This window comes from Gossypium raimondii, chromosome 10, assembly GCF_025698545.1.
Source record: "Gossypium raimondii isolate GPD5lz chromosome 10, ASM2569854v1, whole genome shotgun sequence".
NCBI lineage: Eukaryota > Viridiplantae > Streptophyta > Magnoliopsida > Malvales > Malvaceae > Gossypium > Gossypium raimondii.
This window is the reverse complement of record NC_068574.1, coordinates 42857237-42929325: the sequence shown is the minus strand read 5'-3', so window position 1 is coordinate 42929325 and position 72089 is coordinate 42857237. Positions and strand designations below refer to the sequence as shown.

The 72089-nt window shown below is 32.7% G+C and overlaps 2 protein-coding genes and 1 non-coding gene across 14 annotated transcripts in view; 2 read left to right on the top strand and 1 right to left on the bottom strand.

Moving 5' to 3' along the window:
• The window catches only part of LOC105778138 (uncharacterized), a 2763-nt gene extending 1669 nt beyond the window's left edge, over positions 1 to 1094 (top strand). For 6 of the 12 annotated variants that reach the window (XR_008190225.1, XR_008190226.1, XR_001128550.2 and 3 more), the window contains 2 exons: positions 1 to 412; positions 585 to 1094. The exon at positions 1 to 412 is cut by the window's left edge and continues 634 nt beyond it. Coding sequence is in view for 2 of the 12 variants with exons in the window: in XM_052622880.1 (XP_052478840.1) it covers positions 585 to 623 (39 nt within the window). In the remaining 10 variants the exon portion in view is untranslated. The other 6 variants (XR_008190229.1, XR_008190223.1, XR_008190224.1 and 3 more) reach the window with 5 other exon arrangements.
• A 29591-nt stretch (positions 1095 to 30685) lies between these two features.
• Positions 30686 to 30792, bottom strand: LOC128034423 (small nucleolar RNA R71). The gene has a single exon (XR_008190548.1). It is a non-coding gene; the product is annotated as a small nucleolar RNA R71 (small nucleolar RNA).
• Positions 30793 to 57493: 26701 nt separating this feature from the next.
• LOC105778549 (protein DMP2) lies at positions 57494 to 58439 on the top strand. Its single transcript, XM_012602271.2, has one exon. It carries the CDS (start codon positions 57634 to 57636, stop codon positions 58204 to 58206), a length of 573 nt encoding a protein of 190 aa, XP_012457725.1. The 5' UTR covers positions 57494 to 57633; the 3' UTR covers positions 58207 to 58439.
• Positions 58440 to 72089: the final 13650 nt, after the last annotated feature.

The following is a 72089-nucleotide window of genomic DNA, read 5'->3' as shown; positions in this document are numbered from 1 at the left end:
TCTGATGTTTATATTATATATATATATATTCTCACAGATGCCCATTTTTTAGACAAATAAAAACTGGTGATATGTTTTAAACTCTACTGTTTGGTATTATTGCTTTAGTTCTCTGTTTGATACACTGGAAATTCTAAAATCTGGAGAAAGATTAGCTGCTTCAGAAGTAAGACTACTTGCTACAGTTGGTGTTACTATGGTGAACGTACTACATTGGCTACTGTTTTCATTTTAATGACTTTCAAAAGCTTTTTCAGCTTCCTAAAACAAAATTTGTGTAAGGTTAAATTCTCTAATTAGGCTTGAAGGTTCTTCCTGAAGCACCTCTCTTCTTAAAGATGGATCCAGTTCGGCCAGAATTTTATCGTGCTACTATCAGCTGGGAGGCTAATGATGGATCGGGGAGTGCAGGGTAAATTTAGAGTTATAGTTTCCTTGATCATAGGTCTCCTCACTTTTTCGATTTGTTGTTCAGTTAGATCCTTCTTGGACCTAATTTATCTGCAAGTGTCATGGTTTTTGCTATTTTATTCTACTTTGTAATGCTATTATAATTGTGTTAAGAAGAAATTTGTTTCTTTCAGATTTTAGTTTTGTCGCTGAGAGCACTGGTCACCAAATGAGTAGTCGGCTTCTGAGTATGAAGTCAGCTAATGCTTTGAAGTTATGTTTGGTCATAATCCGTAAAGAAATTTTCTTGCTAAATGAGGAAAAAGTATGAAGTAAGGTATTTTTATTTCGCTACATATGAAGTGGAATTGCCTTTCTAGGGGTGGCTGTTTGTATACATGTCATACGGGGGTTAAGGATGCCATAGTGAGGCGACACTACTATGCTGGCGAGTAACATGAGAGCCACTGGCTGACAATTTCTTATTTCTTTTGGATGCTCAACACATATGACATGCTGCAAAATTGTTTCTTGCCAATGATTTATTTTATGTTCTTATGAACAAAGTTCGACTCTGATCTTTGATGTACTTTTATGTCATTATCATGAAATTTAGGCAGAACCTAAGAACTATTTCTTTGTTTATGAGGCTACTTTGTTAGTGGCTTATTGGCAATGATCTTTTCTGGATGTGTATTATTCAACCATCTATTTATACACTTTCTGTACTTTATTTACAAAAATAGCAGTATGTTACTCCTCGGTAGACACTTTAGTTCCATTCTTGTTCATCTTAAAACAGTATGCAATGTTAATGATGTGGACTGTCCACTAATTTAGTTCCATTCTTGTTCATCTTAAAACAATATGCAATGTTAATGATGTGGACTGTCCACTAATTTGGCATATTGCTTGGTTCCTGAGACCCGTTATTTAAATGATTGGAATTGAAGAATTCATCCTAACAATCTTCTTTGCATGAAATATTCTTTTTTGCGTTCTTTATCAAACCGTCTCGACTTTCATTTTCATATGCTTATCAAATATAACATCTAGTTTAATGAATTCACTTTAAATTGTAAATGCTATTGACAAATTTTTAGTATTTATATTTGGTATATAAATATTATCCCTTTTAAAACTTTAATCCAAATATATGTAATATTTTAATTGTTAGGTTTATGTTTTCTATGTTATGTTAGTATATAATATGAGTTATATATTCAAATACATTTTAAAATAAAATAATACAAATGTGTTAAAAGCATTAATTAAAATAAAAATAAATTTTATAATAATACAATCTGTCAATATCTAATTACAAATATTTAATTTTTATATTTAAATATTTAAATGTAGTTTATATATTCTAATTAAATTTTATAAATAATTAATATTAATTACTTAGAAATATTTAAAATTAATATTATATATTAAAATATTAACAATAAGTTATAATAAATTATTTCTTTATATTTTTGCTAAAATATCATAATATTAACTAATTTGAATATTATTTAAATACATATTTGTTACTTTATAATCTCATGTCTAAAATGAACATTTTATTCTTCAAAAGCACTTTTTGACAGCAATGCCAAACACTCAAAATTCTCAAAAGCACTTCTTAAAAGCAATAAAGAACTGGCCCTAAAAAGCAGTACTAAACACAATCTTAGTCATGGTGTTATCCCACTAAAGTACCATGACTGATCTCCTTATTATATAGCATTATGAAAACTACAAGTATTTGAGCTATTTTCCAATGACCTTGTCAAATGTGTATTACCTTCATAGGATATCCTTGATCCCTTTAGGTTAAATATGTTCACCTAATATGGTTCATTTTATCTCATGATTACCATTATATCTCTCGAGATGTAAACATTACTTACAAATAGTTATTATAGTCATTCATCCTAGACAAATGACCTATGACTATATTCCATTTTCATAATCCATACTATGTTAGTAAGAGGATACAATTTACTCTGTATTCAAGATATGAATTCCATTATTGCAAGTGTTGTCATGCCATGCACAAATCATGTATGTAATGTACCAACTTATGACCCACTATCAAGAGTTAAAATAGTAGACTCATCTCAATTCACAATTAACATATCAAATTAGCTACATGAACATAATTTCTTGTTACCACATTTCACAATAATAAGGTGATTACATCAAATAATCGAGCCATAAACATTTCGATCAGTATAGGTCAATCCCATTCAGTGTCATTCAATCAAACTCATCAATTACATTTCATTCACACCATACCTATATCTCATAAACATTTCCAAAACAATACATATAATCATTCATTCGTATAATTTTTGCATTAACTAATTAGCCTGATGAACTATAATAAACAGATACGGACACGCGGCTAACCATCAAAACAAATGAGGTTGCTTGTTTGAGCCATAAATCTAAAACACACCTGAGCACCGAAGTGCTAAGCCTATAGGCATCATATATCATAAGACAATACATCCCTTCAGAACAAACCAAGGTCTCCGTAGAGACAAATCTTGGCAATCCACAACAAATGTTGAATTTGGGTTTAAATAGTGAAATCTCCTTACATCAGTATCATCACATACCATATTCCGTACAACGTGCAATTAACCCTATTGGAATGCAAATTGTATCCTATCCTTTCTTAAGTTCATCTGAGCACATTTAACACATTAGTTCGTTACTTTACAATTAACTTCACTTCTCACCTTTTTGTACTATTTTACATACATTTCAAAAGACATTCGAAGTATGTAGATTCATAATTCAAACAAATACATTGCATTTATATATAATTACACCCTATGAACTTACCTACAAAAACTACTAATGAGTTGAAGTGTAGGGGCTAATAAACAATTTTCCTTTTTCTCGATTATCTCTTGTTGATTCAAATTTTGATCTATATGGTAATTCATTTCAACTTATTAGTTTAAAATGTCTTATAATAGTTTATTTCATGCATATAAAAGTCTAATTTCATTTTACAAAATTCCTAAATTTTTACATTTTATTAAATTTAGTCCCTAAAACCAAAACAATTATAACTTTCACATTTAAGCCCCAACTTTCAATCCAATTTCAATAAAATCCTTCTATAGCCCTCTAATATCTATAATTATAGAAATTCCATGCTAATTTTGAAATATTTTCATTTTAGTCCTATGTTCAAAACTAACGACTTTCACTTTATAAATTAGTCCTTTTTCAAATCTAAGCTTAAAAGCTAACCATTTAACATTAAAAGCTTCAAAATTCATCAATGGAAACATTCCAAAACTTTAATAGTTTTATGATTTAATATTTGGGCTAGCTAAATCAAGCTAAAACTATCTCAAAAACATAAAATTCATGAAAAATAGGCTTAGAATCATTCACCATGCAAAGGCTGAACCTTCAAACTCTCCAAATCTCCCTTTCAATCGAGAAATTCGGTGGAAGGAGGAAGATGAAACTATTGCTTCTCTTTCCTTCCACCTTTAACTAATTATTTCTTTTATTATTTCATTTTAATTATAAAATTTAACACATTTTAAATCACAAACATGTACCAAACAATCCATAATTATAAAAATATGGCATAATTTCCACTTAGATCCTCAAATAATTACCTTTTGAGCCTTTTTAATCAAGAAAAATTGATAGAAATTATTTTTTACGGTTTTTATGATTTAATCCGTGTACCTTAATTTTTAATTGTTTAATAAAATTTGAAATTCAATATAACTCTATAATAGACTCGTAAATATTTTTAAATGGGGTTCCAAAACTATCGTTTCTGGCACCATGATAACAGACTGTTACAACTTTCCCCATAGAAAATTTTGTCTTCGAAATTTTTACTTGACAATAGATTTAGGTACTAATATTTCATTGTTTCTTCTGATTCTCATGTAGCTTCCTTAACACCATGTCAGTGCCATAACACTTTTACTAACGATACTCATTTATTCCGTAGTTCTTTCACTTGCCAAGCTAAAATTTTCACTGGCTCTTTACTGTACAACAAATTGGGTTTCAACTCTATTTTATCAGTACAAATCACGTGAAAGGGATCAGAACGATAATGACGTAACATCAATTCATGAAACACATTATAAATATTTTCTAGTTCTGGTGGCAATGCTAATCTCTAAGCTATAGAACCAATTCTCTAGAGGATCTCATACAATCCTATATATCTTGGACTAAGCTTTCCTTTCTTGCCGAACCACAAGATCTTTTTCCAGGGCGAGACTTTCACAAATACTCTATCAGCAGTTTGAGACTCAATATATTTTCTTTTGAGATCAACATATGATTTTTGACAATATGATGCGACTTTCAAACTGTCTCATATGATTCTAACTTTTTCTTCAATCTCATAGATTAGGTTAGTTCTTATTAGCTTGCTTTCACTCAATTCAGACTAGTACAATGGAGTTCGACATCTGCTCCCCATAAAGCCTCGTACAGTGCCATTTGAATGCTCAACTGATAGTTTTTATAATAAACAAACATAACTAAAGGCAAAAAAATTTTCAATCTACCTTTGAATTCATAATATAGTAGCGTAACATGTCCTCGAGTATCTGAATCACTTGTTTCGACTGGTTGTATGTTTGCGGATGAAAAGCGGTACTAAAAATCAGTTTAGTACCCAGTGCATTGTGTAACTTACCCCAAAACCTAAAGGTAAATCTTGGATCGCAATCAGAAATAACGGTTAGCAACATACTATAACACCCCTCACCTGGTTTGGTTGCTAGACCTAAGTTATAGGAGGTTACGAAAATTAACAGAATAGTTACATGCAAAACTAAATTAAAGAATATCAAATAACATTAAATTGCCACATATATCATGCATAACAAAAAAAAGCCGAGTCTAAGTCGAGCTTATGAAAGTTTTAAATATTGACCTTGAACAAACAAAGATCAAATTGCAACATTTTCAAAAGTTAAAGATAATCATGCAAAATAGGTGTCAGACAACCTTGTGTTTAGGCTGTGTAACTCTTTAAAGCCGTGTGGACCAAAATATAAAATTTCATCAAAAGTCACATGGCCGTGTGGCTAGGCTTGTAACAAACTAAGACCGTGTTCAAAACTAGGTGACCAGATTTATAGTACTTGCACAAGCATGTGGCCCGTCCGTGTGACAGTCAGGAACCATGTGCTTTTCAATCTTTCTATTTTCTAGTGAGCACAGGACCGTGTCACCTACCCATTACCAAAACCAATCTTTCAAATAGGCCAAGCCTATAAATCTATCTACTTTTAAACTTAACCAAATATTTAGTATCATACCAAAGCATACTACCAATCAACATCCTTAACATCTAACCAGTATGCCTCATTGACACCAATTCACAATATAGTTATATAAGCATTACAAACCATTCAAGTCAATTGATATAATTCTATACCATTTATACCATACTAATTTAACCCTTTTCATAATCAAATTTGACCATTTGAGAACTTCAACCATTGTGTACCATAATACCATTCAAAATACATATTACATTCAAGAACCAAAGTATCAACATTCAAGATTGACAAAAAAAAATCACCTATATACATGTCACAAAATCGACCTTCAAATGATTAAAAGATTATCGAATCAAGAACATGATAGTGTGAGCTTCTCGACGATCTGCCTGACATGTTCCACAAGTTGGCAATCTACTGGGAAAAGGAAACAAAGGGGTAAGCATTACAAATACTTAGTAAGTTCACTAGTATTTAAACAACATCTTACCTCATTTTACGATTTAACACAACAAGCTATTCAATTGGACAATTTTGCCTAAACATGGTAATCATAAATCAACAAGGTGGGTTTAGCATATAACCAAATCCTATAGTAATTCGAATGTTTAAAAATTTCAATATGATTTAACACCAATCGCATAAAATAAAAATTCAAGTGCAAAATAACACCCAATATCGATTCAATCAATTCAATTCATGGGAGAACAAATTAAAAAATAATGGAAGAACTTAGAAAGATGGTTGTTGCCAAACAATCCACCATCCACCAACACAGTGTCCTGTGGTGGCTTAGAGGGATTGCCTTTAGTTTCTTCTTTCTGTCTCTTCTCAGCCGCTACCCTCTATTGTTGCCTCTGGATCTCCATACCCTTTAGGGTTTCCGCCTTTGGCTTTTTATAAGCTTTCCTTCCTAGGATAGCTCTAACAGCCCACGATATTCTTTCCTCTTTTTTAGGCAGATTTTTTTGGTACAAGTAGAGTTGGGTTGAGATTGGTATGTGTCGAGTGTTGACTCGGTCATCTTTCTAAAATTGTCACGGCAGACAATGTGGCAAACCGTCTAACCTTTCGCCTCGACAAACCTTCACTCCTTTATTTCTTTCCCCACATTTTGCACCTGCCAAACCACCAAACACAACCCTTCCACACGCAATTAAAAGTATCTAACATGTAAACACTGTCCAAGATCCTAATGTAATTGATAAAAATACTAATAAAATGTCCTAAAATGCCACTAAATGTACACAAGTACAAGCAATTAGCAAGGTCTAAAGGTATGAAATGTAACACTTTTCAAGAGTTATTAGGAGGCAACCAATGAGGTGCAAATCAAGCTCAAACCTGACAAAACCCTTCTTACCAACCTCTACAATTACAACAAAGATTCGTAGGCAATGTCCATGTTGCATGTGGTCAATGATTCGACTGACTAGAGGGGAGGATGCAAACAATGAGGACGGATATTTGAAAAGTCTAAGCTACATGTTGACGACTTGATTCCCGAATGGGCAATCTCTGTGACCAAATGAGCCAGTTAATGACAATGTTCCAAAAGAAAAAAAGGCCAGAGTATCTTTAACAATATGGAGAATAATCCTCGAAGATATGAGAAGGAGCATGTAAAAGCGATCACTTAGCGATCAGGCAAAGAATTTAAGCTTCCAAGTAAGCCCATCCATGAAGAGGAAGAGGTTCCCGAAGAGGTCGACGAACCCATGGAGGAGGAGGCAGAGTAAAATGAGCAGACTTAGGAGATAGTTGAATCGGTAACTAATCTGGTCATTGCAAATTCGAGCACAACAAAAGTACCATTCTCGACAAGGTTAGAGGACAAGCAAAAGAGGGACGAGGAAAATATTTTAAGTTTTTTTTGAATTTATTTAAATCCCTCAATGTCAACTTATCGCTCATTGGACTTATCGATAAAATTTAGAAGTACGCCAAGTACCTAAAGAAATAATGGCATGGCATAAGAAAATGAAAAAGGGAGGGAGAATTGAGAGTGATGCTTCGTGTAGCGCATTAATAGCTAAAAAGATACCCTAAAATTAAAAGATCCGGGTAGCTTTACGATTCCAATTGAGATAGGGGATTGACATTTAAGCAAGGCCCTTTGCAATTTAGGGGCTAGCATAAACTTAATGCCCCTATTGACCTATCGTAAACTTGGAATCATGGAATTAAAGAATACCCCGATATGATACAGGTAGCTAATAGATTGTTGGTGCAACCAAAAGGTGAACTCGAGGATGTATTGGTCAAGGTATGGGAATTTATAATCCCTGTTGATTTTGTAGTTCTTGATTTTGAAGAAGATCAAGAAATCCCTATTTTATTGATAGGCCATTTTTAGCCACGTTTAAATCGATCATCAATCTCGAAAAAAATAAAATAATAATTCAGATTGATGGTGAAGTAGAGGTGTTCAAAAGTGGCCGAGATTCCCAAAGTGAGGGATTGCTTAGGGAGGAATGTTACTTTTTATTCAGTTTAATCATTAAAAACCTTGATCAATGGTACTTTTCAAGTTGTGCAAATGTAGGTACTCTTAATGCAAGAGAATGAGTCAAATGGCGAGATACTTATAAGAATGGGAACGACTGGAAGGCATACGATGGTCATGAACAACAATTGAAGTCAATGGTAAAGTTTAGAGAATGGTCTGACAAGTCCGGTAGCACAACATAGTTGTTAAACCATTGATTTTAAATTAACTTGTAAATATTGTAAGTTAGTTTCAATTTTTCATTTGTAGTTAGATTTTAAGATACTTATAATGTAATTATATGTTAGAATTAGGAGAAATCAGGTTTTTGGACATAATGGGACAAAGAGAAGCTAATTGAGGATAAGAAATGGATGACCGGAGGACTTCGACACATCCCAAAAAGTTAGGAGCAATGTCGCGTATGATACGAACTTGCCTACGGGGGTCATTGAGTTGTTCAAATGCCTGATCGTCAAATTAAGTAGTTCTCATTTTATTTTAACAAAGGGTTATATTTTAAAATATGATAGTTTAAACATCGGATTAAAGTAAGATAGAATGATGAATAGATGGATATAATGAACTTAAAACACGATCGAACCCATAATAGTAATTAGGACCCAATTCGTATAAGTCTTAAGGTGGAGAATGGATAGTTGGATAGGACCGAGACTCGCTATCTAGTAAGATAGGAAGCAACGGTATAAGAGATGAACGCCAGACTCGAAAGCGATAAGTTCAAGAATGGAGATAGGATGACGCCACTAGCAATTCTAGATAAGTCAGATCAAATCACCAAGAACGATGAGAGCTGAAAACTCACAAGGTTTATAATTCATTCAAATGACAAAAGTTCAGTTGTGTAACAAGTTGTGTAACCTTGCAAATGACCTATTACAAGCTATATATAGACACTAAGATGACTAATCAGATTCGGCAATAAAGAGTTCACACTAGCCTTAAAGATGTTCACACAAAAAGCATTAAAATTCTGTTCATGAATATGCTAGATCCATGCACTAGCTAAATAGTCACTTTCAGCCCCCTTGGTGTGTGCATGCATGCTTAGCTATGAAGCCTTCTTTAAATTCCATGAATGTTCAACCCTTAACTCCCCTTCAATCCCCCCTGGTCGAATGATAGGTGCATGGACATGCATTTTCCTTAATTGGAGCTTTAATGTGTCTTGAACACATGAATGGACAGATTGCATCTAGCTGGTTCATTCCCCCTTCTTTCGATGCATGAATGTGCTGGTACATTGGCTGAATTAATGAGGCTGGACTTCCTTAAATATTGTACATGAATCCTTCCATGCATGAAATAATTAATTAACCAAATACTCCTCTCATTGCCATTGGTTCATGCGTCTCCATTGAATGCCAGATTTCTTTCATCTTAAGTATTGCTGGAGACATGTATTTGAATACCATACAATCGATAACAATGTAACCACATTGAAGGCTGATTCTTGGTACAGTAAAACATGAATGGACGCTTCTTTGAAAACTGTATGTGCATGTACTCATTATTGCTGTTGGTGCACGAATTGTTCAGGTACTTGCTCTCCTTAAAGTAGCTTGAATGAACATGAATACCCAGCTGAAATCAGCTCCCAAATGTGCATGCACAATCAGGTGCATTCTTCAGATTATTAAACTTCAATAAATAAGTTAGATTCATGGTTCAGCCGCATGAATGATTTTCCAACTTCTTGCTGCCTTTAATTGCCGTACTTTGAACCTTTTTGAAAGCAGCAAATATATCCAGCTTTTCAATTGCCGTACATTGAACCTTTTGGAAGCATCATACACATCCAGCCTACAAAACAAACAATAAGGCCAGATTAAATATGGTCAAAACAAACAACTGGACACAATTAATTTGTCTAAACAATAAACACAATTAATGTGTCCGAAATAAGACCAATTTAATTTGTTCTAAACTAAGACCAAATTAAATCACATATTAAAACTGTATGAAATTGGATAGAATTAATAAGTTTGAAAAATATTTAAAATGTCTAGATTTTTGACACATTAAAACTCACAGTATTAATGTTTAAACCATGACATATTTATGGGACTTAGACTAATTAAATTAAATAGCTGTAGAAAATTAAAACAAAGCTAATTAAACCTAAATAATTAAGAATGTTTGAAAGTTATTTAGTAGCTAGATTAGCTAGCTAAATGGAAAACCAGCTTGAGGTAAAGTTCAAGAGATCTCGTCGAGCAATCCCAAGCTTGATCAGTTGAAGCCTTTTTCCCAAATCTGTCCCAACAGAGCCGAATTTGCTTCTTTGAATGCTTGGATCGAGCTGAATTAGTTGGACCAGTTTGTAGCTTGATTTGATCTCGAACGAAGTTAGCTAAGTCCTCGGGCGGGTTCGTATCATTCCCCCCTCTTCAAAATGATTAGTCCTCAAATCGGGCCATTTTCTCGCGAAAAATTTTTCGAGTTCACGATCCTCGTTGTTTATGAACTTGGTAAGGTAGTTGCCAAAAATGTGAGATTCACAATTGGTCTGAAAAGAAAGAAAGTTGTTGGCATGCCCTTTCTCCTTAGAAATGTACCTTTTCAAATTGTTACCTACACAAGAATGGAACAAAAACTTCATCGATGGCAACAAATCATAATCACAAAGCATTCGTAAGTTATGATATTGGAAAACAAAATTCCTTCGTTCAAATCCTTTGAACAAAAACATGGAACAATAATCTCTGGGATCAAAAATAAGGTTTTCTCTTACCTTTTCAATTAGACATGAAGATTTCATAGCTGGTAAAAAAGAAGGAACTTGAAGTAATCGAGAATTACAAACATGCAAGAGAAGCTTAAATGCTCTTAACCAAAATGTAGAACAATAATTCTCGCAAACTAAGAATTGATTTTGACTTTGGAAACCAGCTGAGTTCACATATGTTGTTTCGAAAGAAATGATAAAACATGGGGCAAATAGAAAGGGCCAACTTGTTTAAACAAAAGAAAGCTACGATGTTCACCTTCTCTTAAAAAAAACCTAAGAAAACATGCTCCGAGTTTAAACACATGGTTCTGATCGCTTGTTTTCGAATACAATGAAAACTTTTTACTTAGCAACAATTCACAAATGTTAAGTGGATAAAATTTAAGCATGGGTATATTAAAACAATCAGACCTCGTAAAAATCCTTCGAACACACAGAGATATTCACGAAATTTTCTCGCATCAATTTAAAGGATTTATGCAACAATCTAAACCAAACGGATTAATCGTTTTACATGAAAATTCTTTGCTACATGCGACAATCACATTTTGCTGACTTATAGTATGAGCAATGTCATCAACAACCAAATCAACTTGCAACTTCAGGTTATTTGAATCAACATGGAAAAAATGATGGGAAAAACATTTCTAGACACTATTCATATCAAAATCAACATCTCGATTAAACATATAACAACTAGGCAAAGCATCATAAGGACTTTCCTTAAGATAAACGATATGACCACACTTATCAGTGGAATTCAAAAAGTTCCAATCTGATTGAATCTTGATAAGTCCCTTACCTTGTTTACCACTGGAGATGTGAAAAATTCTCTCTCTTTCCACCTTTGTTTTTACTTTAATGTTTATTATTTTTCTTAACTTTTAATAATAATTTCAATGACAAAAATAAGACCAAATTCATGTCTTGTTCATCCACTACAATCTATTGTGGCCAACTTTCCACTTAAGTCCTTGAAATAATGTTATCTAAGTCTTTTAATGAATAAAATTAATAGTGGTTAATTTTTTTATGATTTTTACTATTTAGTCATTGTACCTTAATTAGTTACTAATTCGGAAAAATTACCTAACCAAAATTCAATTCACCTATATAAAAAATTCGTATATATTTAATAAAAATATTTACAAGCTTGGTTTACAAAAACGAGGTCCTAGATATCTCTATTTCCAAAACCACTGACTTTAGGGTCGACCCACTTATACTTTAACCAATTTTCAAAATAAAAAATTTATCATATCAAAATTTAACAACTGTTTTTGGCGCCACTAGCTTTCAAGTCTTTACAACTTTCCCCCTTAAGAGATTTTGTCCTCGAAATTTTAACCTACGAAAAGGTTATGGTACAACGTTTTCATAATTTCATGCAATTTCTAATAACTCAGGCCTTTCCTTCTACCTCACGTATCAAATTAGTTCCTGTCAATTTTCTATCGCTTAACTCTATTAGCACGAAGGAATTCTGCACTTACATCCGTATAAAGCCTCCTATAATGTCATTTAATACCAAACCCATAACTGTTATTATATGCGAACTCTATTAATGATAAAAATTTCTCTTCGATGTTTTTGAATTCAATTATAGAACACTGCAACCTGTCTTCTAGTGTCTGAATAACCCGTTTTGATTGCTTGTCAGTCTGAAGATGAAATATTGTGTTGAAATTTAGTTCTGTGCTTAGAGCTTCGTATAATTTATCTCAAAATCTGGAGGTAAATCTCGAGTCTCGGTCAAAATGATAGATAATGACATATCATGTAATCCGACAATCCTATAAATATATAGTTCAACTAAGCTCTCAAGTGAGCATTATGTTCTGACAATAATGAAGTGTGCTAGCTTAATCAATCTATCAACTATTCTCCAGATTGTATCTTTATTTTCAGTGCCATTCCAGAATCATAAAAAATTGTAACCAACCAGACTGAACTTGATACTTGACTTTAACTTTTTGGCATATCAAACACTTTGTCACTGCCCTAATGTATCAAGTAAGTACTATTATGAGCCTCATGTAAAATGTCTTATTTCAAGTCTTAATCTTTCAACACAGAAAAATGGTTTCAAAAACATAAATTTCTGTTATCATTAACACTGAACTCAGAAGTCCGATCGCTTTCATCAAGTTTCCATTTTTCCTAAAACTCTAAATTATTTTCTATAACTCCTGGATTCTCTAAAAGAAAACTAATTCAGCTCTTAGCTCAGCTAAAATGGAAATGTCATGTTCCAGGGTCAAATGAGTATTCGTTGTTTTTAGAGCAAACCAAGACTTTCGGCTCAAAGCATCATCTACTATGTTAGCTTTTACTTGAATGATAATCGATAATCAAATCATAATCTTCCAACAATTCGATCTATCAGTGCTGTCTCGAATTTAACTCTTAAGTTTCTATTAACATAACTTTTGACTGTTCAAAACTCTATTGGCATTTATGTGACCAAACAAAGCTAACAATTTTTTGTAACAGTTTCGTTAACGATAGAGTTATCATCGAGAAGCTTGTAATAAATCATTAGCAATATCCATTAAGTCCTAGAAAACTATGTACCTTAGTAATAACTTTCGGAGATTTTTAGTTCACAATTGCCGAAATTTTGTTTAGATCAATACAAATACTTTAGCCAATGCCAATAGTACAAGTCTTTGAAATCTTACTTCTCGAAGCCAGAATTCACATTTACTGAACTTTGTATACGACTGCTTCTCTCCTAAAATCTGCAACACTATTCTCAAAAAATAATAATGTTCAGTTCATTAGGTCTATAAAAGCAGTTTTTTGTTCGTTAATCTGAATGGTATTACCAATTTTTCATATCAACTTTGGAAAGTAGTCTTCGATACAACTGACTCATAACTCTGAGCTAACAACAACCTGATCGAAAGTCAATCTTTCAAAAAACTGTAGCTTCCTTTTACTAATAAAAAAAGTTGGCTATACAGAGTAACATATACTTATTCGTTATGGTAAATTTGTTCAACTATCTATATTCAATATACAATCTCCTAGTTTCAGCTTTATTTTTCGAAAATAACATTGACACGTTCGGTTGAATAAATCCACTGTCTAATAACTATTGCAACCATGCTTTCAATTCTGTCCGTACCATTATGTAAGGTGCGATCAAGATAGGAGCAGTTTGGAATGCAACTTCAATAACAATTTTAACTTCCCTTTTAGACGACATGTAACACCCCTAACCGTCTTTGTCGTAAGATTAGGGTTACAGGAATTCTAAAGTGAGTTAATGGATTTAAACAAGTAAAATCATGATTGATTCAATATAATTTTTCAAATATAATAAAGTAATTGAATTAGGATAATAACTTACATTTACGAGGCTTAAATCGAGCCTTAAGGACTAATTTGAAACAAATCAGAATATTTTAGGAAAATAGGAAAAAATTCAAAAACAGGGGGCACATGGCCGCGTGGAATGCTCCAGACTGTGTAACTTTCAAAATTAGGACACACTGTCGTGTCTCAGCCCATGTCCCTGCCTATGTAACTCACTGAGTAAGGCCACACGGCCGTGTTCCAGACCGTGTAACTCTTTGACTTGTGACACACAGCTGTGTCACAGGCCATGTGCAAGGCCGTGTAACACACTAATTTAATACACCCGACCGTGTCTCAGACTGTGTGTGGCACACGGTAAGTTGGCACGGGCATGTCCCGTGCCATGTGCACCAAAATGAATCTTAAACATCAAGTTTACCATTTCAAGATTTCTTGGATACTAAGTAACCTATTTACCAACCATTAAACATAAAATAGGCTCAAATCATGCTAAATCAACCATCTTAAGTGCGTAACCAATGTACGCTCAATGGTACCACAAGTATAAACTTTTACAACAATATAAATCGTCACACAAACATGCCAAATCACACAATTTAAACTTCTAACCCATATGCCTATAATAGGCACCCTAATTCACAACTATGCAAGATAACATATGCTATAAACTTGTACCAAAAACATCTTTCTTCATTCACATATATCATAATAAGTTGTCTAATTGTACTCAGGTTCATTCTTTATAGATTTACATATCAAAACAAAAGTAATGACAAAACAAGTCTATCACATGCCATACAATCCAAAGCAAACATTCAAAAGCTATCGAAATCAGCTGGATAGTGTGACTTGAGTGCTGATCCGATCGTCCAACCTTCAAGAGTATTTGAAAGAAATAGAAAGTCACGCAAGTAAGCTTATTTGAGCTTAGTAAGTTCGATGAAAAAAATAATAAATCTTACCGAAGTAAATATAAAAATTGAATCAAATATAATTCAACAACAAGTGTTTCCTGCCATCCACAATGTCAAACCGGTGAATTGTATAATTCAATTCAAACCTCAAATGGTAGTTTCTGGGAAAACATATATATCCACAACGGAGTCAATTCAAGATGTCAAATACAAGCCATGCCATTCAAAAGCAGGAAATAAGTTATAATACAATGATTTATGACCTGATGAACGACTTACAGATACAAGTACACAAGTAAACCAACCGAACACAACAATTGCTCATAAGAGCTAATCCATCCGATAACACACCAAACTCTCATAAGAGCTAATCCAACCGATAACACGCCAGATCAGGGTAGTATAACATGAGGTTTTGCAATAGATGCTGAACCTTAGTATGAACGGGAATATATATATATATCACACCACATCCATCTCCACTCCAACCCCACATAACACGACATCATTCTGTTGTATTCTATCTCACGTTCATTCGGCCCAAATACCTACATTCAATAACATTTTCCCAACCACTTTATATATTCAATTAAACAATTATAATAAACTATTTTCAATCATATAAATATTAAATTATAAACCGAACGAACTTACCTGGATTGAGTTGTAATGGTTGTAGAAGTTCAGGGACTATTCCGTAATTTTTCTTTTTTCACGTAAATCAACAGGGTCTTGATCTAAAATGTAAAATTTCCTAATATTAAACTTCATTCCATAATCCAATTTATTCTACATTTTATACCCTTCCGTTTATGATAGTTACACAATTACCCCAAACTTTTATAACTTTTGCAATTTAGTCCCTTAACCCAAAAATTATCAAATTAACCATTTCTCAAGTCAAAAGCTACAGCCGGATATTCATGTCTTCTAACAATCCATAAAACACCTCTTATTCATCATTAAACCTTAAAATTTTGACATTTTAACAATTTAATCTTTAAATCAAAATCTAACAAAAGTTCACAAAATAAACAAATACCACAATCAAAGCTTCAAACACATAGTTATCATAAAAAACATTCAAGATTCATCAATGGCAACTTCTAAAATTTTTAACAGATTCAAAAACAAAGGTATGGGATAGGTGGACCTAGTTGCAACGATTTTAAAAACATAAAAATTATAAGAAATAGATAAAGAAATCACTCACATGCAATGTTTTGAACTTGGCTGATTCTCCAAGATTAAGAAACCATGGCCATTTGGTTTTAACATGAAAATTAAAGAAGAAGATGATAATTTCATGTTTTTTATTTGTTTATTGAATGATTATTTACCTTTTTACCCTTTAAAACTCAACTAAAATTTCATTAAAAAACCATACTAGACCATCCACTTAACTAATATAAGGTCTAATTGCCTTATTGGCCTTCCCATATTTAACAATTAAACCATTAAATCTTCCAAATGCAATAATTAACAAGTTTTGCACCTTTTACAAATTAGACCTTTTTCTTTAATTAGCTATCTAAACGTTAAAATTTCTTAACCAAATTTTAATATGACTCTAATGACTGTAAATATTCTATAAATAATATTTACGAGTTGACATGATGGAAGGTTTTGGTCCCGAAACCAGTGTTTTGTCACCACTAAAAACTGGGTTGTTACACAACAAACATGGCAGTTCTTCAGATCACATCATAAAATTCGTTCTCTATCGAAAATTATTCTATCTTTGATTTCGAAACTCTAGTATCTGAAATATATTCAAATACACTTTACAACCCTTTTTGATCAGTACTTGGGCAAATATTGCTGATATGATATTGAAAAAAAAATCAAGTCTATCTGTCTTAACATTAACTAATTTACCATTTTGATGTCTCAACACAATTCATTTCTATCAACTATGATGTCAAAGGTTGTAGCCTATTATCGAGCTCGGATGACATAAGCTCCAATTGATGCACGAGCTTCAAATCTAAACGTCTTATCTCTAGTCCCCCATTGTCTGGTTCTAGCTTTATTACTAGCTCTTGATTTCCATTCTCTCTAGGGAGTTGGCCATTGATTTAACAATCTTATCACTAATGACAGTTGATTTCTCGAGTAATTCTTCAGCAAGTGATTGGTAGAGTCGCATCTAAAACAGGCTCCCATTCTCACTCTAAATTTTCCTTGAAATGATTTTTTTTCGCAATGTTCACAAACTGGTTTACTCATGCTCTGTACACTACTTGTACTAGCCATTGATATAGCTTGAGGCCTTAAATAACTTTGTTTAGACATAACTTAAGTATGCAATATCGTAACATCTCTTCCAGAACATGTATTACCCGTTCTGTTTACCCATTTGCCTGCGGATGAAATGCTGTATTGAAATTAAGTTTGGTGCTCAAAGCCTCGCAAAGTTTTACCCCAAACTCTAGAAGTAAATCTCAGATCCATATCAGAAATAATAAACAATGGCACTCCGCGCAATTTGACTATCTCAAACACAATAACTCGGCTACTTCTCTAGCAGATAAGCAGTTCTAACTGGAATAATAACCTGACCTTGTCAATCTATCAGCAATAACCCAGATCAAGTATTTATTCCTTGGTGATATAGGTAATCCATATAAAAAAATCCATCGTGACTCGCTCCCACTTTAGCTCAGGAATCATAACAAGCTGCAATAATCTTCATAGTACTTGATGCTTAGTTTTTATCTACTGACAAACTAGATATTTAGCTATAACTAAAAAATCTCGCGTTTCATACTTGGCCTCCCATACTTTTGTCTCAAATTACCAGAAATTTTAGCATTACTCGGATGAATGGCTTACCCACTACTATGAGCCTCAGATACTGTCTCTTTATAATTCCAGATCATTTGAAGCACAAAATACTACTACGAAAATACGATATATCAATAATACCAATTCTAAATTTTGTGATTTGATCATTCTATATCTGTACTTATTTAACTATCAGCTTTTAGGATATCATCTTGCAACTCCAAAATTATTTGCAGAAAAAATGGTCTAGTTTTCAACTTAGCTGGTACAGAACCATTACCACAAAGAACATGTTCTTTCCTCGAATTTAGGTTGGATCAGTATATAAATTTCTGTCATTAAAGCTTTTAGCTGATCCAAACTCTCGAAGACATTTCATAGTTTTCATACAGCAATAGAAGAATGTTTAATCAAATCTATACCAATCCCATCTACCAAATTTACATAACTGAGAAAATCAACCTTGTTGAGCAAAAACTCACCTTTGTTAAATTTCACATAAATTATTTCTTGCACAAATTCTGTAGTACTATTCTCAAATATTAAGCGTGCATAAATGTTATTTAAAATATTTCAGGATGTCATCAATAAACATAACTACGACTATTTATAATTATCCAGATAAAGATGAACCATCAAATTCATCAAATTCATAAATTAACAGAGACATTAGTTTGTTTAGACAACATTACCAAAATTCATATTGGCCACGTTGAGTTCGAAAAATAGATTTTAGTATATCACAATCTTTAACTAGTAATTGACAATAACCAAATCTTGTTTTAGAACACTGTTACGCCATTTTAACTGATCAAGCATGTCGTCTTTACGAGGTAAAAGATATTTATTCAATTTTCACTATTAGATAGGAATCCCAAAAAATTTTCAAGAAGCAGGTCAAGAAACCACTAGAACTCGATACATGATAAATCTTTGATCCTAATTCCTGATACCAAGTAGATATATATATCAGAAACATTTTATAGTCTTTTCAAATCATTTTTTGTACCAAGATAACTGGAGTAACTCTGATTGTACTATATGATTTACCAAACTCAACTATAATCACTACACCAATCTGTCATTTCAATTCAATTTATTTCAATCTATAATTCACTACAGTATTTTATAACTTTAGCCAATCTATTCCCAGAATAATACCAAATTCATGAAATGGTAGTAACATCAAATCAATAGGAAAATCACAGTCTTGGATTTTTTAACAGACAGTTTCAACATACCAAATTAACCATTGCAGTCTAATCTAATGGATTATGACTCGAACATAAACTCAATTGTCTCAAGAGGTAGATCCTTATCTATTACTATTGCAGTGCAAATATATAAGTAAGTTGACCCTGTGTCAATCAATACATATACAATAAATAATATTAAATAGATAGAACGTACCCGAAATAATATCAGGCGTGGTGGCTCAGATTTACCAATTGTGTCTTCGGTGCCACTACATTTAACTCTAGTGTTATTGCTCTGATCGGGCATTTTCCTTTCTGAAATGTAGATAACTGTTTAACATTATTCACAGACACAATTTCTCAATTATATTTATTGACTCATACAATTTCCTCTCTAAATGACATTTGAAGACATTTTTCTTTCTAAATTCAAATCTAATGAAATCCCAATTAATCCTACCTCTTAGTACAACCGCAGTTAATGTCAACCACCAATTATAAGCCTTACCCCTTTTTACCAAGACATGACGCATCTGAGATAATCATCAAGAAAACAAACCATATCATCATAAATTCCTTGGACATTTTCAAACCAGTACCTAGCCCTAGTTGAATTTTCATCTGTTTTACTTTTAAAGTCTTTATCACTATACCCATTTAATTTATTAATCAAAATTTGTCGAACTATTTCATCTACTTGAGGACCTAGGGGTGCCATAAGAAGCATTTTAGGCGGAGAGGTTGTGAAGCCACTAAACTGGGTCATGCCATTTTTGTGAACCACTGACTCATTAAGTTGAAAAGACATTTTGACTTCACTACCAACAATTTACAAAATTGATAAGCTATAACTTACCTCCTGTTTAGAAGTCAAAATATTACCATTTACTTCATGGGTCAGTATGATTAGATTCTATTAACATTCATTAAAACTGTAAGAAAATAGGGGTTAGATTGGATCAATCAATATCACAGTATCACGGGATTATATGGCATATAATTTCTAGACTTCCTTTACGCCACGTTCAGATCGAGAACCGGCAAACCATAGCTCTAATACCACTAAATGTAACACCCCTAACCTATTTTTGTTGTCGAAATAGGATTATAGAGTATTACCGTACAAATTAGAACATTCATAATAATAACATTCAATTATCATATTAATTTAACAAATACATATTTAACTCAGAATGAAATAAACATACACTTACGAGCATGAAATCGTGCCTACAAGGCCATAAAAACAGTTTAAGAACAATCAAGGACCAATTCAAAACAAATCAAAACTTTCAGGGAAAATTGAAAATTTTCACTATAAAGGTCACACAGCTGTGTGTCCAGGTCGTGTGACAGGGCCCAGACTGTGCGACTTAAAACATGGCTGTATGGCTAACCCACATGCCCGTGTGTAGTCTCGTGTGTTTACTCGTATAATTCACTGACTTGGGTCACACACCTGTGTCTCCTCCCGTGCGACTACCCGTGTGAACCCTGAACCTAACATGCCCAGGGCACATGCCCGTGTGTGACATATAGCCATGTGACAGCCCGTATCCCATGCCATGTGTGCCTAAAAATGGCTCAAAACAAGCCTATCTTTCATCCAAATGCATAGGTATCCATACCATCTCAAGACACATGTTTTCAAGCTACAAAACACAATCAAAATTCAACATATCATGTCAAATCAATAAGCTATGTCCTAACCAATATATCTTACATGAAATCACCTTATGAGCATTTATCCTTTCACAACCTTAACTACCATTCACAAATCATAGCATATACACCAATTAAACTATCTCAATCCTACCATACCATACCTTAAACATGACATTACATCTCAGTCATCTAACAATTCATTAACTTGGTTAGTCATCCATGCTTTCAAACTTGACCACATCTAGCATACATATAAGTTAGCAACTTACCATTTGATTCCCATATTTATACCCACTTGTGCCTAATTTGGGATCATGCATGCATGTACCAAGAGTTGTAAAACTCACCAAAATCATAAGCATACCAAGTTATATACTACATAAGCAATTATGCATCATTACAAACTCAAAATACCTTGCATTCAATTCCATCATTGCATACCTCACTCATGTCATACTTACCCTTTCATGCTTATCCATTTAAGATTAAACTTTAGAATTACACATGCAAACCACATTTGGCTACCCATACCACAATATTGAGTGCACAACCGAAACACATTACATGTACTTATGAAACATTGCATAACATAACCAATGCTCCTATTACATGCCATATAAGCCAAGTCGAATTCAAAATATACCAAGATCCTCGATAATGTGATTTCTTCAGGTTGATCTGATCTCCCAATCACAAAATGTAATCTACAAAGCAAATGACAAGGCATGAGTAAGGTTATTTGAAGCTTAGTAAGTTCAGTAAATTTAACGATAAATCTTACCAAATTAACATTACAGATCAAATTATAAGATTAAATAACGAAGTTCCTATCAAACACAACTCACAACAGGTGAGTATTACACAGTGCATTAATTCACATCACATTCTCAGTCATCATATTAATTAGATTTAATCTTACGTAATTATAGGGTACCACTCATTCGAGTAAATTTCAAAGTTTTGACCAGCTCACGATGCTGCTCACACAAGCTGCAGAGGATTCGCAACAGATGTAGGATCTCAAGCCATCGTTACGGTTGTATCACCGGTACATAGTACCTATAAATAATCACTACCCTATGATGCTGCTTAGACAAGTTGTAGAGCATCCACAACATATGTAGGATCTCAGTCATCGCTACTATCTATATTACCGGCTCAAGCCCTGATAGTTAATATCCATATTCATTTATCATTTATTCTGTAATCAGTCCATAGTTAAGTATAACATTAGATATAATCATAACAAACATGACATATACATAAATATAATATAGAAAAAATGGTATGAAACTTACTTGACTAAACTGCGGCAATGATAAAGATACAGAGACTATTATGCAACTTCTCTATGCCTCGATTATCAACCCATTCTTGATCTAGAATAATAATTTCATTCAATTAATTAATTCCAACAGTAAAATTAACTCATTTTATGCAATTAAGTCATTTCAAATTTTTTTACAAAATTACCCCAACATTTCACTTTTATGCAATTTAGTCATTAAGTCCAAAACATGCAATTTAACCATTTTTAACCACAATTAATTTCAGTTGAATTATTCAATACCTTTCTATAGCCCCTACTTGCTGTTATTTCACACCAAGTCCTTGTAATTTTATCACTTTCACATTTTAGTCCTTAAACATTAAAATTAACAAAAACTACTTTACAAAATAGTCCTATGTAACAACCAAACTTAATAACCCATCACAAAACTTCAAAAATTATATAAAATCATCAATGGCATAATCCACAATGTTTAACAGTATTATAAATTAGTCCCCGAAATAGCTAGATCAAGGTAATACGAGCTCAAAAACATAAAAATCACTAAAAATGAGCGAAGTTTACTCACCCAATCAAAGAACTCAAGCTTGGCCGAAGCTTCCAAAACCCTAACCATGGTTTTTCGACTTCCACAACCTGAAAAAGGAAAGAAGGTGATGACTTTATCCTTTTAATCCTTTAATTTAAATTATCATTTAACTAATTACAAAATTAACCTTCAATTATAACTTATAAAATCATTAAACATGTCCATTAATGTCCATAACATATAAATATGGTATAATTACCATCTAAAGAAGGTTTAATTGCACAATTGATCCTTCAATTATTTTAAATTTTTAACTAAACAAGTTCAATTTTAATTTAACCCTAAACTAATTAGGACTAAATGAGAAAATAGCCCAAAAGTTAGTGGATCTAGTCATGTTAACACTGCTTGGACTTTTTGACCATGGCTTAATCACTATTTTAGTCTATTTAGTATTTTAAATCTATAGCGATTAACTTTTACCTCTTTTACAATTTAATTCTTTTACCTTAATTAACTATCAAATCACAAAAATTTCTGGATCGAACTTCAATACACCTGTAATATGATTTTATAAATATTTAATAAAAAATTTGTGACCTTAAATTACGGAAATGAGGTCCCAATACCTCATTTTCAACCACTTGACTTTTGGATTGAACCACTTATACTAACCACTAATTCAATTAAGTAAAATTCATCAATTCAAAATTCAATATAAAAATTATTATTGACTCGTATAATTTAAATACTAAGTGTACGAACTTACTCGTCAAATTTGTGGTCCCGAAACCACTATTTTCGACACCACTGAAAAAATGGGTTGTTACATACATGCAAAACTAAATTCAAGAATATCAAATAACATGCAATTGTCACATATATCATGCATAACATACAAAATCGAGACGAAGTCGAGCATATGAAAGCTTTAAAAATTGACTCGTAAATAAAAAAGGATCAAATTGTAACATTTCCAAAAGTTAAAGATAATCATGCAAAATAGGAGTCACACGATCGTGTGTCCAAGCTGTGTAACTTTCTGAAGCCGTGTGGACCAAAATGTAAAATTTCATCAAAAGTTACATGGCCGTGTGGCTGGGTTGTGTAACAAACTAAAACCATATGCAAAACTAGGTGACAAAATCTACAGTACTCACATGGGGGTGTGGCCAACCCTTGTGACAATCGGGATTGGCGTGCTTCTAAATCATACCAATTTCCAGTGAGCACACGGTCGTGTGACCTGATCGTGTGTGACACACGACTATAAACAAATAGGGATCAAATTTTACCATTTCCAAAAGTTAACGATAATCATTCAAAATAGGAATCACATGGTCGTGTGTCCAAGCCGTGTGGACAAAAATGTAAAATTTCATCAAAAGTCACATAGCCGTGTGGTTGGGCCTTGTAACAAACTGAGACCATGTGCAAAACTAGGTGACCAAATTTATAGTACTCACACGGACGTTTGGCCAGCTTGTGTGACAATTGGGAATCGTGTGCTTCTAAATCATCCTATTTTCCAGTGCGCACACGGTCGTGTCACCTGCTTGTGTGTGACACACGACTGTGTGTCATCCCGTGTGGTGCAAAAATGTGCCTTTTGGTGGAAGTTACCAAAACCAATCTTTCAAATAGGCAAAGCCTATACATCTATCAACTTTTAAACCTGACCAAAATATTCAATATCATACCAAAGCATTGCAAACCATTCAAGTCAATTGATACAATTCTATACCATTTATATCACACTAATCCAACCCTTTTCACAATAAAATTTGACCATTTGAGAACTTCAACCATTGTGAACCATAATACCATTCAAAATACAAACCACATTCAAGAACCAAAGCACCAAGATTGACCAAAAACAAATCACCTATATAGATGCAAAAAACACGAGCTCCAAATGGTTAAAAGATTACCGAATCAAAAACATGATATTGTAAGCTTCTGACGATTTGCTTGACACATACTACAAGTTGGAAATCTACAGGGAAAAGGAAACAAAGGGGTAAGCATTACAAATTCTTAGCAACTTCACTGGTATTTAAACAACATCTTACCTTTTTTATGATTTAACACAACAAGATATTCAATTGGACAATTTTGCCTAAACTTGACAATCACAAATCAACAAGGGAGTTCATCATATAACCAAATCCTATAGTAATTTGAACGTTTAGCAATATCAATTAAATTTAATACCAATCACCTAAAATCAATAACTAAATATCATTTATATAATTCAATTAAAATTTAAATTTATAAATACTACTAAAAGTCTCAATAGTGCCACTAAACCAATGTAGACATGCTTTGATTAATCAATTTAAAGAATATACCGTATTAATTTATTGGTATCATTGATGTTATAGTTCTATTCATTTTATATTATATGATAATATCAACATTTCATTTTTCAATTACATCACTTGGTTCATCACAAATTTATAACGGCCTTCTAGCTCATAAATCTAGTTTGAATGATCCTTTACATGCTAGTGATATTTATATATCGTAAATCATCTTTATATTACAAAATCACATTATCAATTCAATCATATATATTTATCAAATATCACATTCACATCCTTATTAACTTGACTCGGACTCGAATGGATATATGGATCTAACCAATCACACTAGTTTTCACCCAATGCCTATCAAGTAAATTCGAAATAGTAAGTTGCGACCAGTGCTAGTCGGTATATCTGAAAATTAGGTGTGCTCAACACTCCTTGACTCATAGTCGTAATTACCTTGAACTCTTCCTATCCTATACAATGCAAACTATATCCGACTCTGCCCGAACAGTTAATAGGGTAACCATTATCAATTTCTATTATATGCCAATTTCTCAATTCAATAATATTTGTTCAATAGCCAATCATCAATACGTATGAATATATCAACATAATTCTTCCCAATAAAAAATCAATTTTTCATTTACATCCATATACAATAATCTCAAATCAATTCAATTTAGTCCATAACGTAAACAATCGATAAGTTTCATACTAGTACGATTCAACCAGAATAACCAACTATCAATTCATTTTTATATCGATTTCAATTCATCATTTTAAATTTTATCTACGAGTTTATCATTTCTATACGATTTAGTCCATAACTCACATGTTGCACTAAGTTGTGAATAATTCAAACTACTATCAAATAAATACAAATTCACAAACCAAATATAAAAATATTTAAATACAATCATACAATGTGAAAATAACTGGAAAAACAACAAACAATCAATTTTCTAAGGACTAATTAGCAATTTTACCATTTTCCTCGATTAATTATGATTTTGTCCAATTCTGATCTATACAGTTATTCAATTCAATTTATCAATTTCAACCCTCTTATTTCATCCTATTATAAACATGTATCAGGTCAATTTAATTTTTTAATGCTCCCTAAAGTTTTGTATTTCATTCAAATTAGTCCCTAAAACCAAAACAATCATATCTTTCACATTTAAGCTTCATTATTTATCCATTTTAATTTCATCCTTTCACAACCCTCTAGCACATTTACTTATATAAATTTCATGCTAATTTTGAAATAATTACACTTTAATCCCTGTACTCAAAACTAACAAATTTTACTTTACAAATAGTTCCTATTAATATCCAAGCACTAAATCTAACAATTTAACACTAAAATCTTTAAAAATCATCAATGAAAATCTTTTAAAACTTTAACATTTTTTTGATTCCATTCTCGGGTTAGCTAGATTAAGCTACAACGATCTCAAAAACATAAAATTTACAAAAAACGGACCTTGACTTCACCGTATATTGTAGTCCTTATACCTTAGTTAGTCACCAATTCAGCAAAATTTCCTAACCAAAATTAAATTCACCTACATCACAACTCCATAAATAGTTAACAAAATTATTTACGTGCTCGGTTTACAAAAATGAGCTCCTGATACCTTATTTATAAAAGCACATATTTTAGGATCGAACCACTTGTACTTTAACCAACTTTCAAAATAACAAGTTTTTTAATCAAAATTTAATATAACACTGTAATTAACTCGTAAATATTAAATAATAATTTTTACTGACTCGATCATAGGAAAATGGGGTCTAAAAACCACCATTTTTGGTACCACTGACTTTCAGGTCATTAACACACCGTGTAATCTAACAAACTCGACAACATAGAACTCAGCTAGCTTTTCAAGCGGATAATCGGTTCTGTCAGGAATAAAATATGTTGATTTTGTCAATTTATCAACAATTATCCAGATTGATTCTTTCTTTTTTGGTGTCCGAGGAAAATTCTATACGAAATCCATCGTAACTCGTTCTCATTTTCACTCTAGAAGCATCACCGATTGTAGCAAACCAAATGAAAACTGATGCTCGACTTTCACTTTTTGACATACTAAACATCTTGATACAAATTATGAGCTCTCAAGTTTCATTCCCAACCACCAGTAATTTTGTTTCAGTTCATTATACATTTTTTTGCTACTCAGATGTATAAAATAAGTACTGCTATGTTCCTCAGTTTGTGATATTCGAATGATGTGCAAGTGTACACAGTCGTAAACAAGTAATAAAGTAAAGAGTAAAGAGTATCGTCTCCACAATGACTGTATATGTATGTCAATAGTTGCAAAATTAACGATTGGAAAGCTAGTGATTTTAAACAATTATAGTGAAATGAGTTAACTAACTAGTTTAATTAAAATAAACTAAATGTGAAAATATAAACACAGAATATAAGATAGCAAATACTAACACAAAATTTAATCACAATAGCATGAAGAGCTAGACTAATTACTTCCCCTTAACTTAGAATTATTAAAAACAATGCTAAAGGATGTTATGGTGGTCCCGTGGCGTATTGGTGATTTACTAACCAAATTCTACAAGTAGTAAGCTGCTTGTGAATATCTAACCTTTGAGTTTCTTTTACACATGTGTATGTCTAATCAACTTTAAGGTTTCATATTCAAGCATCATACATAAAGGTGACGCAAAGTAACAATATTTCTCGATATTATTACTATTATGATTATTAAGAAATCAAACATACACCATTCAATTAGTGTGTCCATTAATTATCATATTTTTAGATTAATATATTACTTCATAAACTTACCTATGTTATTGATGCATAAGCTAGCACGATCATGATAATACTTGAATGAGTAAAAACAACCAAATGCATAGAACATCTTCAACAAAGCATTAATAACTAAACTAAAGAATGATAATTAATTTAGCATCAACAAGATTAAGTCATCATAGTAAGATTAAAAGAAAAAGAACAAGTTGCAATCATGTTTATCAACACTGAGCAAAATAAATGATTAAAGGAAGGAAAATTGTAAAGCAGAATCTGGTGGTTCTCTGTGGTACTACTTACGTTTCTCCTCCTCCTCTTTTCTCCTGTACTTTGATACTAGGCAAATGCACTTAAGATTGCCGAGATTGGCAGCTCTCAATGTCTCTGAAATGCTCTCTCAACTCTGTGTTGTGTGATGGTGTATCGCTTGATGGGTGGATGATCTCAAATGCTTTGCCCCTATTTATACCAGTGAGCCTCCTCTTCCTTTACTATTTTGGCATCAATGGAAACACGAAAATTTATGCGTTTTTACATGCCCTTTTTAACTTAAAATCATGCTATTTCAGTTAAATTCTTGTCGAAAAATAATTAAATATTATAAAATAATTAAATTACGTTAAAAATATGAACATGATGATTTTTAATTAATTTTATAGTTAATTTTGATTAATTTTGACTATTTTCGATAGATGCGTACAAAGGGCGAAAATTGGCTCGGTAGACAATGCTCGAAGAATAAAACTGAGAAGCAATTTGAAGCATCGAGGAAAATTTATTTCCAACCTAAGATGGTCCAAAAATGTGTGTCAATTAATTTTAATTTATTCTCAATTTAATTTGGGCTAAATAAATTATTATTAATTAATTATGGAAAAAAGGGTCCAGTTGAACCGCATTAGTTGAACCGAATCTAGTGAACCGAACTATGGGCTGCCCAGAACCGTCCATATGCTGACCCAAATCAGCATTTTAGTTGACTAAATAAGCTTGCAAAGAAGCCCTTGAAGAACTTTCAACCTTGCATTCAAACCCCTTCAAAAAATGTGGCTTTATGGATTTGCCCCAGGCTATTTTTAGTAAAGTTGAATCTCTCAACTTTGCCATGTGTATGGCCGGCCAAGGGGGGTCTCTTTGGCTGATGGAATTTTCTATTTTTAGCAGCCACAATCAGCTATAAAACCCACCCCTTGCTGATCATTCAACTTATCCCTCACACTCTCTTTATCTCTTCTCCTCTCTCACTTTCTCTCAACTTTTCCTTCCCATTTTCCCTTTTGTTCAAGCACTGATTTCTTCTCTTGGGAAAGAGGTCCTCATCAGCCATTGTTGAGCAGAATTGAAAGTTTTCATAAGCCACCTTGATAGCCGAGGACAATGGAGAACGAGGAATGGAGAAATCAGTCAAGCCACGGAGAAACACCGGATTTGCTTATTGTTCCCTATCTCTTTATCGTTGTTGTTTTGACAAACATGCTTATGAATATTTATGCTATTGAAATGGCTATTTTAATCAATCTAGCTTGAATTTAATCCGTGTTGGGTTAATTATATTTTGCCTACTTGAATTATTGAAATTGTGTTTGTGCTGTTATAGGCCTCGGTAAGATGCTTGATTAAGTAAAATCATGCCTAAGTTATTCTTGAAATATTAATTGTTAGATAAATAATGAATTAATTTTTAAATCGTATTGAAATTGTAATTAATCGAAATAATACTTAATCAGTGCATGTTTATTCTTCTAAGGTAGCTGAAGTTAATTTAGCATTGTATTTGGCGATACATATGCCTTGCATAACTTGCAAGAATATTGTGATTAAATAGTTTCAAGGTAGAAATACTCTGTTACCTCACTTGATCTTCTATATGCTTGTGAAGATTGATTAATCGCTTGGATTGACATTGAAAAATGTTTAAGAGATTGATTAATTTAATAAGTATGTATGAGCATTAGTTAGCAAATTACCGAGTTGCCGTGAATTTGTTCGTAGCAGTATAAACATAAGTTTAATAATTCTAAGTTAAAGGAATGTAATTAATCCAACACAATTATATCATCTTGATTAAACCTTATTTGAAATCGTGCATTAGAACCTTTTTATTTTAATTTTTTTTAGCTTTTAACCCTTAGTTTTTAATCATCTTTAAACCAAAATATTTTCCATCACCAAAGTGTTTTAACTTTAATTTAAAAAATATTCATTTTTACAATCCCTGTGGGCACGATAACTCGAAATTTACTTCTTACTTTATTACTTGTTACGATTGTGTACACTTGCACATTTTCGTCGTTCCAAGTTTTTGGCGTCGTTGCTGGGGACTGTTCAAAAAAAAGCCATCATTTGTGAATCTGTTTTTACATTTTGGTTTATTCATGTTTCTGTTTAAATCTTTACTTACTTAATTTTTCTGTGATTATTTTAGGTGTTTACGAGTATTGACTAGATTATCGACTTACTCCCTGTTGACCCTGAAATAAAACGAACGTTTCGACAATGGAGAAGAAAAGTGAACCAGAGAAGGATCGAAGAGATAAACTTTGAGAATATGAATCAAGGAAACGGAGCAAACCGTACTCAAAATCCTATCCTTATTGCTGGTGATAGGGATTGAGCTTTACAACAGTATGCCGTGCTAGTATTTAACAATCTTAATTTGGGTATTAGGAGACCCGAAATCGAGGCACAACAATTCGAGCTGAAGCCAGTCATGTTTCAGATGATTCAAACTGTGGGCCAATTCAGTGGAATGCCTATTGAAGATCCTCATCTTCACTTAAGACTATTTATGGAAGTGAGTGATTCTTTCAAGCCAGAATACCCGAAGATGCATTAGTACTGAAGCTATTCCCATATTCGCTAAGGGACAGAGCTCGTGCCTGGTTGAATTCATTGCCACCGAACTCTATTTTTACATGGCAAGAGTTAGCCGAGAGATTTCTCATGAAGTATTTCCCGCCGAGCAAGAATTCCAAGTTGAGGAATGAGATCACTGCCTTCCAACAAATGGATGATGAGTCCCTGTATGAAGCATGGGAAAGGTACAAAGAGTTATTATAAAAGTGCCCTCATCATGGAATCCCATATTGCATTCAACTTGAGACATTCTGTAATGGTCTCAACGCTCAAACGAGGATGGTAGTGGATGCCTCTGCTAATGGTGCTCTCCTTTCTATGTCTTATAATGAGGCTTACGAAATTATTGAGAGGATTGTCAGCAACAATTATCAATGGCCAACCAATTGAGGAGCGTCAGGAAGACGAGTCGTTGGAATACATGAAGTGGACGCTCTCCTTCACTCGCATCTCATGTATCTTCAATATCCTCAATGCTTAAGAATCTTACAACTAATGGGTCTAACAGTTTTGCAGCCCAACCACTTAACCAATTTGAGAATATAGCCTGTGTGTATTGTGGGGAAGGACATTTGTTTGAAGAATGTCCATCGAACCCAGAATCCGTATATTATATGGGTAACCAAAATCAAAACCAAGGGAGGCAAGGACTGCAATCCAACTTTTATAACTCATCGTGGCAAAATCACCCAAATTTTTCCTGGAGTAACCAAGGGGTTGGAACCAGTAACACTTACGCCCAACCTAGACCAACTCAGCCGCCTAGTTTTCCCTAACAAGTTCAGAAACCAACCCAAGCGGAACCATCCAATAGCTTAGAGAATCTATTGAAGGCGTACATGGCGAAAAATGATGCCACTTTAAGGAATTTGGAAAATCAAGTGGGCCGGCTTGCTACTGAACTCAGGAACCGACCACAAGGTGCTCTACTTAGTGACACGAAAAATTTGAGAAATCTGGGGAAGGAACATTGTAAAGCATTGACATTGAGGAGCGGAAAGACAATAGAGCCCAACACTGTCGAAGTTGAAAAGGAGCCAGCTGATGCTCAAGATTCAAAAGAAGTTCAACCAAGTGTTGAAATTCCTGTTTCACCAGAACTGAAATCTACAAAACCCGACAAAGTAACCTCAGGACTAGTTAATTTTGAGCAACTAACAATGTCGTTAGATGCAGAATTGCTGCCAAAGATGAATCAATTAGAATCAGTCCCAGTAATGAAACCACCACCACCCTACCCTTAAAGACTTCATAAACAGAAGCAGGAGATTCGATTCAAGAAGTTCCTTGACGTACTCAAGCAAATTCACATCAACATCTCATTGGTTGAAGCACTTGAGCAAATGCCGAACTACATCAAGTTCATGAAAGATATATTGTCTAAGAAACGAAGACTTGGAGAATTTGAGACGCTAGCTCTGACGAAGGAATGCAGTGCATATCTTCAAGACAAACTACCCCCAAAATTGAAGGATCCTGGATGTTTTACCATACCGTGCAACATTGGAGTAACATATTGTGGTAAGGCATTATGTGACTTAGGTGCAAGTATCAACTTGATGCCTATGTCAATATTTAGGAAGTTGGGGATAGGAGAATTTAGACCAACTACAGTTATGCTTTAACTAGCAGATCGATCCTTAGCACACCCAGAAAGAAAAATCAAGGACATATTGGTACGTGTAGATAAGTTTATCTTTCCTGCTGAATTTGTAATTCTAGATTTTAAAGCAGACAAAAACATACCAATCATCCTAGGAAGGCCGTTCCTAGCAACTGGAAGGACCCTTATTGATGTGCAGAAGGGCGAGCTCACTATGCATGTTCAGGATGATCAGTTAACATTTAACGTATTTAAGTTTATGCGATTTCCTAACACAATGGATGATTGCTCTGCAATGTCCGATTTAGAGGATTTAATAGTGGAGAAGGGACTCAACTGTGTTGAGGACCCACTGGAAAGAATTTTGACATCGGATCCTCCAAATGATAAAGAGGAGGATGAACACTTAGCTTTGCTAGAAGCTAATCAAATGCGATTTAATCCACAATCTAGGTTTGAATCTTTAGAGTTAGAAAAGAGGGACTATTCCCAACCAAAAGCGTCGATCAAGGAGCCATCTAAATTAGAACTCAAGGTATTACCTTCTCATTTAAAATATGTTTATTTAGGTAACGCTTCTATTCTTCCTGTGATTGTTTCAGCAGAATTGACCACTAAGCAAGAAAAGAAACTTATCTTAGTTTTAAAACAATTCAAGAAGGCCATCGGATGGATCATAGCTGATATTCACGGTATTAGTCCATCTGTATGCATGTACAAGATTATCCTGGAAGATGACAAAAAAGGGACTATCGATGGACAACGGAGATTGAACCCCATCATGAAGGACATAGTAAAAAAAGAGATCATCAAATGGTTAGATACGAGTATCATCTATCCCATCTCAAACAGTTAATGGGTAAGCCCAGTCCAGTGTGTGCCAAAAAAAAGAGGTATCACGGTCGTAGAGAACGAGAACAACGAGTTGATCCGACTAGAACAGTTACGGGATGGAGAATCTGCATTGATTACCAAAAGTTGAACAAGGCGACTAGGAAAGATCACTTTCCTTTGCTGTGCTTGGACCAGATGCTGGATAGACTCGCAGGATGAGATTACTACTATTTTCTCGATGGATACTCAGGGTATAATCAGATTACAGTAGCACCAGAAGATCAACACAAAATGACATTCACCTGCCCGTACGGTACGTTTGCATTTAGACGCATGCCATTTGGTTTATGTAATACACCTGTTACATTTCAAAGATGTATGATGTCTATTTTTACTGGCATGGTTGAGAAATATTTGGAAGTCTTTATCGACGATTTTTTAGTATTCGGAGATACTTATGATGATTGCTTTTCCAATCTAACTAAGGTACTAAGATGATGTGAAGAAACGAATCTTGTACTCAACTGTAAAAAGTGGTATTTTATAGTACGAGAAGGAGTTGTTCTAGGGCATCGGATAAGGAGACATGGGATTGATGTAGAAAAAGCAAAGGTAGACATTATTGAGAAACTCCCACCTCCAACATCTATAAAGGGTGTTAGGAGCTTTTTGGGCCACGCCGATTTTTATCTAAGATTTATCAAGGACTTCTCCAAAGTTTCTAAACCCTTATGCAAGTTATTGGAGAAGGACTCTATATTCAAGTTTGATGAGGAATGCTTAAAAGCCTTCAACAATTTGAAGAGTCGACTAGTCACGACACCCATAATCGTCACACCAGACTGGGATTTTCCATTCGAATTGATGTGTGACACAAGTGTCTTCGCAATTGGAGCTGTCTTGGGCTAGCGAAGCAACAAAGTTTTTCATCCCATCTCTTACGCAAGTCGAACCCTAACAGAAGCTCAACTGAATTATACGGTAACAGAAAAAGAGTTACTTGTTATTGTGTTTGCTTTCGACAAGTTTCGATCTTATCTGGTAGGTACCAAAGTGACTATCTATACGGACCACTCGACAATTAAGTATTTACTTACGAAGAAAGATGCTAAGCCGAGGTTGATCCGATGGGTACTTCTACTTCAAGAGTTCGATCTAGAAATTCAAGATCGAAAGGGAGTCGAAAATCAAGTAGTAGATCACTTGTCCAGATTGGAGCCACAAGAAGGGAATTCTCCTCTTATACCAATTCATGAGACATTTCCAGATGAACAGATCCTGAAGGTAAATCATGTCCATAATACCCCTTGGTTTGTTGATATTGCTAACTATTTAGCTTGTGGTTTGATTCCAATTGATAAGATGTATCAACAAAGGAAAAAGTTTCTTCACGATGTTAAGTACTATGTCTGGGAAGAGCCATATGTGTTTAAAAAGTGTGCAGAACAGATGATCAAGAGATGTGTGGCACAAGATGAAATACCGAAGATTCTATACCACTATCACTCAGCTCTAAGTAGGGGAAACTTCAGAGGTACACGTACAGCGGCCAAAGTATTGCAAGCCGGATTCTTTTGGCCTACACTATTCAAGGATGCATATGCGTATATGAAGAGCTGTGATCGATGTCAAAGGGTTGGAAATGTCACGAACAGAAATGAGATGCCTCGAACAAACATCATTGAGGTAGAGTTGTTCGATGTATGGGGTATTGACTTTCTTGGTCCTTTTCCTCCGTCTTACGGTCACAAGTACATACTAGTAGCAGTAGACTATGTGTCTAAGTGGGTCGAGGCTGAGGCATATCTGACTAACGATGCTAAGGTTGTGATGAAGTTTCTGCAGAAGTATGTGTTCACAAGGTTTGGAACCCCAAGAGCTATCATCAGTGATGAAGGATCCCACTTTGTGAACAAGTGGTTAAAATGATTATTAGACAAGCACGGAGTGAAATACAAGGTTGCAACAGCTTACCATCCGCTGACAAATGGGCAAGCTAAACTAGCAAATAAGGAGATCAAAAGCATACTTGAGAAGGTAGTCTGCCCGAACCGACGAGATTGGTCCACAAGATTAGATGATGCTTTATGGGCTTACAGAACAACATACAAGACACCGTTAGGGATGTCACCCTATAGGTTGGTCATTGGGATAGCCTGCCATCTACAATTAGAGTTAGAGCACAAAGCTTACTAGGCTCTTCAATAGCTTAATTTGGATCCTAAGCTCGCGAAAGAGAAACGGATGTTCCAACTCAATGAGTTAGAAGAGCTCCGAATGTTCTGATATGAAAATGCCAAATTACTTAAAGAAAGACTCAAGAAATGGCATGACAACCACATTCGAGTTTGAGAATTTGAAGCAGGTTAGCAAGTCTTGTTGTTCAATTCTAGGTTGAAGTTCTTTCCAGGTAAGCTAAAATCATTTTAGTCTGGTCCATTTACGATTCACCAAGTCTATCCATACGGAGTTGTTGAACTCCAAGGTAAGGGACTTAATTTCCGAGTTAATGCTCAGGGCCTGAAACATTATTAGGGAGATAAAATTGAACGGGATAAAATCTCGTTCATTTTATCGAATACTTAATTTTTCGTTTTTCTTTTTGAATAAATGATTTAGGGTATATTTTCGAGTAAATTATGTTTAAATAAACTTTGTCTAGGAGATTGAAACTTAAGCAGGACCGTTTGTGACCCATCCAATCTTTCCTGGGAATTTATTTTGACATAATTTTCTGAGAAATTATCCCCTAAATGGAAAAATAAATTTTTAGTTTCAAATAAAAGGGTCAATTTTGATCCAAGTTTTAATTTGTAACTCAATTTTAAATTTTCATTAAGTCTAGGGACTTAATTGAATTATTTTTAAAATTTAGTTGCTCTTTTCGTAAATAATAAAAAAACTAGGTGCCTTTCTTTGTGAATATTTTCAAAAAACATCTAGAATAAATATCTTTAATATTATTAATAATGTGATAAACTTTAATATATAATTATATTATTTATAATTTATATATTAATTTTTATCAACTTAGTTTAGAATTAGGAGTAATTAGGAATTTTTTTATTTTTTCACAATAAAATAAGAGATGGGAATCAAAAGTAAATGTGGACAAGTAGTAAAGTCTAAAGTGTGGAAATAGGTATATACATGTCTAGGATTGGATCTAGGAAGAGCTTGGTACTTAAGCAGTCAAATTGACTCACGTCCTCTTTTCTGGAATCCTACTTGGTGTATAGTATCTATTCACTTTAAACAATGAGGACATTGTTCATTTTAAGTTGGGGGGACCGAAAATTGAAATTATTTCCACTCAGAATAAAATTTTTCTTTGAATTACGAATATGATATATTTTTGTTCAATAAATTTGAATTTTGTTAAGTATGCTAAATTTAAGTATGAATAAAGTTTGATTATTTCAATAAATTGTTATCTTAGCTTAATAATGACATGAAATGTATTTCTATTAAAGCATGCAAATCATACCATAAAATTTTAGTTCTTTAGGAAAGTTAGGCATGCATGAAAGTTTAAGTTTTTAGAATTGACTTAGTAGTTTCTTAAGGCGAAATCCTAGGAAGCATGGAACGTTGAAAATGATTTAGGAAACTGTTGTTTGGACCGTTTGTAACACCCCAAACCCAGTCTAAACGTTATGACCGAATCTGGCGATGTCACATTGTAACACCCCTTACTCATATTCGACGCCAGAATAGGGTACGAGGCAGTACTAGAAGACATACATTTACGTACGTATTAAACCGAGTTACAATTTATTATATCTCATGACTTACATTTCCATTACTTATACCGTTTCTTCTATGAGAAACTAGACTTAATAAGCTTTATTTCCATATTTTGTTCATCCTCTAATTCGATTTCCACAATTTATGGTGATTTTTCAAAGTTATCCTACTGCTACTGACCAAAACTGTTTTAGTGCAAGATGTTGATTACTAAGTTTATAACTCCCTCATTCCCTTTCTCTATAATATTTCCCATCATTTTCACTTATTTCCCTTCACTAATATATCAAGAACATAAGAATTTATTTAAGAAAACTCTACTATAACATCATTTCCATGCTTTTTCAACAATAACAAACTTAAAAATATATTGAAATCTTGATGTTCTTACCTTGTGTTATTGATTTCAATCTTTAACTTGATTTTCTCTCTCCTCCAGCTTCTATTTCTTGAACCTAACTTGACATTCTAGCTCCCCATTGTCTCCTTATTATTTTTCTCTCTTGGAAGCTATGGAAATTCTTTTGATTTCTAGGTGAAAATAGTGAATTTTTGGTGAAAAGACCAAATTGTAAAGAAAGCAAAACTTTCTTTCTTCTCTTATTTTTTAACGTTGGGTGCATGGAAAGATGATAATTTTTTCATCATCTTTCCTCCCTTTTATATTAATCATTTAATAATAAAATAATACTAAAAATCTTAATAAAATATTAATTAAATAACATTTATCTAATTAATTAATTAAAAATATCACAAACATCATCATTACCTTCTAGAATTCTCTCTCTCTCTATTTGACCATTTTGCCCTTTATAATCTTTTGAAATTCCATCCTTGAGTCATCACTTAATTAGGTAAAATTACAATTTAGTCCCTCAAAATTCTTCACCTTTTCAATTTGGTCCTAATTCATCCATTTTCCTTAGTTTCTAGATTATTCCACTCTTAAAATATTTACACTTGTGGTCCTTCAACTTTTTCATATTTACACTTTAATCCCTCAAATTTCAAGTATTTACTCTTGGGCAACAAAAATTTTCTCACTTTGGCAATTTAATCCTTTCTTGAATTAATATGTCATAATATAATTTGCCATATCTCAAAATTTCCCTTTTTGTCACTTTATTTCCTTATTTTACTATCAATGATACCTACTTTCTTACTGTAGTAATTTTCGGGGTATTACAGTAGTAATTTTAGGGATATTACACCGTTTGAGTCTTTCAAGCCAACCATGATGAAATTTTTATCCTTTCAAACCCAAATTTGAGACTTTATGGAATAATTTTATTTGAACCCTTACAAAGTTAGCCATCACTTTTCTTGATTATCTTAAAAATGTCTTAAACACTAGGCTCAGTACTATTCAGAGTATTCTTTGAAAATAAGTTTAGGGGAGTTACAAAGAAGTATGAAATGGTCTAAAAATTGTAGTACAAGCAGTAAAATACTCGAAAAAAAAAGAGCATATGTACTTGAAGTAAATTGCACTAAAGAGCATGTGAAAAGGAAAGAAAAGTTGATGTATTGAAGATAATTATTTCGAAAGGTCCGATACAAGCTGAGTCTAAGGTTTTTTTAAACCTAAAATTATCTATCTTTTACCTACCCCTAAGCCCAGCCACATTACAACATTGTTACAGACCTATTGATTCAAAGTTCCAATGTTACCTACATTAGTGGAGAGAAATTACTCTGGTCAACATATGAAGACATCAGTTAAGCTTAATGATTGCAGTTTAATTTTGAATAAGGGATCAAAATCAAATTGGTAGGGATTAACATGTCTTTATTAAGAAACATTTAGTCTAATTTTGCTATTGTAGTAATTTTTGAGATTAATTTGAACGATATATATACTTAAGTAGCATAATTATCAAATTTCTTGTTTTTGAGCATAAGTATATTGATTTTATGATTTTGGAAAGAATGTTGTTCTGCAGGAGTTTTTCAAAAAGTGTTTTCGAGAAAATTATTTTCAAATTTGTGCATTACTCGGGATGAGTAATGAATTAAGTTTGGGGGTGTGGAAACACGAAAATTTATGTGTTTTTACATGCCCTTTTTAACTTAAAATCATGCTATTTCGGTTAAATTCTTGTCGAAAAATAATTAAATATTATAAAATAATTAAATTATGTTAAAAATATGAACATGATGAATTTTAATGAATTTTATAGTTAATTTTGATTAATTTTGACTATTTTCGACAGATTCGCATAAATGGCGAAAATTGGCTTTGGAGATAATGCTCGAAGAATAAAACCGAGAAGCAATTTGAAGCATCGAGGAAAATTTATTTCCAGCCTAAGATGGTCCAAAAATGTGTGTTAATTAATTTTTATTTATTCCCAATTTAATTTGGGCTAAATAAATTATTATTAATTAATTATGGAAAAAAAAGGGTCCAGTTGAACCGCATTGGTTGAACCGAATCTTGTGAACCGAACTAGCCACCAATTGGGCTGCCCAGAATCGTCTATATGCTGACCCAAATCAGCATTTTAGCTGACTAAATAAACTTGAAAAGAAGCACTTGAAGAACTTTTAACCTTGCATTCAAACCCCTCCAAAAAATGTGGCTTTATTGATTTGCCCCACGCTATTTTTAGCAAAGTTGAATCTCTCAACTTTTCCATGTGTGTGGCCGGCCAAGGGGGGTCTCTTTGGCTGATGGAAATTTCTATTTTTAGCAGCCACAATCAGCTATAAAAGCGACCCCTTGCTGATCATTCAACTCATCCCTCACACTCTCATTCTCTCTTCTCCTCTCTCACTTTCTCTCAACTTTTCCTTCCCATTTTCCCTTTTGTGCAACTGTCGATTTCTTTTCTTGGGAAAGTGGTCCTCATTAGCCATTTTTGAGTGGCAATTAAAGTGTTCGTAAGCCACCTTGAAAGCCAAGGAAAACGGGGAACGAAGAACAGAGAAATCAGTCAAGCCATGGAGAAACACAAGATTTTCTTCTTGTTCCCTATCTCTTTAAATTTCGTTGTTGTTTTGAAAAACATGTTTATGAATATTTATGCTATTGAAATGGTTATTTTAATCAATCTAGCTTGAATTTAATCCGTGCTAGGTTGATTATATTTTGTCTGCTTGAATTATTGAAATTGTGTTTGTGCATTAGAACCTTTTTATTTTTATTTTTTTTAGTTTTTAACCCTTAGTTTTTAATCATCTTTAAACCAAAATATTTTCCATCACCAAAGTGTTTTAACATTAATTTCAAAAATATTCATTTTTACAGTCCCTGTGGGTACGATAACTCGACATTTATTTGTCACTTTATTACTTGTTGCGATTGTGTACACTTGCAGATTTTCGTCATTCCAGTCAACTCCCCTTAATTTTCTCCATCTAAGTGGCGTCCTCGTGATCTTCTCAAGCCTAGTAAGTTTGATCCTTAATTTATGGCATGTGGTTGAGGAGGTGGGAGACTAAGTCCTTCATCCTTTGATTTTTCCTATTCTCTTCTTGGGCATACGATTTGGGCCTCTGTTACACATCCTAGTATGATAAGCTCCTCCGGCGTTGGGTTGGGGTGAGTTCTTAAGCCCAACAAGGCTGACTTGGGTGTCCAAATATAGAGAGCTCCAATGCCCAATCCATTAGACAGATGCTGCAGAATGTGAACTTCTACTACTTTCCATTGAATGCATTCCTTCAAAGATGATAAATCACGTGTTCAACATAATAATTAGTCAATATAACAAATTTTCTTATAGTTACTTAATAAAACAAAATTATTGGTAAAACTACAAAAATTGCTATCGACCACTTAGAATTTGCATGAATGATAAGCTAAAAAGTATTGTAGAAAACTCTATATTCTAGGTTATCAACCTCGTGTATGTCTCGTTTTAGCTCAGAATCATTTGGTACACACAATCGATTGCGAAAATACAAGCTACCATCATCACAAATACTAAACTCGGTTGTCTGTGCATTTTCAACCAGTACTCATTTTGCTTGTAACTCTGAATCCTCTTTTTGTAACTCTCAAATTCTCTATAGGAATAACAGTTTAGCCCTCAGCTCGTCTAGAATATAACCATTACGTTTCATAGTCAACTGGGATTCGTAGCTCTCAACGCAAATAGAGATTTTCATTTTAAAGCATCAACTACAACATTAGCTTTACCCAGGTAATAATCAATGACTATATCATAATCTTTCAATAGTTCAAGCCATCTACATTGTCTCAGGTTCAAATGTTTTTGTTTCATCAAGTATTTCAGGCTTTTGTGATCGGTAAAGATGTGGTACTTCTCACCGTACAAGTAATGTTGCCAAATCTTTAAAGTAAACACAGTAATTTCTAATTCCAAATTGTGTATGAGATAGTTTTTCTCGTGTGGTTTCAACTATCGAGAGGCATAAACTATTACTTTACTATCTTGAATCAACACGAAACCTAATCTATTTAACGAAGCATTCACTATAAACGATGAATTCTTTCCTGAATTTAGGCTGAATCAGAACTGGAGCTTCTGTCAACAATGTTTTCAACCTTTCAAAACTCTGTTGGCACCTTCCTAACTAGATGAAATCAACAATTTTCTGTAACACTTGGTAAAATAATCATTGAAGATCCTTTTACGAATCGTCTGTAATATCCTGGTAAACCCAGGAAACTACACAATTTAGAAACATTCCTTGAAGGCTTCCAATTTACAATTGTAGATATTGTTTTTGGATCAACTCGGATACCATCTGTAGAAATCACATATACTAGAAATCCAACCTTTCGGAGCTAGAATTCACATTTACTAAACTTCGCGTATAACTATTTATCTCGCAAGAGTCTATAATACAATTCTTAGATTGTAAGCATGCTCAGTTTCATTCCTCAAATAAATTAGAATATCATCGATAAATATGAAAACAAATCTATCTAAATATGGCTGAAATATCCTATTCATTAAGTCCATAAATGTAGCCGGAGCATTTGCTAAACCAAAAGGCATCATAAGAAATTCATAATGATCGTAACGAGTTCTAAATGTAGTTTTCTATACTTCAAGCTTTTTAACTTGTATCTAATAATAACCAGATTGAAGGTCAATTTTTAAAAATATGGTAACTCCTTTCAACTAGTCGAATAGATCATCAATATAGGGTAATGGATACTTATTCTCTATAGTGACCCTGTTTAGCTGCCTGTAGTCGATAAATAGCCTCATTGACTCATCTTTCTTTTTCACAAATAGGACTGATGGACCCCAAGGTGACATTCTATGAATCATTTGTCAATCAACTCTTGCAACTGTGCTTTTAACTCTTTTAGCTCTATCGAAGCCATTTTGTATAGTGCAATTGAGATCGACGTAGTTCTAGGTGTTAACTCAATAGCAAATTCAACCTTCTATTCTGGAGGCAACCTAGACAGTTCCTCTGGAAACACATTGGTAAATTTATTAACCATCGATAATTGATCAATATTTGATTCTGATATTTGCGTATATAAGATATAAGAAAAAAATGCTACCTAACTTTTTCTAACCAGTTTTTGAGTAGAAATTGCTGATATATCATTGGTAACACAATCGGTTCTGTTAGACTCAACTGTAACCAATTCACCATTCTGGCATCTCAAAACAATCCATTTCTGCCTACAATTCCCCACTACATCATGTAAAGTCAACTACTCTATACCCAAAATAACATCAAACTTGTGGATTGGTAGTAACATCAAATTGCTAAGAAATTCACATCCCTGAATTCTCAGTCGATACTTTATAAATAACATATTAACTATGACATTCTGACTCAAAGGATTGATTTCCCTAATATCAAATTCAGTCGGTTCTACTGATATATGTTCTTTTTAGTTACTAACGCAGTGCAAATATACGAATTTTTTGACCCAAGGTCAATCAATGCATATACAATAACATCAAAGAGAGAGAAAGTACCAGTAATGACATCTAGGGCAGGAGCTTCCTCCCGGGCTCAGATAGCATAAGTTCTGGCAAGCGCTTGAGCCTCAGATCTAACAATCAAATCCTTAGTCTCACCTCGTGTCATTCCGATATTACAACTTTGTCTCAATCGTCTATCTTTTTAAGGAGCAGACATCAGTCTAATAGTTTGGTTGTCAGTAACGCTTGACTTTTTTGTGTAGTTCTTCAAGAAATGATTGGTAAAGCCACACCTAAAATAAGCCGCACTTTTAACTCGGCACTCAACATCCTAAGTCTTACCATAATTCTCACATATAGGTCTATCCACATTGCGAACACTGCCAACACTTTCTACCAGGGTAGTTTGAAATCTCGAGTTACTCGATCTCAGCTTATTTCTTCCCCTAAACGCTGATGAAGTTGTGAGGAACCTAAAAGTTTCTCTCGATTTCTTTGATAGATGAGTTCGAAATGGTCTAGACATGCCCTTGTTTTTTATTACAAATATTTTCCATTTTCTGATCCCGATCAAATAACACTACAAACTCTCTCAACTCCAAAGCTCTCACCAACATTCAAGTTTCATCATTTAGTCCTGATTCAAAATGGATACACATCTAGATTTTCATCGGTACAATCTCACCGGCTTATTTTCTAAGCTGGAAAAATTTTGCTCATACTTAGCCACAAACCTATTTCCCTACTTCAGCTCGAGAAACTCTTTTTTTCTTTTCTAGATACAATCTACTGATGTATTTCTTCTGAAATTCAGATTGGAAAAAGTCCCACTTAACTCTATCTCTTAGTACAATAGCTATTAACATAGACCATATAATGACCTAAAAAGGACTAAATAGAATAAGGTGTAAAATTTAAATTATAGATTAAAAGAAAGTATAAAGGGCCAAAATGGCAATTAAGCCAATTCATAAATATGAGGTGGCATAAGTTGATTGAATTGAAGATATTACATGATATTTAATTATTAATTATTAAGGTTTAATATTAAATTATAAAGTATAATAATTATTATATTATGAAATAAGTTAAATAAAGACAAATGTATGGTAATGATTTAATATAAGTGTATGGTATAGATGATATTGTACGTTTATGCATAAAATATATTTGTACATTTGTAATAATATTATTTGTTGTTAAATAGATGTTTTTATAAAATAAATAATATAAATGACAAATATATGGTACAAAATTTATACAAGTGTAATAATATAAATAAGTACAAATGTAATTAAATAATTGGTTTACTTAACATTTAAGCATAAGATATTTTATATTGATATTATATTATATTAAGTAATTAAAACAATAAAGTAAATAAAAACAAAAAAAAAAGAAAGGAGAAAGAAGTAGAGAGCATTTCGAAATAGAGCAGGAAAAGGAGAAAAAGAAAAACAAAAGGGAAAACTAGGGATTTGAAGCTTGAAGTTTAATTGGTAAGTTAAATTAAGTATTTTTCTCCTAAATTTGATGTTTTAGAAGTTTTAAAACTAGGTTTTGCTGAATTTAGGTTGAAGTCTTGGAAGTTCATAGGTTTTTAAGCATGATTCATGTTGGATAAATTGTTGAATTAGGGATTTAAATGAATGAAATTCAAGTTAGAATAGATGAAGGGATTAAATTGTAAAGTAAGCTATAATTTTTATGTTGTAGGACTAAATTCAGAAAAAATTGAAATTAGTGAAATATGCTGAAAATTTAGTAGTTAAATTTGAGTTTGGATGAAATTTGAATAGAAATAGAGTGTGAATTAAATTAGAAAAGTAGATAAATCTAGTTAGGACTAAATTGGAATTAAATTATGAATTGGATAGAAATTCTATTATTATTATTTTAAATTAATGTTGTAATTAATTGTGTAAATTATTATTTTCAGTAGCTAATAAGGACCTCGAGGCATCGGCATACAAAGGAAAGGAGAAGATTATTGATGAATAATTGAGCAAATTCGGTTTGTATTACTATAATTCAAATTTTTATTATTTAATTTTAAATTTAAATTATGTGTATGATAAGCAAATAATAAGGTAAGTGACTTTAATGAATTGATTTTGGAAAATTAAATTGAATGATAAAAGTATGTGTTGGTAATTGAATTGTGTTTTGATTAGTGAATGGAAAAGTATAATTGATAATTGAAAATGAATTCTTGAAATAAAAGTGAAAATTGGATTGTGAAATTGAATGGAGGTTAAATTGAATGATAAATACGTATTGGTATTAAATTTATTATTATCAATTGTTGAATTTTGAATAATATGTTTAGAAAATAAAATTAAGGTGAATATTGATATTGAATTAAATGATTTTGAATTGTATGTGAATTGAATGGAAACTATTAGTGATATGATTTGAGTTAAAAGAATTAAGGTGGTATCGAATTGATAATAAGAGAAATTGTAATTGGAATAGCTTTGATTGAAATTTAATTGTGATTATATGTGAACAATTGAAATGCATATTGGATTGAGAAATTGATTTGAATTGTGAACATGAGAAATTGTGATTGAGTTAAGATTGAAAATGAAATAGATATGTAATTTGAAACACTATTAACTAGTCGGGTTGAGTCGGATATAATTGGCATGCCATAGGATTTGGAAGAGTACGAGATTTATCAGCCTTGCCGATCAGGCACTTTATGTGACGTATATTAGGCACTTTATGTTTCGTATATTAGGCACTTTATGTGTCGTATTTCAGCCACCTCGTGTGTTGTATTAGGTGGCTCGTGTGTCGTTTCAGGCACTTATGTGTCTTATACTGATCAGGTACTATGTATCGTTTTAGGCACAATGTGCGGTACTGGTGTGTTTGGTTTGGGTTGGAATACGTGTATTCGTCAAAGTCCAGATTGTTAATAGGGTGAATAACTGAAATGAGAAATTTATATGAATCTGATTGATTGTAATATTGAAAATATTGAAGAAATGAGAAAACTGAATTGTGTATTGAAATTGAAATTGGACATGGAAAACATGAACTAAATGTTCATGTAGTAAATGCAATTAAAGTTATGACATATGATTAAAATTGATGCACAGTTAAAAGTTTATTGCTAATACTAATATAGTTTAAGAAGGAATTAATGTAAGAGAAAATCAATTGTTATATACTAGATATTTATATTTTATTATGGTTATTATATTTTGAATTATGGTAATACCACTGAGTATAAACTACTCAGCGTATGGTTGTTTCCATGCGCATGTCAGTAGAAGTCAAGAGTCTTGGTCCAACATCCGAACGATCCCAAATCCAGCATAAATTTTGGTGATGTTTTCTCCCTTAATTGAAAGTGGCATGTACTAGGAGTTGTATAGGTTATATAGATATGCTAGTAATGCTGGTTATAAAAATGGTATACCATATTCTGATATTAGTTTAATAAAATGGTAAAGATTTTATTATATAATTTGGCATTAAGTTAGAATGGAAAATGAATGGAGTTATTAGTTAATTTTGAATGATATTATGAATGTTTAGTTATTAAATTACTATGTTAATGAATTGGTCATGATTTAGGCATATTTAAGTTTAAATTGTTTTTGGTTGTGCCATTGGTTTTGGATTGGTTGTTGTTTGAAAATTGTAGGGAAGGTTAGATTTTTATAAAGCGGATATATTGAGTTTTTTTTTAAAAATAAAATAAAATTTGGAGTACTCGAACAAGTCCTGTTCCATTTTTAATATGTGATTTAACCTCGAGGGTCCATTAAAAAGGATTTTATGATTTAATTTTTATATGTTTGTTCTTTACTTGTAAATTGCTTGTAAACTGACCGATATGTTCTGTAATGCCTCATAACCCTTATACTAGGATGTGTTACAGTTATTGGTATCAAAGCTATCAGGTTTAGTCGATTCTCGGACTAAATCGAGCTCAAAATTTGAGTCTAGATGTACATGCCACTGTCAAGTCAAAACTGAGTTGGGATTTGGATGCTAACCTATTTGTTTGTTTCCGTTTTATAGATTAAAGATGTCTGATGAAAGAATAAACGATATTGATGACGAAATGTGCACCAGAGAAGAAGAATCTTACGGGTTAGATGAAACTGAAACGATAACACCTAGTATTAACCCGATAAGGAATCAACCTCCTAGAGTAGATAGAAGAAATAATAAAGATGATTCTGATAGATTAATATTTATGTCCGATGCTTTGCAAAGAGTAGCGGGGACTATTCCTGCTACAACTTCTGCACCAACTCAAAGACGGCCCCTTATAAAAGAGTTAAGGAAATATGGTGCCATTGAATTTTTGGGTTTGAAATGAGTTGATCCATCCACTGCAGAGAATTGGATGGAATCAAGTAAACGAGTTCTACAGCAATTGGAGTGTACCCCTTGAGAACGTTTTATCTGTGTTGTTTCTCTGTTACTAGGTGAAGCTTATCTATGGTGGGAATTTGTAATACGACATCTGCCTATAGAACAGGTGACATGAGACTTATTTCAGAAAGAATTTTAGAAGAAATATGTGGGGAGCTGTATATCGAAGATAAGAGGCAAGAATTTTTTATGTTAAAACAAGGTGATTTATTAGTGGTAGATTACGAGTAGGAATTTTCTAAACTCAGCTGATATGTTTCTAAGTTTATACCAACAAAGGCTGATAGTTGCAACAGGTTCCTACGGGGCTTGAGAGATGAGATCAGAGTATAGTTGGGGTCACAACGAATTACGAAATTTGTGGATTTGGTTGAGAAAGCTAAGATGGTAGAGCAGGTTTTGGGTTTGGATAAAAAGCCTGAGATAGCTAGATCGACCAGGAAACGAGCTGGTACTACTAGTTCAAATCCTTTACCGAATAGATCTCAAGAATCCAACCGAGGAAAACAGACGACGGTATCTACTGGTAGTGTAAGAGGTCCACCCCGGGATGCGAAAATTCAAGAATGTGGATATTGTGGGAAAAACATTTAGGTGAATGTTGGAAAGTGACTAGAGGCTGCTTCTGTTGCAGGTCGACAGAGCACTTTGTTAAAGATTTTTAGAAAAATAAAAATGTTACTCCTGCCACATCACAGAGATCAGTATCTACTGCTCAAGGCAGAGGTTCAGGCAGAAGTGGTTCGGTATCTAGAGGTGGAGGTGTTCGTAAGAGCAGTGACATAGTTACATAGCAGTCAGAGGCAAGAGCACCGACCAGGGCTTACGTGGTTCGGACAAGAGAAGAGGGCGATGCACATGATGTCGTGACAGGTATATTTTTATTGCATTCTGAACCTGTTTATTCTTTAATTGATCCAGGTTCGTCGCATTCATATATTAATTCAAAATTGGTTGAGTCGGGAAAGTTAAAATCTGAAATGCCTAGAGTTTTCATAGAAATGTCTAGCCCTTTGGGACAAACTATATCTGTAGGTAGAGTGTGCCGGAGATGCCCGTTGATGATACATGATAAAATGTTTTCTGTTGACTTGTTGATTATGCCTTTCGGTGATTTTGATATAATATTGGGTATGGATTGGTATCTGACTACTGGGTGATTTTGGATTGTTATAAAAAGAGGTTTAGAATTCAGACAGAGGATGAGGACAGAATTGAGGTTAACAGCATTCGTACTAGTGGCCCGACACGTATCATTTTGGCGATGAAAGCTAATAAATTACTTTAGCAGGGTTGTTCAGCGTATTTGGCATATGTTATTAATTCTAATTCAGTTGGAAGTCAGCGTAGTCAGATTAGGACCATATGTGAGTTTCCAGATGTATTTCCTGAAGAACTGTCGGGCTTACCACCTGACAGAGAGGTTGAATTTGTTATAGAAGTGTATCCGGGTACAGCACCAATCTCTATACATTCGTACCGAATGTCGCCCACTGAATTAAAAGAGTTGAAGGTACAGTGATAGGACTTACTAGATCGTGGGTTCATTAGACCGAGCAATTCACCTTGCGGAGCCACGGTATTGTTTTTTAAGAAGAAAGATGGATCAATGCGGCTATGTATTGATTATCGGCAGTTAAATAAGGTAACAATTAAAAAAAATATCCATTACCTCAGATTGAAGATTTATTTGATCAACTGAAAGGAGCTTCAGTATTTTCAAAGATTAATTTGAGGTCTGGGTATTATCAGCTGAAAGTAAAAGAAAGTGATGTGCCAAAGACTGCATTTCGTACCCGGTATTGTCATTATGAATTTTTGGTGATGCCGTTCGGGTTAACTAATGCCCCAGCTGCTTTCATGGATCTCATGAATCATATCTTTCAGCCGTATTTAGATCAGTTCGTGGTGGTTTTTATTGATGATATATTGGTCTATTCGAAGTCAGAATTAGAACATGATCAACATTTCAGAATTGTACTACAGATATTACGGGAGAAACAGTTGTGTGGCAAGCTCAACAAATGTGAATTATGGTTATCAGAGGTTGTATTTTTGGGACATGTAGTATCAGTAGATGGCATTCGTGTTGATCCAAAGAAAATTGAAGCGATTGTTCAATGGAAACCGCCTAAGAATGTATCAAAAGTACGTAGTTTTCTCGGTTTAACTGGGTACTATAGGAGATTTGCAAATGGATTCTCGAAAATAGCTTTGCCAATGACCAAACTGCTATTAAAGAATGTTTCATTTATTTGGGATGATCAGTGTTAGAGGAGTTTTGAGACATTGAAACAAATGTTGACTGAGGCACCTGTTCTGTCTTTACCAGAATCGGGTAAAGATTTCATAGTATAAAGTGATACTTCTTTGAATGGTCTGGGTTGTGTATTGATGTAGGACGGAAAGGTAATAGCTTATGTATCTCATCAATTGAAACCACATGAGCGTAACTACTTGACACATGATTTAGAATTGGATGCAATAATTTTTGCGTTGAAAATTTGGAGGCATTATCTTTATGGTGAGAAATGCTATATATACACCGATCATAAAAATTTGAAATATCTTCTTTCTCAAAAAGAATTGAATTTGAGACAGAGACGGTGGATAGAGCTATTAAAAGATTATGACTGTGTTATAGACTACCATCCGGGAAAAACTAATGTTGTAGCTGATGCACTATGTAAAAAAGCTGCAACTGAATTGAGAGGGATGTTTGCACGACTCAGTATCAGTGATGATGGGAGTCTTTTGGTTGATTTAAGAATAAAGCCGGTAATGCTTGATTAGATCAGATCAGTGCAGTTGGAAGATGACAAATTGTTGAAGAAAAGAGAGATGGTATAGAATGGTACAACAGAGAACTTTAGTATTAATGATTGTGAATGTTTGATATATCAAAATCGGATTTGTATTTCAGCTAATTCTGTGATGAAGAAATCGATTCTTTGAGAAGCTCACGACAGTCCATTTGCTATGCACCCCCGAGGCACAAAGATGTATCGTGATTTACGAGAAATGTATTGGTGGACAGGGATGAAAAAAGATATAGTTGAATAAGTCGATAAATGTCTGACTTGTCAGTGAGTAAAAGTAGAACATCAGGTATCGACAGGTCCACTTCAGCCTATTAGTATCCCCGAGTGGAAATGGGATTGCATCACTATGGACTTTGTTATGGGACTACCATTTTTAGCAAGCAAAAAGAATACTATTTGGGTAATTGTTGATCGGCTTACAAAGTTAGCTCATTTCATAGCAGTCAGAACTGATTGGTCATTACAGAAGCTTGTTGAGGCTTATATCCGAGAAATTATTAAATTACATGGAATTCTGATAACAATAATTTCAGATCGGGATCCTCGATTCACATCGAGATTTTGGAGGTAGTTGCATGAATCATTGGGTACTCGACTTAGTTTCAGTACAACTTTTCATCCGTAAATTGACAAACAATCTGAAAGGTTAATTCAGATATTAGAAGACATGCTTCGAGCTTGCATTATTGATTTTGAATCATTGGGAATGTTATTTTCCATTAACTGAATTTGTTTACAATAATAGTTTCGAATTTAGTATTCAAATGGTCCCGTATGAAGCGTTATATGGTCGAAGGTGTAGATCACCGATATGTTGGATGAAATTGAATGAAAGAAAAGTAATTGGGCCGGAATTGATTCAAGAGACAAAGGAAATAGTTTGAAGGATTAAAGATAGACTGAAAGCCGCCTTCGACAGACAGAAATCTTACGCAGATTTGAAACAATGAGACATTGAATATTCCGTTGGTGATAAAGTATTCCTCAAAGTATAGCCTTGGAAGAAAATTTTGAGATTTGGCTGAAAAGGTAAATTGAGTCAACGTTTTATTGGGCCGTATGACATAGTGGAAAGAATCGGACCGGTTGCCTATCGATTGGCTTTACCTCTAGAATTACAGAAGATTCACGATGTTTTTCATGTTTCGATGCTTTAGAGATATAGATCGGATCGTTCTCATATTATTCCCATTGAAGACATTGAAATTCGATCTGATTTGACTTATGAAGAAGAGCCAGTTAAAATATTGCCTCGAGAAGTAAAAGAGTTGAGAAATAAACGGGTTCATCTAGAAAAAGTGCTATGGAGAAATCATAATGTGGAATAAGCAACTTGGGAACCGGAAGAAACTATGAGAGCACAATATCCTCATATCTTCTCAGGTAAATTTCGAGGACGAAATTTATTAAGGGGGGAGAAATGTAATGACCCAAAATTCATGGGCATCAAAATAGTGCAATATCGGGCCTCTGTCTTAGTAAACCGAGTCTGTAAACAATTATTAAGAGTAATTATGAGTCTAGTAATGTGTCTAATTAAGTTTTAACTAGATGAATTTAGTTTAATTAAGAGAAATTAGGAAAAGGACTAAATAGAATAAGGTGTAAAAGTTTAATTATAGATTAAAAGAATGTATAAAGGGCCAAAATGGCAATTAAGCCAATTCATAAATATGAGGCGACATAAGTTGATTGAATTGAAGATATTACATGATATTTAATTAATAATTATTAAGGTTTAATATTAAATTATAAATTATAATAATTATTATTATATTATGAAATAAGTTAAATAAAGACAAATATATGGTAATGATTTAATACAAGTGTATGGTATAGATGATATTGTACATTTATGAATAAAATATATATGTTTGTAATAATATTATTTGTTGTTAAATAGATTTTTATTAAATAAATAAGATAATTGACAAATATATGGTACAAAATTTATACAAGTGTATATAATTAAATAATTGGTTTACTTAACATTTAAGCATAAGATATTTTATATTGATATTATATTAATTATTAAGTAATTAAAAAAATAAAGTAAATAAAAACGAAACAAAAGAAAAAGAAAGGAGAAAGAAGCAGGGAGCATTTCGAAACAGAGCAGGAAAAGGAGAAAAAAGAAAAATAAAAGGGAAAACTAGGGATTTGAAGCTTGAAGTTTAATTGGTAAGTTAAATTAAGTCTTTTTCTCTTAAATTTGATGTTTTAGAAGTTTTAAAACAAAGTTTTGTTGAAATTAGGTTGAAGTCTTGGAAGTTCATAGGTTTTTAAGCATGATTCATGTTGGATAAATTGTTGAATTAGGGATTTAAATGAATGAATTCAAGTTAGAATAGATAAAGGGATTAAATTGTAAAGTAAGCTATAAGTTTTATGTTGTAGGCACTAAATTGAGGAAAATTTGAAATTAGTGAAATATGCTAAAATTTAGTAGTTAAATTTGAGTTTGGATGAAATTTGAATAGAAATAGAGTGTGAATTAAATTATAAAAGTAGATAAATCTAGTTAGGACTAAATAGAAATTAAAGTATAAATTGGATAGAAATACTATTATTATAAATTAATGTTGTAATTAATTGTGTAAATTATTATTATTTTCGTAGCTAACAAAGAACTCGAGGCACCAGCACACAAAGGAAAGGAGAGGATTATTGAGGAATAATCGAGCAAATTCGGGTTTCTATTACTATAATTCAAATTATTTATTATTTAATTTTAAATTTAAATTATGTGTATGATAAGCAAATAATAAGGTAAGTGACTTTAATGAATTGAATTTGGAAAATTAAATTGAATGAGAAAAGTATGTGTTGGTACTGAATTGTGTTTTGATTAGTGAATGAAAAAGTATAATTGATATTGAAAATGAATTCTTAAAATAAAAGTGAAAATTAGATTGTGAAATTGAATGGAGGTTAAATTGAATTATAAATACGTATTGGTATTAAATTTATTATTATCAATTGTTGAATTTTGAATAATATGTTTAGTAAATAAAATTAAGGTGAATATTGATATTGAATTAAATGATTTTGAATTGTATGTGAATTGAATGGAAGCTATTAGTGATATGATTTGGGTTAAAAGAATGAAGGTGGTATCGAATTGATAATAAGAGAAATTGTAATTGGAATAACTTTGATTGAAATTTAATTGTGATTATATGTGAACAATTGAAATGCATATTGGATTGAGAAATTGATTTGAATTGTGAACATGAGAAATTGTGATTGAATTAAGATTGAAAATGAAATAGATATGTAATTTGAAACCCTATTAACTAGTCGGGATGAGTCGGATATAATTGGCATGCCATAAGATTTGGAAGAGTACGGGATTTATCGGCCTTGCCGATCAGACACTTTATGTGTCGTATTTCAGGCACCTCGTGTGTTGTATTAGGCACCTCGTGTGTTGTTTTAGGCACTTATGTGTCGTATACTAATCAGGTGTTATGTACCGTTTTAGGCACAATGTGCCGTACTGGTGTGTTTGGGTTGGAATCCGTGTATCCGTTAAAGTCCAGATTGTTAATAGGGTGAATAACTGAAATGATAAATTTATATGAATCTGATTGATCGTAATATTGAAAATATTGAAGAAATGAGAAAAATGAATTGTGGATTGAAATTGAAATTGGAAATGGAAAACATGAACTAAATGTTCATGTAGTAAATGCAATTAAAGTTATGACATATGATTAAAATTGATGCATAGATACAAGTGTATTGTTAATACTAATATAGTTTAAGAATGAACTAATGTAAGAGAAAATCAATTGTTATATAGTTGATATTTATATTTTATTATGGTTATTATAGTTTGAATTATGGTAATACCACTCAGTATAAAATACTCAGCGTACGGTTGTTTCCGTACGTAGGTCAGTAGAAGTCAAGAGTCCCGGTCCAGCATCCGGACGATCCTGACTCCAGCATAAATTTTGGTGATGTTTTCTCCTTTAATTAAAAGTGGCATGTACTAGGAGTTGTATAGGTTATATAGATATGCTAGTAATGTTGGTTGTAAAAATGGTATACCATATTTTGATATTAGTTTAATAAAATGGTAAAGATTTTATTATATAATTTGGCATTAAGTTAGAATGGAAAATGAATGGAGTTATTAGTTAATTTTGAATGATATTATGAATGTTTAGTTATTAAATTATTATGTTAATGAATTGGTCATGATTTAGATATATTTGAGTTTAAATTGTTTTTGGTTGTGCCATTGGTTTTGGATTGGTTGTTGTTTGAAAATTGTAGGGAAGGTTAGATGTTTATAAAGGGGATATATTAAGTTTTTTTTAAAAAAAAATTTGGAGTACTCAAACAAGTCCTGTTCCATTTTTAAAATGTGATTTAACCTCGAGGGTCCATTAAAAGGTATTTTATGATTTAATTTGTATATGTTTGTTATTTACTTGTAAGTTGCTCGTAAACTGACATATATGTTTTGTAATGCCTCATAACCCTATTTCGGCAATGGGTTAGGGTTAGTGGGTGTTACAGACCACCACTAATATGCTTCGTCTTTTAACAAAGACACGACACATCTCAAGCAATTATCAGGTGAATAGGCTATTTCATCGAAGTATCTCTGTATGTTCTCCAGCTAGTATTCAACCTTGGCCGGATCAACTTTCATTTTTTGTCTAAACTCTTCAGTCATACACTTTCTAATTTTGTCAATCGAAGCTCATCGTACACTTTCCATATTCTGAGGATGAGGGGGTACCACAGGAGGCACATTACGGGGCGGAGGTTGCAAAGTTATAGGATTAGTTCTCATAAATTCAGTAAAACATTTCTCAATCATCCCAAAGAAGACATTTCTTGCCTTATTTTCGGGCATTTTTGGAACAAGGATACTGCGACTTGCTCCCTGATCGATAGCCGGAACACTACTATCTACTTCATCAGAGATGACATGGTTTGATTCGGCCGACATCTTTATATCTATAAAAAAAGAGAGTCAAATCAGATTTGAAGCATCACACTATCATAGGTTATCGTGGCATGTCTTCTCTAGACTTGATACACGCTACGTTCAGTCCTAGAATTGATTAAACTATAGCTCTAATATCACTAAATGTAACACCCCTCAATAGCCAAACTCAAGTTACGAGATGCTACTACTATTACCAGAGCATCCAACAGTCAAATCTCAATAGTAATTCATTCTAATCATCAGTTCTTAACATTAATGCATGCATGACACATCATACAAGTAAAATTGAAACTCAATCGAGCTTGTGAAAGCTCCAAAGTTGACCCAAGCATGAATAAAGACCAAATTGAAAACTTTTCAAAGTTTGAGCAGGGGTATCGATACTCAAGTTAGTTACCAATACCATCTTTAATTTTGATGTTTCAAAATCAAGTTAAAATCCACAAGTATCGGTACCGTTTTGACATTCTGCCAATTTTAAACTTTGAAAATGAGTCAATTTTATCGATACCTTTATATGTATCTCTCCTTGGGAAAATAAGTATCGATACTTATATGGGTAACAATACCAAATTGGCATTCTGTTGATTTAAAATACTGTTCATTTGGTAAAGTATCGATACTTCATTCAATAGTAAATGTTGCAGTACTTCTAAGAGTCCAACCATTTGTATTAGTTGCAATTGGGGACGTGGCTTACGTTTTTGCTTTCCCTTGATGCAATTTCTATACACTTTGGGAATGGCTCCCCTAGCTTTGGCAATCACTTTACAACATTATGTCGTAGCGAACATTGCAGGCCTTTGAAATGAACATGACCTAGTCTTTCATGTCACGGTCCAAAACAAAATTACTTATACAATTGCATGTCGATGGTATGATTAAGCCATAATAGTTATCAAATGTCCTTACACCTTTCATGTCTGGCTTATTTGATTTGTTGGTTACCAAACTTTTGTCCTTTGTGATGTTTACATGTATCCTTTAATCACAAGCCTGACTAATGCTTATTAGATTTTCCTTTCAGCTTTTTATAATAATGACATTTTATAATTGAGACATTGTGTCTAACATTCAAAACTCATTTTCCAACAATCCAAACTTTCTTACCATGTTATAGGAATGACAATTTGAATTGCAGATGCAGATATTTGATTTGAATTTTAGGGATTCAAATTTAGATGTTAAAATTATTATCTAATCAGAATTTGGATTAAGAAATATTAAATTTATATATTTCTATTGCAAAATGAATTTGTAATAACTATTTGCAACCTAACACTGCTTGTGAAGAAGAAAAAAAAGTAACTGTTTTAACGTTTACGCAAGTGAGTTCGAAACGAATTTGTTGCTAGAAATGAAATTTCTCAAAATGGTATGAAATTAAAAAACAAAAGATGAACGTAATCATAATTGGAATTTGATTGAAATCTTCTTTCTCATTTCTCTCTTACACTGTAGCCGCTTATACCAAAAAAGAAATATCTTTTGTCGAACTCAAAACTCCAATAATATATATTATTGATGTATTTTTGGCAATGGACGGAGAAGAAGAATGATTTTTAAGAAAAGTGAGACGGGTTTGGATTACTCTTGTAAAATCAACGTGACACAAGAGAGTACTGAAATGTATTTTTTGATGTTCAAATCAACATAATGAAGAAGGAAGACTCCATAAACTAGACTGTTAACAGGAATTTTATTGCCTTTTAGTTTATGAATGCTTATGTGGGGAGTTCAATTTGGTCGTTTTGTTTACGTGCAGGCAACTTATGCACTTCTGATTCATGTTCTCCTTTATTGGTAAGGTGTTGATAAATGTACTTCGTCTACGGGTTTTATTTTTTGTACAGATTTTTTTCAATAAAATAATTCTATTTAGCTGATCTCACTTTCCTTAAAAATCATTCTTCAGCACAACTTAGTACAAAAAATCATCATCCACAAAAATAATAACTTCTAATTTCAAATGTTTAACTTAATTAATTTTTTTTAATTATGAACTATTCAAAAAGTTATAGACAATGTATAGGGAGAATCAATTATTTTATTAGGAGAAGTCTTTGAAGTGTCGTCTTTTGGGAAGTCGACCTGGACCTTGTACAGTTGAACTATTGTTCCCGAAAGATAGTCAAGTGGTAGTGCTCTTACCCACTAAGACTCTTTAAGGTCATGGGTCGGAATCCCACCAAGGCCAAAATGATAAAAATCATTTGCTTGGTGGATCTAAGCACTCCTGCCTAAACTTCGTGAACCTCTTTGGGCTCTTCTCAGAATAAGAAGACAAAATCCAAGAGTTAAAATCGAGCATAAACAACTCGAGAACAATATATCTACTGTTGAAAGAGTGAGACACTCCAAAATAGATATTCACCCCCAACCTACACCAAAATATTCAACTTAGAAATTAAAATACATCTAATTAATTCAATATAATTATCAAACTTTCATATAAGAAAGTTTAAATATGACACCTCAAAATTCTTAAGATCGTCTCCATGCCATTAAACCAAATTGTCACAAGTTACAACTATTATATATATATATATATGGAAGTCAACTTATTTGTATTTTTGAATGGTGGAGAGAAATGGGATTAAAAAATTGTGAAACACCAAGCTTAAAGCAGCGAGATGGGCAAAGCTTACGCAGAGTAAAAGGAAAACCATTTCTGTTTCTCTTCAACACTAAATTTACGTACAAGCAACTCTCCCTAATTTTCCCATTATAAATACTCCTCAACCTTTGCTATAATGAATCACTCAAAACCCTCAGTTATTACTCTCTTTCTTTCAAAGCAAAAGTAAACCCTTTATTAACTTCCTAAAATGACTTCTTCCTCATCGAACTCCTCAATCTCAGATAAAACATTTACGGGTTTCGGCAACCTCATCAAGCTCCTTCCTACAGGAACTGTCTTCGCTTTCCATTTCCTTAACCCTGTCTTGACCAACAACGGACAGTGCAGCCCTGTGAACAAGGTCTTCACCAGCATCCTCATTGCTCTTTGCGGGTTTTCTTGTGCTTTCTCTTGCTTCACTGATAGTTACAAAGGCAGTGATGGTTCGGTTTATTACGGTATCGTCACCATCAACGGTCTTTTGCCGTTTTCGGGTTCAAGTTCGGGTTCGGTTAACTTGTCCAGCTACAAGCTGAGGCTTGCTGACTTCGTTCATGCGTTCTTCTCGGTCATTGTGTTTGCTGTCTTGTCTTTGTTGGATTCTAATACCGTACAATGCTTTTATCCGTCTTTCGAATCGACTGAGAAGGCTTTGCTCATGAGTTTGCCGCCGGTTATCGGAGTGATTTCCAGCACGATCTTCATGGCATTCCCTAACACACGCCATGGGATAGGCTACCCTTCAGCTGATTCCTCCAACTCTAATTCAGACAATTCCTAATATGTCTGGGACATGAATATATGAACACAAGTTATTGGTTAAGGTCAATTTGTATGTTTTTTCCCCTATGGATCAAATGTTTGTTTGAGTAAATGTTGAAAACAGAGGGAAATTTAAGGATGTCAAGTGTATGGTATCATCCTTGAATTCTAGTCTGTATGTATGTATTTGCTAGGTTTATTGTATTTTAATTTTTTTCCAATTTATGAGATCTTTAATGATATTTTCCTTAATTTTATACTATAATATTTATCAAATGCTAATTAAATGTATGAAATCGAAAAGATTATCATTTGAAATTTGTCTAATAATGAGTTTTCTCTTTTATGAAAATTGAGAAGGTAATCCCTTTAATTTATCAAAAGTGGGTCATCATACTTCAATAATTGAGTCCTCTTCTCTTGGTGGTTAACATATAAACTTGATTTGTTGATTTTGATAATATGGTACTTATAAATGATTCAACTATTAATTTTTTTTATCTTGGTTCATCATTGATTTAATGATAATGTTTTATAATACCATCCAATTACATTAACTTTTCGATTTTCATAAACCATAAAACTAAATTTTAATAAACTAAATAGAGGAATTATGAATTACATTTTCGTAATATAAAGAAACGAAACTTTGTTTCAGTAATAATGAAATGGTTAAAATATGATATAAGTCCTTGCACTCTTTAAAATTTTGAAATTTAGTCCTTGTACTTTAATTTCCAAGAATTTAGTCTTTTGATTTTCAGATTTTAAAATTCAAGTTCAATTATTATCATTGTTAATTTTTTCTAGATTTATTGGTGTGACATTTTAAATAAAAATCACTTGACAACCATGTAATTAAGAAAATGACATTGTAATGAACTTGAATTTAACAAAAAAAAGGTATTAACAATTGAACTTGAACTTTCAAATTTAAGAAGTAAAATGACTAATTTCTTAAAAATTAAAATATAGGGATTAAATTACAATATACTTAATGTCATATTTTAATGTAATGAAATTTAGAATTAGAAGTATGAAATTCAAGATTTGGACAATGGAGCCTAAGGGTGAACGTTCGATAAAATTGAGTCGAATCGAGTGAAAAAATTTCGAGTTAATTGAGTTGATGAGTCTTATTTTATCATCTTAACTCGATTTGAAATTTTTTTCGAATTGAGTCGAGTCGAGTTGAATAGAATCGAATGAAATTGTTCGAGTTAAATTAAAAAATTAAACATGGCAAATTAAAATCTTGTTACAAAGATAACTAATCCTATGTTAGAGCACATAAATTTGAAACAATATATATTTGAAAATTTTTTCAAAGCAAAATAATAATTAAAAAAACTTTAGTATGATAAACTTGAATCATTAATTAACTTATTTAGATCCCAAAATTATTATTCTAGACAATTTTAATTTTTTTACTTTCTTTAATTTTAGTATGATGACCAATTTACTCATTTTCAAACTTGACAGGAACAAAAGGGTATTCATATAAATCCGTTATTTGAATTATTTGAATTGGAAATCATCCATATTTATAGAAAGTCAAAGATATAGGTATCAGAAAGATATAGGTATCAAAATTTGAGATTTGGCATAAGATAATTACAATTTTGATCCCTGAACCTCAACTATAATAGGCCTAACCATTTCTCATCTTCATCATCCCAAATTTGTCATTCTCTACTTAAGGCATTGTTTTCTCTCTCTCTCTCTCTTTGTAAATTCTCACTTGTATTTTGGATTGAAATATATTTGGTAGTGCCCGAGGACGTAGGCAAAATTTGCTGAACCTCGTTAAATTATTGTGTTCTTTATTGTATTATTCTGCATGAATTGTGAGTGTGATTGTAGTGATTTATTGTGTTATTAAATTCTGATTGAGGGATATTCTAGCTAGGAAAGACTTGGTACTTAAGCGATCCTTGTGATCCACCTCTCTTTCCTGGGAATTGAACCTAGTGTGATTTTTTAGTACAATAATTTTACTCTTTTACACGCTTCCGCACAACAATTGGTATCAGAGCTAGATTCGTACTTGGGGAATACGATCGTTCACGGCACTGTTCACGTACAATAGTTGGGATTGAGGAGAAAAATGGAAAAGGCACCGTCATCAGCAAAGACTACGGTGACCAATGCAAAATTTGAAGTAGAGAAATTTGATGGTACCAATAATTTTGGTATGTGGCAATGTGAGATCCTGGATGTCTTATGTCAGCAAGAGCTAGATATAGCCCTTAAAGAAAAACCTGACAAGATGGATGACAAGGAGTGGGCCAAGATCAATAGACAGGCATGTGGAACAATTCGCCTATGTTTGGCCAAAGAGCAGAAGTACTCTGTCATGAGGGAGACATCAATGAAGAAGTAGTGGGATACATTGGAAGAAAAGTTTCTAACAAAAAGTCTTGAAAATAGGCTTTATATGAAAAAGAAACTTTATCAATTCATGTATGCACCCGATATGTCGATGAATGACCATGTGAACTCATTCAATAAAATTTAGCAGACTTGCTAAATTTGGATAAGAAATTTGAAGATGAAGACAAGGCATTACTGTTGTTGAATTCTCTTCCTGATTAATATGATCATCTTACCACCACATTGCTTCATGGGAAGGATACAATCACATTTGATGTAGTCTGTAGTGCGTTGTATAGATCTGAGACTCGAAAGAAAGATAAAAAAGATCACAGAGATACAACTACAGAAGTCTTAACAGTAAGAGGTCATTCGCACAGTAACAAATATGGTAGAAGGAGTAAGTCCAAAGGGAGACCTGTTAAAGATGAATGTGCTTTTTGTCGTGAGAAAGGGTATTGGAAAAAGAATTGTCCTAAGTTACAAAAGGGCAAGGCTATTTCTGATGCATGTGTAGCTGAGCATGATGATAAGTTAGACTTTAGCTTGGTTGGCATGGCAATGACATGTTATACAGATGAGTGAATTTTGGATTCGGGATGTACTTACCATATGTGTCCTAATAAGGACTGGTTTTCTAATCTTAAAGAACTAGAAGGTGGAGTTGTTTTTATGGGCAATGACAACGCTTGTAAGACAATAGGAGTAGGTTCAATCCAATTGAAGAATCACAACGACTCAATTCAACTCTTGATAGATGTTCCCTGCATACCTAGCTTGAAGAAAAATCTCATCTCATTAGGGGTCCTAGAATCTAAAGGGCTCACAATCACTTTGAGAGATGGATTACTAAAGGTAGTAGCTGGGGTATTGGCGATGATGAAAGGCACAAGAAATAATAACATGTACTATTTTAATGGAAGTACAGTTATTGGATCAACATCAACAACTTCTGCGAAAGATGCAGATTCAAAGGCTACCAAGTTATGGCATATGCGATTGGGACATGCTGGTGAAAAAGCTTTGTAGAGTTTGGCAAAACAAGGCTTGTTGAAAGGTGAAAATTCTTGCAAATTGGAATTTTGTGAACATTGTGTTCTGGGCAAGCAGACAAGGATAAAATTTGGTTCAGCAATTCACAATACAAAAGGAATTCTGGACTACATTCACAGTGATGTATGGGGACCTACTAAAGTGGCTTCTTTGGGAGGTATGCATTATTTTGTTACTTTTGTTGATGATTATTTAAGAAAAGTATGAGTGTATCTAATGAAAAGAAAAAATAAAGTTTTGGATGCATTTTTGAAATGGAAGAAGATGGTGGAGACCCAGACTGGTTGAAAGGTCAAACGACTTCGATCAGACAATGGTACTGAGTACAAGAATGATCCATTTCTACAAGTATGTCAAGATGAGGGCATTGTGTGACACTCCACTGTTCGAGATACACCACAACAGAATGGGATGACAGAACGTATGAATCAGACTATACTGGAGAAAGTTCGATGTATGTTGTCCAATGCTGGATTGGGCAAGGAATTTTGGGCTGAGGCAGTTACATATGTGTGTCATCTAATTAACTGGTTGCCATCAGTTGCAATAAATGGAAAAACTCCTATGGAGAGGTGGGCTAGTAAACCTGCTACTGATTATGATTCTTTACATGTTTTTGGTTCCATTGCATATTATCATGTAAAAGAATCTAAGTTAGACCCAAGAGCAAAGAAAGCATTATTCATGGGTATAACTGGTGGAGTAAAAGGATACCGTCTCTAGTGTCCTGATACAAGGAAGATTATTTTCAGTAGAGACGTGACTTTTGATGAATTAACCATGATAAAGAACAAGGATTCACAAAAAGATAACAAAACCAGTGGCACTTTGCAGTAGGTGGAGCTTGAAAAGGTTAATGATGATCCAACTAATATTGAAGGAACAAATGATGAAGAAGTTTCAACCCATGAACTTCTACAGCAACATGATTCAATTGCATATAGGAAGCCAAGAAGAGAGATTCGTATGCCTGCTCGCTTTGATGATATGGTGGCCTATGCACTTCCAACTGCAGATGATGATATTCCTTCTACTTACATAGAAGCAAGAAGTAACCCTGATGGTGTAAAGTGGAAGCAAGCTATGAATGAAGAAATGCAATCTCTTCATAAAAATAGGACTTGGGAGTTGGTGACACTACCCAAAGGAAAAAAGGCAATTGGATGCAAATGGGTATATGCAAAGAAGGAAGGATTTCCTAGTAAAAATGAAGTTCGATACAAGGCTAGATTGGTAGCAAAGGGTTACGCTCAGAAAGAAGGAATAGACTACAATGAAGTGTTTTCTCCAGTTGTAAAGCATTCATCTATTCGAATTTTGCTAGCCTTGGTTGCGCAATATGATCTTGAACTAGTTCAGCTCGATGTGAAGACCACATTTTTACACGGTGATTTGGAAGAGGAAATCTATATGACTCAGCTAGATGGATTCAAGGTTGCTGATAAAGAAAATTGGGTTTGCAAACCGACAAAGTCGCTTTATGGATTGAAACAATCTCTGAGGCAGTGGTACAAGCTATTTGATCAGTTCATGAAAGGGCAAAGGTACACAATAAGTAAATTTGATCATTGCGTGTATTTTCAGAAGCTACAAGAAGGTTTTTTCATATACTTGCTCTTATATGTTGATGATATGTTGATAGCATCTAAGAGTAAAGTTGAAATTGAGAAATTGAAGACTCAACTCAACCTTGAGTTTGAGATGAAAGACCTAGGTGAAGCTAAGAAGATTCTTGGCATGGAAATATGTAGGGATAGAGCTCATGGCAGAGTTAGTTTGTCTCAGAAGCAATATTTGAAGAAGGTACTACAGAATTTTGGCATGAACGAGCAGACAAAAGCTGTAAGTACCCCGTTGGCTTCTCATTTCAAGCTTTCTGCACAATTATCTCTTTCGACGAATACGAAACAAGAATATATGTTACAAGTTCCGTATTCTAATGCAGTAGGTAGCTTGATGTATGCAATAGTGTGTACAAGACCCGACATTTCACAGGTAGTTAGTATAGCGAACAGGTATATGCATAATCCTGGAAAAGGACATTGGCAAGCTGTGAAATGGATTCTATGGTATATTCAGAATACCATGGATATTGGATTACTGTTCAAGCAGGATACTACACTTGGAAAAGGTGTTATTGGGTACGTTGATTCTGATTATGCCGGTGATTTGGACAAACGAAGATCAACCATTGGTTATATGTTTACACTTGCTAGAGGACCAATAAGTTTGGAAGTTTACACTGCTGTCTACAGTTGCGTTGTCAACCACAGAAGCTGAATACATAGCTGTAACAGAGGCTGTAAAGGAAGCTATTTGGTTACAAAGTATGGTTAAAACCTTGGGATTCGTTTAGGAGCATATTAACATGTATTGTGATAGTCAAAGTGCTATTCATTTAGCAAAGAATCAAGTCTATCATGCACGTACAAAGCATATCGACGTACGTTTCCATTTTGTGCGGGAAATTATTGATGAGGGGAAAATTCACCTTCAGAAGATTAAGACTACACATAATCCCGCAAATATGATGACCAATGTGGTAAGAACAATCAAGTTCGAACATTGTTTGAACTTGATCAATATTCTGCATGTTTAACAGTTGAAGAAGGCACTATCAAGTGTTGTTGACAAAGGCAGAGAGAATTGTGTGAAGATAAGATTATTCGAATCCAATCTTCAAGGTGGAGATTATTGGAAATCATCCATATTTATAGAAAGTCAAAGATATAGGTATCAGAAAGATATGAGTATTAGAAATATATGGGTATCAAAATCTGAGATTTAAGGCACCAAAATTGGGATTGAGATTTGGCATAAGATAATTGCAATTTTGATCCCTAAACCTCAACTATAAATAGGCCTAACCATTTCTCTTCTTCATCATCCCAAAATTTCCATTCTCTACTTAAGACATTGTTTTCTCTCTCTCTCTCTTTGTAAATTCTCACTTGTATTTTGGAGTGAAATATATTTGGTAGTGCCCGAGGACGTAGGCAAAATTTGCTGAACCTCGTTAAATTCTTGTGTTCTTTATTGTATTATTCTGCATGAATTGTGAGTGTGATTGTAGTGATTTATTGTGCTGTAAAATTACGATTGAGGTATATTCTGGCTAGGAAAGACCTGGTACTTAAGCGATCCTTGTGATCCACCTCTCTTTCCTGGGAATTGAACTTAGTGTGATTTTTTAGTACAATAATTTTACTCTTTTACACGCTTCCGCACAACAATTTGAGTTATTCAAATTGTAAAATTCCATTTGATTCGAAGTTTAAACTTGAATTTTATTTGAGTTGTCTCGAATAATTTGAAAAACTCGAAATTCGATTTTTTTCAATTTTTTTGAATGGAATCATCCTTTTTCTTTGTCTTTGTTCGTATAAGGTTTCAGAAGGTGGAGGTCACCATTTTTAAGGTTTTCTTTTTGTCTTTTTCAAAAAAAATATGAAATCAGTTTAATAAGTGGATGAGAAATGGCAATAGTTTTAGATTTGAAATCTTAATTGTCAACTTAATTACTTGTGGGGAAAAAATCGTAATAGTCCATAAGTAGATGATAGATATAATATTGCCTTGAAATTTCAAGTGTTGTTATTCTACTCTATTTATCACTATCATCCCTACAATTTCAATTTATACGCATGATAGATGATGTTATAATTAGAGATTAGGTTTTGGTCAATAAAATTTGAAATCCAACCCTCTATTAGTAGATTACCATATGCTTTTGGTTTATGGGTAAACTATCAAAATAGTTACTTTTGTTTACCTCATATTGCATTTTAGTCACTTATGTTTGAAATGTTACGTTTTAGTCACTTACGTTAACGTGTTGTAACATTTTAGGCATTGAGCCATTAATTATTGTTAATGGTGTAACGGTAAGCTGAGGTGACACGTTAAATCATCATTTCAAACAAAAAATTTAGGTTAAATTATACAATTGGTCCCCATATTTTTTCATTTCAAGCCATTTAATTTGATTTTTTATGTTCTTTTAACTTTCTTTATTTTCTATTCTCTTCTGCTTCTCACTTTGTTTTCCTCCCTTCTCCATTTGTTAAAACTAGTCCCTATACTTTTATTTTGAACAATTTAATTCTTTTCTTTTTCTTCTTCCCCTTTAGTTTTAACAAATGGAAAACATAGAAAAATTACATTAAAAGAGATGGAGAAGACAAGAAAACAGAGGAAGAAGCAAAAGAGAATGAAAACTAAAGAAAAAAATATAGTTAAAAGAACATAAAAGAAAAATATTAAATTGCTCAAAACGAAAGAATATGAGGACCAATTGTTTAATTTAACTTTTTTTTAAATGGTGACTTAACGTGCCACGTCAGCTTACCGTTACACCGTTAACAACAATTAATGGCTCAGTGAGTAAAATGTTACAAAACGTTAACGTAAGTGACTAAAATGTAATATGATGTAATCAAAAGTGACTATTTTAGTAGTTTACCCTTAATTTTTTGTATTTGTATATAATTTTCTCTATTTAACTTATAAGAGAATACTTTTATTGAATTTCGCAATTAACTTTGGCCCTTTATTATATGCCTTGGCAATAACTCATGTTAGGGTAGTTATTTGTAATGAGAAAATGCAAAAGAAAAAAGCTAATAAGATATTTGGATTTTCATAAAATAGTTAATATGATACATGTATTTTGAAAATGTTTAATGTGGTACCTAAGTTATTAATATGTGTTTTATTATGGTGCATGTATTTTCATAAAATGTCCAATGTGGTACTTAAACTATCAATATGTGTTCTGTTATGATATTTTATTTTATCATCATTAGTGAATTACTGAACCAACCAATAAAAATTTGACTTATAGAAAAAATATTTTCAAATTATTAAATCCAAGGATGGATCCAGGGGGTGTGGGAGACGGTCGAGCCTTTAGAATTTTCAGATTTTTTAATTTTATATATAAATTATCATGTATTTTAGATTTGGTGTCCACATTATATAACATTAGTCCCCTTGGCCAAATTATATTTAATAAAATTAGCCTTTAAGTTATAAGATTATACTTTATATTAACAAAGTATTTTTCAGTTTGTAATTATATAACTTTAATAATAAGCAAATATTAATATATGATGGACCTTGAAAGGCTAAACTTAGAGGCCTAATATGGACCTTAAAACCAAATTTCATAATTAATTGATTTGGCTCATACCTATACGTATTAGGTTAGTGACTTTCTTATATTTTTATTTGTATGTCTTGCTAAGGAATTATCTTCCTCTGGTAAGGTGCCGACACTGCCAAAAAAAAAAAGAAAGGAGTTTGATGCCAAGACTGAGAGCATAGAGTAAAAAACTACAAATTATCTTTCTCTTGGCTCCTTGTGCTAAAGACCTCTCGGTAAATATTTTTACATAAATTATGTTCTTTATTTATTTGACTTATTATTTTTTTTCCTTTTTCCTAATTTTTTGTTTAATATATTATTACAGTCTTCAGGTTTTTCGATTAAATTATTATCAACAAAAAGATCGAATCTTTTTTCAAGAAAAGGGTGTCAGAAAACAATAATAATCAATTGGTTCCTCAACATGTGTTATTAGTGGAAAAAAATTAAATATCGGATCTTCCCAAGCTCCTGAACGAGATATTAGGTCTTCTCAATCCCAAGCTCTTGATTGCAATATTGGAAAGAAATATTTGATTTTATATAGTGTGGTTTTTTTTCTTTTAATCTTTTTATTGTTAAATTAATTTTTACGTTAAAAAAAGGTTGTTCGGATTTAGAAGCTTTTCTCCCTTGGAGTAAAATCCTAGATCCATCCTAATTAAGTCCACATAAATAATATAATATTATGTCCAAAACTAAATAAAACAAAATGTCAAACTAAATTAAAAATAATTAAACATATAGTTAATAAAAAGAAGTAAATACTCACTCTTTGGAAAGGATTACCATTTACATAAATGGAGAAAATTACGTTTTTCTTAGGTAAGTTTTGTATCTACTTAATATATTTTTATTAACCATGTTTTTAGTTATTTTTAATTTAATTTTATTTAATTTTTATTTAATTTTCACATAATCTTATACTATTTATGTGGACTTGATGATTTGGATAAAAATAATTCTACGTGTTCAATTTTTATTGGTTGATTTAGTAATTAAGTAACAATGTTAACTCCTTGTGTAACACCCCAAACTCGGCCTAGACGTTATGGCCGAATTTGGCGATGTCACATGGAAAGGGATTTGAAGACAAGATTGTCGAGTTTAAAAACCGTTACAGTAAGTTAGCTTTTATTTAATTCAAAAAAAAAAGTTGATTTGCTTTAAAACTTGTCTCTTAGCGGAAGCTTTTGTAACCAATTAATTTAGGGAAAATCATTTTTATTTACAAAAAACCTTAGTTTTTAGAAAAAAAACCGTGTTTTGTGGAGTTGCAATTTTAAAAAAATCTATAAAAAAACAGTATAAAGTCCAAAATTTAAAGCCAACCAGTCCATAGTTTAAAAGATACATAAAAAACCCCAAATAAGTAATAAATTCTAGACATTAAGGGAAAACAGTCTAAAATTTACGTGTGGCCACTGTCGAGTCCTCTGTTGCATCGACTCGTCAAGTCTGGGGATTACCTGTACAGATTAAAAAGAGAAAGGGTGAGTTTTCACAAACTCAGTGTGTAATCCCCACAGAAAATATGCATACAGATAATCAACAGAATTCAGTTAGATATAGTCTGGGGTCCGTGCCCATCACAGAATCAGTTTGGGCTTTAGCCCATTTAGATACAGTCTCAGAAATATATTAGGGCCTTGGCCCATATCAGATACAAAATACAAATACAGTAAATCAGAATTCTACTCACCAGCCTCTACATACCATCTCCGTCCAACCCTACACACCTTGTGGGGATTAAATCAACCCACCCATCCCTACACACCATGCTGTACCAAAATGCAGCACATAATTAGAAGGATGCAACTGAGCTACCAGATAACAGGCTTAATAGCCTTTCAGACACTTCCTCCAAATATCATCAACCCACCCTGGTGCAATGCAACATACAAAATATGTCATGTCATTATGTAATTAATAGTACATACATTCAGACATCATAAGTCATGCTCGGTATAGAAATCAGACAGACATATCACACATATAGGGGTCTAAGTAAAGCTTATCGACCCTACAGTAGGTCCACAGTCGACTTGGGTGACCCGTGCAACCTTACAGAACTTTTTAGAAAAATGGGCTCACACGCCCATGTCGCCCACTCGACCCAATTGGCCTTGGCCATGTGATCCCTTTTTAATGTAACCCGTGCTAGTTAATTATTCATATATGTTTTCACTAATTACTTATATGTTCCTTCAAAGTTGTCTACTTGAGTCAATATTACTAAATTATTAATATCTTGAGCTACAGAATTTTGAATTAAGATCCGCTTCATGTCTTTGAAACTAGACTGAAATACCTTTATACCTTTAAAGTTTTAGAATTTTTGGTTTAGTCAATAAGTACAGTAAAATCTTCAAACTTACCCCTGTTCTGCTGTCTGACAGCTTGGTCCCTTCTTTGCTAAAAATTAATTATCTATTAGTACAAAATTTGGATGATGTTTCCATTTGTTTCTATTGAAAATAGGCTCATTAATAATTTAAACATGTAAATTTTAACCCCTAATTATTTTTCTCCAATTTTTGACGATTTTCCAAAGTTATAACAGGGGAACTCGAATTCATTTTGACCTTGTCTCACAAAGTTTATTATAAATAATGATTTAAAATTCCATTACTTACACCATTTCTTCTATGAGAAACTAGACTCAATAAGATTTAATTCCATATTTTTTTCATTCTCTAATTAGATTTCCACAATTTATGGCGATTTTTCAAAGTTAGCCTACTGCTTTTGTCCAAACAGCAAGCAATTTCAACTTTTCGTCGAATCCCTCTTTTTTTTTTGTGTTTCGGGTACACACCTGATTTTTTTTTATGTTAAAATAGTCCCCGAGTACTCCAAAGCCTATAATCAAGATACTCAACATCAATTTAACAGATTTACAAGTGAATTGACAACCAAGAACAAACAGAAACCCGACTTACTACCTATGATAACCCTCCGTTTAAATATTGTTTAGACGAGAACAATGAATTCACCTATCCTAGCCTCCCCCTATGCCCAAGTCACAGAGAAAAAAACATTACCACTTCAGTCGTTAAGAGATTCATGATAGGAACGAAGAGAAACGCTTACCGAAACTAAGCGAGCACTAACCGTGTGCGAAAACGAAGGAAAATAAATGGATTAGGGAAAAATCAAGAAGAAAAAGAAGAGAAAGATGGAAACACTCAGAGAATTTCGGCAAGAGGAGAGGAAGAAGAATAGACGGCAAAATTTTTTTGGAAAAGAGAGTTAAAATTCAATTATGAGAATAAAAATAAATAAAATCCCGATAGTCCCCAAAATCCCTTAATCTTCACCCCTAATTCCCACTACACCTCCACTACTCAGAATCCCCCTATTACACAAATCTATCCCGAAATTTGAGCAAAAAATAACACCCTTACCAAAAGGAATTTGAAAACAAGACCTCCACCCTAATAACACACCATTTAACCACCAAACCAACAGACTCATTCTAATATAATTTAGCCAACAATCAAATAAAAGCCTACTAAATAAGAGTAGAGCCTAATTAATTCAAAATACCAAAATTTGTCCAAGCAAAGGCTTGAACTTGAAACCTCATACACACTCCTAGAACACTTAACCACTAAAGCAAACAAATATTTATATCATATTTTCACAATAAAAAAATTAAAAATTTTGGGGCATTACACCTATTATCACAATAAAACACATATTGTTAGTTCTTATATCACATTACACACTTTCAAAGTTCAATTACCATATAGGACATTGTACAAAAGTATATGTACCATAATAAAACATATATTAATAGTTCAAGTACTACATTAAATATTTTCAAAATACAAATACCACAATAAACATTTTATAAGTACAGTTACCAAATATGGCATTATCCCAAACAAAACAAAGTAAGAGAAAAATTAAATTTATTTTAATGTAAGTGTAAGTTCTTTACCTAAACCAAGCAATTGAAGTTGAGTTTAACTTATATATAAGTACTTAATTTCAACATCCAAAAATGGAAAAGGAAATATTAAAGAAGTAAAAGGAAACATTAAATATAACATGTTATTTTGAAAAAAATGGCAAAAAGAAAAAAAGGGAAAATTCTAAAGATGTACTCAAGTCTATAGTTTAGTAGAGTACAATTTCGTTTCAACTCACAATTTCTTTTTAAAAATATTTCAAATTTATCAGTTCCCTTAAAAGTTCAATAAAACCGTCATCTTAGATGAATAGACCTATCCTATCAAGGTGGACCTTGGACCTAACATTTTGTAGTTAATATATTATATTTAGGGTAGTTTTGGATGGGAGGTGGGGTGCGATACGCTTAGTTTATTTTTTATCTTACGTTACAATATCTATTTTCACCATCATCACTATTTTTAAACTAATTTCAGGTAAACACGCTGTCCATCCAAACCCACCTCTAGTAATTAAAATATATTTACTTTTGTTTAAATTTTGTAAACATATATATAATTTAATTTTCAATACACAAAATAATCATGTGTATTAAGTAAGATACGATTATTTTTTATTAAATTTTTAAAGAATTTTTTAACAGAATATTTTAGAAAGAAAGGAAATTGTCATCTAATATAGAAAAAAAGTTTCAAAATGTTGTGGATTGAAAAATATAAATATTTTTAAAGGTAAGCATTTGATTAAATCGAGTGAAAATTTTTTGAGTTAATCGAGTTGACGAGTTATATTGTATCGTTCTAACTTGATTTGAAATTTTTTCGATTGAGTCGAGTGAATGGAATTCAAGTTGAGTTGAATCGAGTGAAATTATTCGAGTTAAATTAAAAAATTAAACATGTCAAATTAAAATCTTATTACAAATATAACTAATTCTATATTAGAGCACATAAATTTGAAATTGTATATATTTGTAAACTTTTTCAAAGCAAAATTATATACTTTAGTATGATAAGCTTGAATCATTAATTAATTTAATTTGGTCCCAAAATTATTATTTTAGAAAATTTTAATTTTTAAACTTTCTTTATATATTCCTTAGAAATTTTTAAAAAATTTTAAAATATAAATTTTGGGATTTTTATAAATATTTTAAATTTTAAAAATAATTTTGATTTTTTTTTTGGAATTTTTGTTGCGTGAGAGACAAATTTGCTCATTTTTTAAATTGAGAGGGACCAAAGAGATTTTTACACCAATTTGTTATTCGAATTGTAAAATTCAACTCAACTCGAACTCAAATTAGTTATTTGAGTTGACTCGAAAAAATTGAATAACTTAATTGATTAACTCAAAATTTGAAAAAAAAAATTTGATTCGTATTGCAGGAAAAGAATATGACATTATCGTGA

Excerpts from the sequence above, each read along its gene's own strand:
- LOC105778549 (XM_012602271.2), top strand. The coding sequence starts at position 57,634 with ATGACTTCTTCCTCATCGAACTCCTCAATCTCAGATAAAACATTTACG.